Genomic DNA, 60,948 nt, shown 5'->3' on the forward strand with positions numbered 1-60,948 from the left:
GCAGCTGTGTGTTACTACCCTCATTTAACAGATAAAGCAAACCAGGCTCTAAATGAAGTTACTTGGCCAAGATCACACAGCTAGTAAGTGGGAAGCTTGCTGGAAAATTTAAGACTTGGAGTAAACAAAAGTGACTAACGGTGCTTTTAAACAGTTTTTGGTTACATTCGTTTTAAAAGACAAGGAGCATTCTAGGATTGTAAAAACAACAACAACAACAAAAATAATAACATTCCCTGCTGGCTTGCATCCCCTCTCTCTTATTTTAATTTCGCTGTGCAAGCATACGAACGTCTCCAGCTATTTCTGTTGATTTACTAAATTTCTAGATGGTCCTTGAAACCAACGTGTAGCAACAATTAGCCCCCAAACACCACCCTCCCATTAGCTCTTTTGGTTCTTTTCTACCCCAAACCAGAGCCTCCTACCCTGCCCAGGGTGACAGCTCTGTCCTGCCTCCTGCTTTGAGGAGTAGAACCGGCTGGGGCTCACTTTGATCTTAATACACCCTGCGGTGACTGGCGGACAGGACTGAGCGATGGACGTGGTACGGGGTGGGGGGTGGGGTGCAGAGGGAACACGCTGCTCAGCCACCTGCCCTCCTGCCTGCGCTGGGCGCTGAACATTTCCGAACTGACCCTTTGAGGGCTACAGGCCCGGCGGGGTCGGGGTAAGACAGCTGGGGCAATGCTCAGGGCTGAAGGCTGGGTGAGAGTTAGTTCAGAGTTTAAGAATCGGGCCAGCGCCAACATGGGTAGTAAGGGTCAAGTCTGAGGCAAGGATGGGGTAATTCCTAGGTGTGGAAGAGGTAGGTCTGGCATGACGATGGGGAGAAGCCCATGGTGGCGGAGAGAGATCGAGATCTCGGGTGATAGCGCTAGAGAGGTCCAAGTCTGAAGGGAGGGTCGGGGAGGTCCTGGGGGAGGGCATGCAGGTCTTAAGTTACGGTTTGGATAAAGCTGGAATTGGTTTGAGGTGGGGTGGGGTAGGAATGAGGCTGGGGTGGGAGAAGGATCCAGGTTTGGGGTGGGGTGGGAATGAGGCTGGGGCGGGAGAGGGATCCAGGTCTGGGGGGCGGGGGTGAGAGCAAAGGGCTTCGGAAGAAGTGGCGGACAGCAGACGGATTTTAGTTTAGCCGGGTGTTGCGGCTCAGAGTGTAAGGGTGGAACTGCGGCTTCCCTCCGGCGGCAGGCAGCGCCCTGTGGAAGTCTCCCGCTCGCCCTGGACCCGCGACTGTGCTCCGACAACAGGGCCGGGCCTTGTCCTTCCGCCTGGACCCAGCTCCGCTCTCCTACTGGAACCCGGCGCCAGTAACTCCTGCCCAGCTGCAGAGCCCTCTGCCCAAAGGCGGATCGGCCTCTCCGGACCACACGTTCCTTGTGGAAAGTAGGGTCAGGTCGGAGCCCTGAGCGGCCCCAGAGCTTCAGGCTTTCCAGATGCCGCCTCCTGAGCCTCCGGGTTGAGGATAGCACTGCCTGCAGCTTCCTCCAAAGCAAGTGGGAGCAACACCACCCCATTCCAAAAACCCATTCATCAATGTCTCCACTCACATCCTTGATACCCCTTATAAAGTCTTCATCAACCCGAAGGGGGTTCAAGACTGCAGGAAAACTTCCTCTACGAAACCAGTTGCACAACTGTTCTGGGATTTCTCTTTACTATCACGCTGGGATTTCACTTCTTGTGTGAGTCCCTTGTGTTTTGGATTCTGTGTTTATTTTTCCCATATATATGGGCGTTGGTGGCGCACGCCTTTATCCCAGCACTCGGGAGGCAGAGGCAGGCAGATCTCTGTGAGTTCGAGGCCAGCCTGGTCTACACCAGGACAGCCTCCAAAGCCACAGAGAAACCCTGTCTCAAAAAACCAAAAAAAAAAAAAAAAAAAAACCAACCTTTATTTGATCACCTCACTTGATTAATGTGATAATTTGTCTGAGTACATAATTCTAAATTGGAAATTACTTTTCTTTTTTTTTTTTTTTTTTTTTTTTTTTTAAAGATTTATTTATTTATTACAAATACAACACCCTGCCTCCATGTACATCAGAAGAGGGCACCAGATCTCATTACAGATGGTTGTAAACCACCATGTGGTTGCTGGGAATTGAACTCATGACCTCTGGAAGAGCAGTCAGTGCTTTTAACCTCTGAGCCATCTCTCCAGCCCCCTACTTTTCTTTTTTAATGTATTTATTTTCATTTTATGTGCATTGGTGTTTTGCCTGCATGTGTGTTTGTGTGAGGGTGTCAGGTCTTGAAGTTACAGGTGGTTGTGAGCTGCCCTGTGGTTGCTGGGAATTGAACCCAGGGCCTTAACCACTGAGTCATCTCTTCAGCCCCCAAAATTACTTTTCTTTAGAACTGTCGATCGTATCCGACCTTCCAGTTTAACTGCTGAACGACTTAATGAAATGTTTTCTGTTGTTGTTGCTGTTTACATGTAGAAATACATTTGTGTGGGAACCTCTTTTCATTGTTAATTCTGGGAGTTTCTGTCTTTGATAAGCTTCTGCAAATGCAGAAGACATGCTTTGATGAGCAACTTTTCATTCATTGAGTGAGATAGTCAAGCTTCATTCTGAACTTCTGCGTTTAGTTCTGGAAACTTTCTTGTGTTACATTGTCTCTCTTTACATTGTTCATTATTTTCTGTTCTAGCTTCATTTGTCTTGTGGTAAAAAATAAACTGACAAAAAGCAACTTAGGGGAGAAAGGATCTACTCTTGATCACAATTCCAGGTTACATATAGTCTATTATTGTGGGGAAGTCAAGGCACCAGGAACTTGAAAATATACATAGTCAGGTAGAGAGGAAGGGATGTATACATGCTTGTGTTCAACACATGCTCTAAACTCACACAATCCAGGAACCCCTTGGCTAAGAAAGGTACTGCCCCTACTGGCCTGGTTCTTCATACATAACCAGATAATCTCCCTTAGAGCTACCCATAGGTAAACCTGATCTAGCCAGTACTTTCTGAGACTCCACCCAAGTGATGCTAGATTAAGTCAAGTTGACAATTAAAACTAACAGTCACAACACACACACACACACACACACACACACACACACAAACACTTCACTCACCATCTTCTTTCTTTTTTCAAATTTCTGTTATTTGTATACTGGACTTTCCAAATCATTCTATTTCTTTCCTCTTTTCTCTCATACTTCTCATCTTTTTTCCTACTGTCTGCAAACTTCCTCCATCCTATATGTCTTCATTGCCCTGATTCCAGTTTTGACTTTCAGCAATGATATTCTTTTTTTTTTTAAGATTTTATTTATTATTAATTCATTACCGATGGTTGTAAACCACCATGTGGTTGCTGGGAATTGAACTCAGGACCTTTGGAAGAACATCCAGTGCTCTTAACCTCTGAGCCATCTCTTCAGCCCCAATGATATTCTTTTTTTGTTGTTGTTGTTGTTGTTGGTTTTGGTTTTTCAAGACAGGGTTTCTCTGTACTGTTTTGGAGCCTGTCCTAGAACTCGCTTGGTAGACCAGGCTTGGTCTCGGACTCACAGAGATCCACCTGCCTCTGCCTCCCGAGTGCTGGGATTAAAGGCATGCGCCACCACTGCCCGGCCAGCAATGATATTCTAGTCAGTGTTTAGCAACTGCCTCTTAGGAGGGGAAGAAGGAGAGGAAGGCCTCGATTTGTAGCACTTGTCCACTTGCATAGTGTAAATCTCTCCTTCGTGTTGATTTCAAGCTACCAAGATTATATCACTGAACATGGCATAATAGTAAATCATAATAATATTTCTAATGTATAGCTTAGATGGACATAATCTCAAGATGGGGAAGTCCTTTGTATATGTCAATAAAGCACTGTTGGCCAATAGGGAAGCAAGATAGGTGGGACTAGGAGTCCAGGAGGACTCTGGGTAGGAGAAACACAGGGAGTCATCATGTAGCCGACCAGAGAAGTAAGATGTCCATCCGGTAAGAGAAATACTTAGATGGGTTAAATACTTAAGTCAGAGCTAGCCAGTAAGAAACAAGCAAGGCCAACAGCTTCATAATTAATACAGCGTCTTGTGTGTTATTTAGGGACTACAACACAGCAGAGCCTGGGCGACTGGTGGGGAAAAACCAAAGCTGCTAACAAGGAAAAGGCTTCTGTCTACAAATAGCAAAATCATCGAAAGTGATAAGCTTTAAATATTTATTTTAAAATTTAAATTTGCGCACTGGGGAGGCAGAGGCAGATGGATCTCTGTGAGTTTGAGATGAGCCTGGTATACAGAGTGAGTTCCAGGACAGCCTCCAAAGCCACAGAGAATACAGAGAAACCCTGTCTCAAAAAACCAAAAAAAAAATTTTCAAATTTGCTGTTTGGGTTGGTGTGGGGGTTCCTGTGTATGACAGCACACATGCAGGACTCAGAAGAAAACTTTATGGAGTTGCTTCTCTTCTTCCACCTTTACACAGGTTTTGGGGGTCAAACTTCAGTCTTCATGACATGTGTTTTACCTAATGAGCCATCTTGATGGCCCCAAATATAATTTATTTCACCAGAATATTTAAAAAACCTAATTTTTAATAATGAATGCTTTAAGCCAGGCGTTGGTGGCGCACCTTTGATCCCAGCACTCAGGAGGCAGAGGAAGGTGGATCTGTGTGAGTTTGAGGTCAACCTGGTCTAAAGGGCGAGTTCCAGCCAGGACAACTTCCAAAACAATACAGAGAAACCTTGTTTCGAAAAACCAAAAAAAAAAAAAAAAAGAATGCTTTGACAACTAGCTACAAAATTCCCCCAAAACTCAACAATTAGCTTTTGAAATCCTGCATGACCTAGCTCCTGCAGATATTGCTTCAAAATAATCTTGGTCTCTAATAATAAATGTAAATCACCATAATGTTCCAAAAACTTTTCTAATTATGTTACACACATCACCTGAGTAGTTTGCTTGTTTTTTGAGACAGAGTTTCTCTATGTAGCCCTAGCTTTCCAAGAACTCACTCAGTAAACCAGGCTGGCCTTGAACTCAGGGATCTGTCTGCCTCTGCCTCCGAAGGGCTGAGCTTAAAGGCATGTGTCGCTACGCTTGGCATGTTTTCTTTTTTTCTTTGCTTTGTTTTGTTTTTGTTTTTGTTATTTATCTGCCTACAGAAACCCTCAACAGCTAAGCTTTAATTCACAATCTACCTTCCTTGTTAATTCATCAAAGAGATCCTCTTGCCTCTGCCTTCCTAGTGCTGACATTTTTCTTTCTTTGAGGCATTCAGTGTAATAGAAAAAATAAAAGGTAAGTACAGATAGTACAATTAGATGTGATAAACAAGTAGAAAGGATATGTTAATGTAAAGGAATAACTAATGTAGGCTGAAGGAATTTACCAATAAAAAAATTAACATGCCTTTTTGTTGTGGCTGTTTTATTTTTTATCTATTTATTTATTTTTTTGGAGACTGTCCTGGAACTAGCTCTGTAGACCAGGCTGGCCTCGAACTCACAGAGATCCACCTGCCTCTGCCTCCCAAGTGCTGGGATTAAAGGCATGCGCCACCAACGTTGTGGCTGTTTTTTTAAGTCAGGCTATCACTATATAGTAGGTTGTCTTTGAAAGAGCTGTGATCCTCTTGCCTCAGGTTTGTGAGGTTATCAAGTTTCCTTGTCAGTAGAAGCAGTAATCTCACCATTTACCCAGATTGGCCTCAAACTCCTGGGCTCAAACCATCCTCCTAGGCCAGCCATTTGGGTAGCTCAGACTACAGGTGAACACTACCAATGCACCCACTCCTTGTCCTTCAGGATACTTCTGGTTGCATTATTGTCATTATAGAGACAAAGGCAGACAGAACTCTGAGTTCGAGACCCCCGGTCTAAAGAGCTAGTTCCAGGGGCCGGGCGTTGGTGGCGCACGCCTTTAATCCCAGCACTCAGGAGGCAGAGGCAGGCGGATCTCTGTGAGTTCGAGGCCAGCCTGGTCTACAAAGTGAGTTCCAGGACAGCCTCCAAAGCTACAGAGAAACCCTGTCTCGAAAAACCAAAAAAAAAAAAAAAGAGCTAGTTCCAGGACCAACATAGCTACACAGAGAAACTCAGTCTGGAAAAACAAAAGAATAAAAGCAACAACAACAAACAAAACAAAACAAAATCTTCATGAGAGGGGCTGGGAGGTTAACAGTTGATAAATTCATAGAACTTTAAAGTTGGGTCATGAAACATTTCAAATACATGAAAAGCATAGAAAATAATTGTAGAATGATGCTGGAGGTGCTTTAACTTGAGAATGGGTATATGGCACATGCCTTTATCTCAGAACTTTAGAGGGAGAGGCAGGCAGACCTCTGTGACTTAGAGGTCAGCCTGATCTACAGAGTCAGTTCCAGGACAGCCAAAGCTACACAGAGAAACCCTGTCTCCAAAAAACAAAACAATCAAACAAATATATAAGATAAATGTTGATAAGCATTCTGATTTTTCAAGGCCTTTATCTGAAAAATTAGGGTAATTAATTTACAACAAGGTCTCACACTGGAGCCCTGCCTGGAACTTGCTACAATGACCAGGCCAACCTCACACTTTGAGCAATCCTGCCTTTGCCTCCCAAGTGCAGGTATCACAGGCATGCACAGGCATACTTGGCTCTATCTTAATAATTTTCCCCCTGAAGCTACAGAGATGTCCTAGTGGTTAAGAACGCTGACTGCTCTTCCGACCCTGGTTCCATTTCTAGCTCCTACAAGGCAGCTCACAATTGTCTGTAACGCCATTAAAAAGGAAAAAATTGGGGTCTAGTGGAGCCCAGACTGGTCTTGAACTTCTCCATGCTCTTGAGCTGATATTGCTTTCATCTCTCAAGTGCTGGTATCACTTAGTGTGCCACCACAGTCTGTTTATGCAAAGCTGTGAAACGAACCCAAGACCCTAAGCGTGCTAGGCAAGCACTCTACCAAGTAGGCGCCATCCCCAGCTCTTTAAATGTTTTTGAAGCAAGAGCCAATAGCTGGACTCTTAAGAAAATCTTCATGACTCAGAGCTTTCCCAGTTACTTATTATGTATCATACTTCTCTGGAGAAAAAGCTTCAAGCATCAGAAAACACTGAGCACAGGACGTAACAAGTTCCCCAATTCTATTTGGGAGTTTTATCATGAACTCATTCTGCCTGTGGCTCTGTTCTTTCTTCTGCTTTTCTAACACTTAACTAAAAAAAAAAAAAACAACAACAACAAAACAAAGACTTCTAAGAAACAAAAAGTTGCCAGTTGGGGAGGGAAAAAGGAACTCTGCTTTGATTAACAGCCTAACCAACATGATTAGAATCCTAAAATTGAATTCATGTTACAATTTTGTAGTGCTCATAGTGAACTGAACATGTGTCGTCGTCGTCGTCGTCCCCCCCCCCAGACTGGGTTTCTTTGTATTGTTTTGGAGGCTGTCCTGGAACTCCCTCTGTAGACCAGGCTGGCCTCGAACTCACAGAGATCCACCTGCCTCTGCCTCCCAAGGCCTGAGATTAAAGGTGTGCAAGGCCGGGCTCTGAACATGTCCTTTATGATGTGGACTTATCTGTAAGGAGGAAATCTGCCTAGAGAGTGAAGTCTCCCATTAAACAGGAGGCATCACTAATAGGCAGGCCTTCAGTTCATTCGCTAGCCTCATTGTTTCTTTCACCAACACTTGCTGCAAAGGGTGCTGTGAAGAATTAACCAGAATTTGGTGGTCATCTCTTTATCCTTTCCAATACTTCCTCACTAAATGAGATGGCATTTAGTAAATACATGAGTAACTATATTGGTAGCAGCAGCTGGGGCCTGATTAAGTATTGAAGAAAGGGAGACTGAAGAGGATAAGCCATCCTAAGAAAACAGGTTCCACAAGTAAGGTGCTTGACACACATTCCTAATGACCTCATCTTGATTCCTGGAAACCATGTAAGGTAAAAGGAGAGAACTGACTCCACAAAGTTGTCCTCTGACCTCCACATGCGTGCCACAGCATAAGCATGTTCCTGCCTCCATCACAAGCACACATACACACAGTAATAATAAAATAAAAATTTCAGCGGGTGGTGGTGGTGGTGCAGGTTTTTAATCCCAGCACTCAGGAGACAGAGGCAGGCAGGTCTCTGTGAGTTTGAGGCCAGCCTGGTCTACAGAGTGGTTCCAGGACAGCCAGGACTGTTATACAGAGAAACCCTGTCTCAAAAAACAAAACCAAAAACAAACAAACAAAAATTTAAAATAGATGGTGTTGTAGACCTTTAACTGCTGCACTTGGAGGCAAGAGGCAGGCAAATCTCTGTAAATTCAAGGCCAGCCTGGTCTACATAGCTAGTTGCAGACAAGCACACTGAGATCCTGGCACCAGCAGGATGAGCAAGTATCATGGATTTCAGACTTTCAGAAACCTCTGTATGCACCAAAAGGACCAGAAGTAGCATGAGAAATACTACAAGAAAGTTGATTCGGGCACAGTCCTTTTAAAATGCTTCTCATACAAAGTGAATTATCCTAGAAAAGAAGGGATTGAAGCCAAGCAACCAAATTCTGTTATCAGAAAGTATGTTAGGGTCCAGTTGGTAATAAATAAATAAATGAAAATTTCAGGTTTATTTTTGTTTTGTATTTAATTATTTTTATTTTATAGTGTTTATTTTATAGTGTTTGCCTATAGTGTGCTTGTGCACCATGTGTGTGCAGTGCTGGCAGAGGCCAGAAGAAGATACTGGATTCCTGGAACTGGAGTTACAGGTGGTTGTGAGACTCTTTGGGACACCGCCTAACTCAGTTCAACTGTGAAGGAAGCAGCTTGCTGCTGCTGCTGCTCCTTCTCCTCCTCCTCCTTCAGACAGGGTCTCTCCACGGTAGCCCTGGCTGTCCTGTATGTAGAGAACAGCCTTGAATTCACAGAGATTCATGTGTCTCTGCCTCCAAAATGCTGGAATTATTTAATTAAAGGTGTGTACCACCACTTTTAGCTGGGTGACACTTTCCTTTTCCTTCTTTTTCTTTTTTCTTTTTGGTTTTTCAAGACAGGATTTCTCTGTGTAATCATCCTGGCTATCCTGGAACTCACTTTGTAGTCCAGACTAGCCTCGAGCTCTAATACCTAACTGCTTCCCAGAGTGCTGGAATTAAAGTGCCCAGCTAATAGTAGTTTTCTTTAACTGGCTCTGTTTTTTTTTCTCTAGAGACACGGTTTCTCTGTGGCTTTGGAGGCTGTCCTGGAACTCACTCTGTAGACCAGGCTGGCCTCAAACTCACAGAGATCCACCTGCCTCTGCCTCCTGAGTGCTGGGATTAAAGGCATGCACCGCCAATGCCCGGCATAAACTGGCTTTGTTAATAAGTTATTAGCATTTTCCACAAAGAAAGTTAGTTTAGAATGATAATGACTGCCTGGAACAACGAGAGGCAATGCCTTTGAAAGGTTTCCAGGAAGTCAGATGGCGGTGGTGGCCCACACCTTTAATCCCAGCAGTAGGGAGACAGAGGCAGGTGGATCTCTATGAGTTCAGGCCAGCCTGGTCTACAGAGCCAGTTCCAGCACAGCCAGGGATACACAGAGAAACCCTGTCTCAAAAAGAAAAAAAAAAAAAAAGAAAGAAAGAAAAAGAGAGAAAAAGAGAGAGAAAAAAAAGAAAAAAGCTTCCAGGCAAGTTTCTAATCACTACAGGGTTGGGGATTCTTCCTACAGTTTAAAAGACAGGAGGTCATGAGTATGAATTGATTCTTCCTCTTCCTCTCTGTGGGGTGTGAGGAGGTGTGTGGGGAGTGTGGGGTGTGCATAGGGGGGTGGGAGAGGCATGTTACTATGTTCCCCAGGTTGGCTTCAAACTCCTGAATTCAAGTGGTCCTCTCGCCTTAGTGTACCAAGTAGCTAAGACCACAAGCATGTGCCACTAAGCAAAAAAAAAAAAAAAAATCAACTATGAATAGTTAATTGCAACTATTTTACTGGCAAGTGTGCAAACATAAATAAAATTCCAAGTGGGAATTAGGTGAATGAAGAAGTTTTGTTTTATTTTTTGATGTATATGAGTGTTTTGCCTACATGTATGTCTGTGTACCACATGCATGGCTAATGCCCTAGGAGGTCACAAGAGGATGTAAGATCCTGTGGAACTAGAGTTTCAGATGCCATGTGGTGCTGGGACTTGAACCCAGGTCCTTTAAAAGAGCAGCCAATGCTCATAACTGCTGAGCTATCTTTTTAAGCCATGAATAATGATTTTTTGATTATTTGAAGCACATAAAATATTTCAAGTGCACTGAATCCAAGCATTGTGGCCCATACCTTTAAACTCGGTGCTAGGGATACAAAGGTAGTTAGATCTCGTTGAGTCCCAGGACAGCCTGGTCTACATAGTGAGTTCCAGGACAGCCAGGGCCACATAAAGTGGACCTGTTTCTTTCTTTTTTTTGTTTTTTTTTTTGTTTTGTTTTTTGTTTTGTTTTTCGAGACAAGGTTTCCCTGTATTGTTTTGGAGGCTGTCCTGTAACTCGCTCGGTAGACCAGGCTGGTCTTGAACACACAGTGATCCACCTGCCTCTGCCTACCCAGTGCTGGGATTAAAGGCGTTCCCCACCAACGCCCAGCTGCTAGGATCATTTATTCTTACTATCCATAATAAATTAGCATTTGTAAAGTGACATATATTTATAAAACTTAAGTAGAAATCTAGCATCCCAGCAACAGAGAAACAATTCTATACATGATTGTGTAGACACGCTGTGGCTTTAATACATTCCCTAATGTTCGTAGGTAGTGCTCAGAGCTTCAGTGTTGAGGTGATTATGTCATGAGTGTAGAAGGCACAAAGGTCTTTGGAGCACAGATAAGCACTAGGGCACCTGGAATGTTAAGCAACCTGGGTTGTTCCTTCCGGAGAAAGAATGCTGTATCTGTTATCTGCCCAGAAGGCTGGAGTGAATGTTTCTTAGCCTGGTGACCCTTGCACTATCTGTGTGGTCAGAGACTGAGGCGTTGAACCCTCCTCCAGACCCTTACTTTGTCACTCAAGGAGTTTCTGTGTGCTTGTGCTCATGGTATTGAGCTAATTATCACCAGAATGGTTTTTACTACACTGTGCTGTCGGAGTCAGAACTAAGTCGGACAAATATAGGATACTGACTTGTGTTGTGACTTCTTCTCTTTTGTCTTCCATGGCTCATCATTCTGTTAGCCATGAAGGTCTCAAAGACCCCAAACATGAGAACAGGAGCCTCGTGAGTGGTTCCATGACATTGTTGCAGGAGTATGTTTATGTTTGTGACAGTGAGTTTGTTAGAAAACCAAGTTCAATCTTTCTTATCCTAACAGGCTTTTTAGTTTAGGTTTGGATTTTGTGAGTTTTTTTTTTTCAACCATGTGAGGCAATTCTTGAGTAACAGTTTCTTCCAAGACTAAAATAGTCCATCCTTCCAGAATTCTCTGAAACTAACCAAATTCATTAGGGCAAGAAAAGCTGAGAGTCCTCCTCAGAAGAAGTGAAGCTGAACTGCAAAGAAAATTCTCAAACAAGAGCTGCCTGGAAAAGATTTAGGCTAACGGTGCACCTGGAAAAGACACTCTCCAAATTGTTGAGCCACCAGCAGGCTGTACAGTGTGCTCCAGGTTCCCAGCTCTGTGAGCTGTTACTGATGCTGGGTTGGGCTTTGGTGATGCAACTGCTTTTAAGTCATTTCTGCTCCTGTAAGTAACCTCTCACCCATATTCCTTTTTTTTTTTTTCCAGACAGGGTTTCTCTGTGTTGCTTTGGAGCCTGTCCTGGAATTTGCTTTGTAGATCAGGCTGGCCTGGAACTCACAGAGCTCTGTCTGCCTCTGCATCCCAAGTGCTGGGATTAAAGACGTGTGCCACCACCACTGACTGGCCCTCACCCATATTCTTGTAAGTAACCCCCAAAAAACTCATTGGTTCATTCTCAACCATACCTAGGTGTTGTGGAATAATCTCTTTGTACACTGTGAAGATGTGTCACTCTGATTGGTTTAATAAGGTAAACAGCAGAGAGGACACTGAGAAGAAAAAAGTGGAGACTCCAAGAACACAGAGCAAGCAGGATGGACACTACAGAGATGAGGTAATAAATAAAGCCTTGAGGCAGAAAGTAAATGAATAGAAATTTGTTAATTTAAACTATATGAACTAGGTAGAAACAAGCCTATGCTATGAACTAAGCTTTCATAAGTAATAATAAGTCTCTGTGTCATTATTGGGAAGCTGACAGCCCTGATGAAAATTCTAACTATACCTAGGAGTGGTCATGTTCTCATTTTCATTTACAGAGGACCTGAGTTCAAAACCCAGCATTGAGATCAGGTGGTTCACAACATCCTATAACTCTGATTCCAAGGGATCTTATACCCTCTTCTGGAAGCTTCATTTAGATGTGCACATACTCACACACACACACACACACACACACATAGTTTTAAAAACAGACTGGGTGTGGTGGTATATACCTATATACTAGCACTTGGGAGGTGGAGGCAAGATCATCAGAATTTCAAGGTCATCCATTGCTACTCATTGATTTCAAGGTCAGCCTGTGCTGTCTTGAAAAAAAAAACTAGAACTTCTTACTTGTTCTTGGCACTGGCTGTATGACTCAGTACACAATGGTGCTTGCCACCGAATGTGAGGTCATGAGCTCAATACCCTGGAGCCCATATGTTAAAAGGAAGCAACTCCTCCAAGTAAGTTGCCGGGCGGTGGTGGCACACGCCTTTACTCCCCCAGCACTCGGGAGACAGAGGCAGGCAGATCTCTGTGAGTTTGGCCAGGCTGGTCCGACAGCCTCCAAAACAATACAGAGAAACCCTGTCTTGTAAAACAAAACAAAAAAAAAATGTTAAGTTAAACTGCAAAACAGGGACAAGGGCTGGGAAATAGGTCAGTTGTAGATAGAACCCTTGCCTAAGTATATAGGAGGCACTGGATGGGAGCCACAGCACTGTAAAACAAAAACATGAATCACAACCTCCCTCAAGACATCCTATAATGCTATCACTGAGAAGGTAGAAGAAGGATCTTAAGCTCCAGGGCAGCGTGGACTGCACAGAAAGTTCAAGGTCAGCTTGGACTAAATAACAAGACTTTGTCTCACAAATTGAAAGCTAAGGGCTGGGCATGCAGTCCAGTTGATACAGTGCTGGCATAGCGTGCTAGAGGCTGGGGACTTATACCCAGAACCACAAGAAGAAGGGGGGGGGTGTCAGGAATTCAAGGTCATCTTCAATCTGAGCCAATTGTTGGCCAATGGGGCATACATGATACTTTGTCTTAAAACAATAATAATTAAATTTAAAAAAATGAGAACACACAAAATAGTATAAATCATAGGTCATCTCCATACAGAATAACCTTTTCATTTACTCCTTACTACAAAACAAAATAATCACCCACTGGTTTGTTTCTAGTGCTTTTGAATTTTGAGGTATATTCCAGAAGGCACAATTCACGTGTTCAGTGATCCTCAATAGCAGACTCTAGAAGACAAATGTAATGAAGTGGTGGAAAAAATAAATTTAGTAAGTAAAAGCATTCCCTTCAGATGACATATAAAGAGATAAAAGCTGAACATCTTTTATTAAAGATCAGTTCAGGTACAGAGCTCACCACAGTGTAGCTTACAGTTTCCCCAGAGAACCTTCCTGAAACTGTGGGTCATCCCTGATGACAGCTTGGATCTACTCCGTTCAGGAAAACAAGGCCCCTTGTAACTGGGTTTATTTGCTTTTATCTTTACTGTTTTGTTTCTTTATTTTTAGAGAAAGCCTTAAGTAGGCAAGGTTGACCTTGAACTCCTGATCCTCCTACCTCTGCCTCCTCAATACTTGAATACAGGCACATTGACCCTCCTCTCCTGGCTCTGTAACTTGGTCCAGTTCTTCCTTTTATAAACTGGTAGGATTTCTTAATATGAAGTTTACTTATGTATGTGGTGTTACAGATACTATATATTTCGTTCTTTTTTTCAAGACAGGGTTTCTGTGCAGCCTTGGCTATCCTGGAACTTGCTTTGTAGAATAGGCTGACCTCAAACTCAAGAGATTCACCTGCCTCCGCCTCTGGAATGCTGGGATAAAAGGCATGTGCCACCACCACCCTCATTACTGTTTATGGCTGCTATATGGATAGGATGTTCAACAAATATCAGTCCACTTTAATTTTAAAATTAAAGATAGAAGAACAACTTGTGCCACAGTTTTAAAAAATGAGAATAATAGCTGTTTCCAAACACAAGGCTCTCAAAATCCAGTGTAGACAGTTCTAATTTGGCTCAGGTGGCTTATTTTCCCTCTGGTTATTAGTGTCAAGTTCCTTCTTGTCCCTCGGGTTCTAACTATGGCTTGCTACCATCCTTATTATTTCTAGTTAATTCTAGATATGCACACAAACACACATCAGTGGTTTATTATGAAAATCTCACAGTACACAGCAAACATCCCATGGTTCTTATGTTTTTCTTTCCTAGACAAAGGAAACAAAAATGACTTAACATTTGGTTTTAAGTTTCAAATAAGATGAATGAAACTACTTCACACCACCACCTGTTAGGCAGGTTGTTGCTATTTTTATCTTGGTTCATTTTTGTTTCTGTTTTATTTTAAAGTTGAATTATATTTCTCTCAAAATTACCATAAAACATAACTAATTTACTCAAAGCATGACAAGAATATTCTTGATATAATGTTTGTAGTCTTATTTTAATAATTCCAGCCCTTGACTTTAAAGTGACATGGGTAGATGGAGGATAGAAAGACATTGTACACTTTTTTAAAAAAACAAAAAGCAGATTTGGCAGGCAGCATCGGCACAGGCCTTTAATTCCAGCAATTGGGAGACAGAAGTAGGAGAATCTCTGTGTGTTCTAGGTCAGCCTGGTCTACAGAGTGAGTTCCAGGACAGCTAAGGATACACAGAGAAACCCTGTCTCGAAAAACTAAAACCAACTAACCAAACAAACAAAACCCTATTTAATTATCTTGGTTAATATTAGAAAATGTACAGATACTTATGTCTGACTTGGTATGAGGGGTAATATATACTACCTTCTGGACCTAACAATGATAGGCACAGCATCTTGTAAGACTCTGAAATTTTGTCATATGCTGCTGAAGAGTGAGGCTTCTGGGGATAGACTATACAGATTAGCACGTCAGCCCCAGGGATCCTGAGATAGCTCCACAGGTAAAGCTGCCTATATACAACCCTGACCACCTGAGTTGTAGTCTCAGGAGCCATTTAGTAGAAGGACAGAACCAAACCTTACCAGTTGTCATTGACACTGCCCACAACCTCATGCAAATGTATTAAACAAAATAATCTCTGCTCCACCGCTGACCAAGTAAAGTTTATTTTTTACTTATCAATGAAGTGGAGATAATAATACTACCTTAAGTGGCTTGTCGGAATATTGAATGAGCAATATATTAAAAACTTAATATATTGCCTGGAACATGATAAGCACTTAACTGATATAATTTACAATTGTGCACTGGTGATCATCCTTAGTGGCATTCACTGAGTAGCCAGACCCAGTGACAGATACCAGTCCTATTCAAGAGTTTATTGCAGAACAGAATAAAAAGGATTTGCTGACTGATCATGGTAGCTCAGATCTGGAACCCTAAAACTATGGAGGTTGAGGAAAGAGTACTGCCATGAATTGTGGGCCAGCCTGAGCTACAGAGTAAGATCCTGTTTCAAAACAACTAAAGACTACTGCTGTACCTCACAGGTGTTTGCTTTGTTTTGATGCTGGAACTTGAACTCAGGGCCTTGGACTTGCTAAGAACATGCTCTAGCATGGAGATAGCCTCCACCCAGTTCATCATTAAGTTGGAAATGATTCAGTTTGTGAATTTGGATGAAGTGGGGAAGAGTATTTACCCTGATTGCTAAGTATAAATTAATATTTCATTCAATTATAAATATGGGCGGATAAATCATGTGATGTCAGCCATTTCAATGAGTTTGTTACCAAGAGAAATAACAACTATTTATTTCTTTTTTGTTGATGCTGTTGTTTTGTTTTTTGATACAGAGTTTCTCTGTGTAGCTTTGGAGTCTGTTCTGGCACTGATCTGTAGACAGGCTGGCCTCGAACTCACAGAGATCTACCTGCCTCTGCCTCCTAAGTGCTAGGATTAAAGGCTGTCTGAATAATAACAGCTATTTCTGTATTGCTTTATATAGTTCTCTCAGTATTTAAAAATGCAACTTAACCTTATCACTATTTTGTTTTGATACACTGTCCTATGACTAACTCATATAAAAACATAGGACTGAATTCATAAAGAAACATATAAATCATTACAACTGTATCATTTTGCTGTTTTGTTATTAATATTTTATAATCTGTTTTCTACATATGTACTTTTTTATAAATCTTCATTATATTACAAAAGATCCATGGCATAAAAATGTTAAAAAGCCAAGCACAGATTTTTTTTTTTTTTTGGTTTTTCGAGACAGGGTTTCTCTGTGGCTTTGGAGGCTGTCCTGGAACTCGCTCGGTAGTTCAGGCTGGTCTCGAACTCACAGAGATCCGCCTGCCTCTGCCTCCCGAGTGCTGGGATTAAAGGCGTGGGCCACCAACGCCCGGCTCTAAGCACAGATATTAATGAGAGAGAAAAATGGGAAGAAATGCAAGCTATGTTTTGATAAGAAAAATTAGGTTACCCTCTTTTGAAAGGAATTTTATAAATAGGCTAACTTTATTTTGATTGTAAAAAGTGCAAAGGAAATGGTACTGAAATCATAAATCAGAGAGCCACTTAATAAACAAGTCATTTCGCCTCCCTTGGCCTGTTTTATCAGCTGTAAAATGGAAATAATGCCAGTGTCATAGGATCATTATGAAAAAGTGAGTTAGTACCCATAAAACATATTGATAACTGCAAGTGATAAAATGATTACTATTCTCTCCTTACAGACACATCTGGTCATGTGCTGGAAATGTAAGAGAAATGGAGTGTGACCTTTGACATTTAGTAGTTTACATTGAATCACAGATATGGCATGAAGGAAAAAAAACAAACATTTAGAAAGCAACCGAAATTGTCTAGAAGGGGAATTGAACATCTATATCATTGATGGTGCGTTGGCATCACAAACATCAAAAGCACTTACATCCCAAGTAACAAGTCCAGCCATGGTCAAGAGCAGCGTAGAGGTGGTCTGTAAATGCTTTAACCTATCTGATTAAGATAATGATGTAACTAAAATGACCCCTCAGTTAATTCCAATTTGTCTGAAGTCACTAAGATTGTTTTAGCATTGTATACTCACTCTAGATTAAGAATGTAAAAGTGAGAACCTATCAGCAGTGCCCCTCTCAGGGCATGGAGGGCTTTTTCTTCATCAATGTTGGTTAGCTCAGCTGCGTAGCATCACATCAATGCCTGATACCACCATTTCCTTTAAGGATACCCCAAATCCCTCAGGTCCATTTCTCTTTCCATCAAAGATTCATGATAATCTTTCACTTGGTTATTTGGCTGTATCTGTCCCTTCATGCTTTTCTCCCCTACAACAGAACCCTGACAAATGATGGAGAGGGAGCATTTTGACAGTTATATTTTTATGACTAGTTAAATTAGCACTCTAGTTTGTAACTCAATATTTTGAGATTTGCTTAGAGGGATTTAATTATCCAGACTCCGACTGAATTTCCCAACACTATAAAGCAAAAACTGGGCAGCTAAGACTTCAGAGATCTCAGTGGGATGGCATTAATCAGAGATGTACTTCAGAAATCTAAAGCAAAAAAATCTCTAACTCTATTTTTCAGGGGAAATGTTTTTAAATACATAGACTAGTATAAAGATCTGAAAGCATTCTAAAATTTTGTCTGAGTATAAAACATAGGTTGGGGCTGGACATATGACTATGCACTTAAGAGCACTGGATGCTCTTTCAGAAGAGGTAGGTTCAAGTCCCAGCACCTACCTGGAGTCTTACAGCCATCTGTGACTCTTGGCCTGTAAGGACAGCACACAGCTGTGGTATAGATTTATATGAAGGCACACTCATACACATAAAGTGTGTATTTTTTGCTTGTTTGTTTTTCGAGACAGGGTTTCTCTGTGGCTTTGGAGGCTGTCCTGGAACTAGCTCTTGTAGACCAGGCTGGTCTCGAACTCAAAGAGATCCACCTGCCTCTGCCTCCTGAATGCTGGGGGATTAAAGGCGTGCACCACCACTGCCTGGCAAAATGTGTATTTTTAATTTAAAATTTTTGCCTTCTTATTTTGCTCAACTTGAAATTCGTTCAGAGTATTTGGTCAACTGTAAGCCAATTTATACTAAAAGACTTGGCCGGGCCTCTACATCCATCTTTTCATGCAGGGCTCTCAGAATACGGACTCCCTCACAAGCTTTTGACAGTACAATGAGTAGTCTCAAGAAGTGTCCCTACTTCGAATAACCCGTTCGTCTTGGAAGAGAAAATTAGTATCTACTTTGCTCGCATCTCGTTCAGAAACCACAATTTTAATCTTAATTGGGAAGTATCCTGAAGCCTCACGCACCTAAAACAAATAAATTAAAAAGTCTTATTTGAGACATGCCCGCCACAAAACAGACTGCTCCCTTTCGTGTAGCGAGTCCATTCACAGCCGACAACGGCCGCCAGACAACCCTGTGGCTGCGCTCGCGAATTTCGGCCATGGGTGGCTCGGGGCACGTGGCGGCGAGGGGACAGGGGACCGGGTTTCCTCCCGCGTCCGCTGAGAAGACATTGTGAGCACACATCAACCCCGGGGCAGGCCACTTCCTAAAACCACACAGTCTCGGGATCCGCCGAGGACCTCAGCTCCTTTCAAAGGCCCCTGCGCCCTCAGTTTCTCAGACACCCGCCTCTCTTCAGGGGTCCTCTACCTCCTGGGGGGCGGTGACTGAGTACGCTCTCAAGGCGAGAAACGGCTCTCTAATCCGCTCACTGGTCCCCCTCTGCCCACAATGCACCGGGACCAGCAGGAAGGCCGCTCCGACCCCTAATTTTCCCGCGAATTCAGTTCAAAGAGGCGGCCGGGCCCGCGGTCGGAGGCGCGCACGGGCCAACCAAGCCGCGCCTCCGCGAGAAGCGCCTCCGTGTGACTGACGGGGGAATCTGCGGACCAACGGGCTTGGCGGCCGGGCGGCGCGCGCTCCCGTCGGCCAATCAGAGCGCCGGGCGGGGAAGTGGGAGGAGCCGGGCCAGGGTAGGGTGAGCGGCCTCCGAAGCGGAGCGGGGCTCGGAGGAGACACTTTTTTTTTCCTCCCTCCTTCCCTCCTCTCCTCCTCCCTTCCCTTCCCCTCTCCTCCCCTCTCTCCTCCTTCCCCCCTCGGTCCGCCGGAGCCTGCTGGGACGAGCGGTTGGTGTAGCAGGCGCTCACTCTCCGGAGCCGCCCGGCGGGTAGCTGGCGGGGGGGAGGAGGCAGGAACCGCGATGGCGCCTCAGAAGCACGGCGGTGGGGGAGGGGGCGGCTCGGGGCCCAGCGCGGGGTCCGGGGGAGGCGGCTTCGGGGGTTCGGCGGCGGCGGTGGCGGCGGCGGCGGCTTCGGGCGGCAAATCCGGCGGCGGGGGCTGTGGAGGCGGCGGCAGTTACTCGGCCTCCTCCTCCTCTTCGGCGGCGGCGGCGGGGGCCGCGGTGTTACCGGTGAAGAAGCCGAAAATGGAGCACGTCCAGGCTGACCACGAGCTTTTCCTCCAGGCCTTTGAGAGTGAGTGTGATGAGAGGCTTCGAGAGAACGAACGCCCCTCTTGAGCGTCCTGGGCACGGGGCGCTCCGCTGGGCTTTCGGAGAGTGCACTTGGTTTGGGAGTGGAGGGAGGAATCGAGGGGGACGTCCCGGCTCCCGAGGTCCGGGGCAGGTCCTAGACTCCCGGAAGGTTCGCCTCGGGGCCCCATGTTCAGAGCAGCCTTATTTAGGTGAGGACGTGACGGTTGAACTGAATGCAGACAGATCCCGAGACGAGTTCGTGTTTTCTTTTATGCCTTCCCTACTCTACAAGTACCGGGGTTCCAGTTGTAGGTTTCGGGGAACAAGATGCATCCTCTGTGTGCACGAGCGCAGTGAAGCCGAGGAAATTGTCATTGGTCTGAATGCCTTCGCACCCACTTGGGCTGCGTGTTAACACGGCACCATTTGAACCATTTGAAACCTTTAAGTCTTTAAAACCTATCCGCCCATTTTATGGATACGTAGACCGAGACAGAATGTTCGAGCGTCTTCTCCGGGGACAGCCTCGGAACTGAGTCTTAGTTCCAGAACGTTATCTTACCTCAATTTTCTGTTTTAAAATATGCGTGGAGGGCGAAACTATGACTTACTCGGAAAGGGGAACAGTGTCTGGAAACAAAAGGATTTATAAACAACAATATGACTACAAATAAAATTGTTACTTAATAGTTATTCTCTCCTGATTGTTTTGCTTTGCTTTTGTGTAGATACTGTAATTTGGGCAGTCTTCTAGCTAAGTATTTTACGGCAACTTGAATAAACTCAGCTTTACCGTCGACTGTCTTTATTTACAATATCACCGTGGCATATGTTACGGGCATAGTATCAGCTGTGCTTGGGAAGACGTTTTACATTGTTTAATACTTTTCTTCATTCTCGCTAGTGCTTCATGAAATTCTAATTGGAATGTAATACAGATAATTTCGGTTTTTATTGACAAATACTGAGCCTGCTTTAAAGATCATTCTTTTGCTTAAATCTTACAAAAATCTGAAAAGCTTTTAAGTGAAAACGGAACTGAAGGACAGTTATAAAAATAAACACACCTGTTTGTGCCTCTTCTAAAATACCTTTATCTCCTTTTAGTTTAATTTGAAACAAAACTAAACTGGAGATTAATTGGAAATGTAAAACTTTATAAATGTTATGAGGAAATAAATCCTCTGCTTGTTTTCAGATGAGTCCACCTGTGAGAAATTATAATTAGGAGTTAAAGCTTATTTTTTTCCTAATACTGATTTCAGTTTCTAGATGTTTTAAGTTCTTAATATAATTATTAATTTAGGTACTCATAATTAATACTCCTTAAACGTGATTCTGGTAGCTCTCTAATATCACTAGAATGGAGTTATGAAGCTATATTCTCTAGCCTAAGTCTTTTCTAAAAATTTAAAATTTAAGCATTAAAAAGATTGTGTGGGAACCTATCAATTATGAGTTTAAAATATGGTGAATGTTATAATACTGATTCTGGTCATATCTGCATTAGAATGTTTGGGAAGAGTTTTATTTGATTTTGGCTAGTTACAAGTTTTTGTGATGGCCAGTTAGAATGAAATTTTCATCTTGCTCTTGCTTGACATTAATTTTTGTAGGATAGAGCTATCTCAAGTACTTTTCAGAGGGCAAGGGATAAGTCATCAAATAAATTTGCTGCTCTTTGCTTCTGCACAGCAATGGTGGCCACCTTCAAAAGGGTTAGTTTGAACTTGTAGATTAATCTAGGGAGAGAGGGTGTCATTGGGAGGGAAGAGGATTTTGTGAATCTATGCCAATAGACTGAATGATCTTTAGTGCTTACTAATTTTCTGTATATAAACACATAGTGCACTATTTCCACAGATTGTTGTGTATTGGTTATAGTGTGTGTTTCAGATTTACTGACAAATTGATTAAAAAGATAATGTTTGGATTTTGTTTCCTGTTAACCAGAACCAACACAGATCTATAGATTTCTTCGAACACGAAATCTTATAGCAGTAAGTAGTCAATGAAATTCACCAATATTATTTCATTTTTATAATTTCATCTGTAATTTTAATATTTTTAATTTTTTATAGCCAATATTTTTGCACAGAACTCTTACTTACATGTCTCATCGAAACTCCAGAACAAACATCAAAAGGTACATTTTTATGAATCTTATTTCAAACTGATCAAACTACTAGAAAATTTAGTTTTACAGTTGGTGAGAGATTTCTCAGGAGAGAGTTCTTCAAAGTTTTGTCTTAAAAGTTCTAGTTAAATATAAAAATTTAAAGAGCAACTAGTTGAATTTGGAATAATTCTTTTAAAGTATCATTTTTGCAATTCTAGTTTTTTTTCCTCTAATAGAAATTATGTAGTGATTTTACTGACTCATTTTTATTCTTTGCTGTTATTTTCAAGTTTGGTTGCTAGGACTTAAATGATTTCTAAAGGGCTTAGGGAAACTGTCTTTGATACTTTCTAAGTTAATAGAAGGGTCTCTAAAATAAGGTGTTTTGATTATCTGGTCTTAAAGCAGAATCTGAGTGTGTTGTACAGAACTTATTTTTACTCTTATGAAATTTCCCTGTGTGGTATCTGTAGTTAGTCAAAGTTAATAACGGAAGTTAGGTTTCTTAGTTCATGTTCAAGATTTACTTATTGAGGGTATCAAAATGAACAACTTTCAATTGATAAGAAAGGTAAGTATAGTCTTACTGTTTGTTGAGTCAAGGTCTTGCTAGGTAGACATAGCAGACCTGATAACTTGCTATATAATCTAGACTGGCCCCAAACTTGTGACTGCTCTGACTCAGCTTCCATTCCAGGACTAGGATTATAGGTGTGAGCCGCCATGTCTATCTATTTCAATGGTCCTGACTTAATAAAACCATTAAGATACTTAAATACATTAGAAACTAAACTGGTCTTGAAAATTAGAAAGAAAGAGAGATACAGAGACATACTGACTAAACTGCTTGAAAGAATCTTGGTTGTTATGAAGGCATCACATTTCCAGAGCAAGATACAGTTTTGTAAATGCCTCATAGTTTACCACGAAGAATTGAATTGTAAGATGGTCTTCTGGCAATTGGAGAGAGCTGGGGAATAACTAGGAAGAAGATAACAAATTAGGCAACAGAATTAGATTATCTACTTTTTGTCTGTCTGTTGCTTTATTGATTTATGCCAAGATTCACCAATCTTTTTCTGTTAAAGGAATACTAAATATTTTAGGGTCTTTGGCCAGAAGACATAACCAAGAATATTGACTAGGTACTTAATATAAGTAAAGCGTTTGTAAATGTTTTATAAGTGAAATTATATAAGGGTTCTATATACACTGTTTTGTAATACAAGCCTACTAGAGAGAAATATAGAATCCTTTTTGTTTTTGGAGAGTAAAGAATAGTTTACTTCATGATAAGGATTCACAGTCTGTTTGTATCAATTGGTCAGCTAGTCACCTTTATCTTGAAAGACCATTCTTGGCTTGTGGGTTTATATACAAAAACAGTAAGCCAGATTTGGCTTATGGTCTGTAGTTCGATTACTTGTTTCATTCCACAGAATTTTGTGAATTTAACTTTTTTTTAAATTAAATTGTTTTAATTATAGTTAGTTATTCTAGGATATGACCTGATTTTGATTTCAATAGTGATAAAGTTTTTGAAAACTAAATTTGGATTAATTTTAAGATTGCATACACATCATTTTCATAATGTTTGCTAATTAATAATGTTATATGCCAATAGAGACAGTATAAAAAGTTTGGTTGTGCTGGGCATGGTGGCATATGCCTTTAATCCTAGTACTTGGAGTAGCAGAGGCAGGTGGGTCTCTGTGAGTTCAAGGCAAGCCTGGTTTACATAGCAAGTTCCAGGACAGCCAAAACTATCTAATGGGACTCTTGTCTCAAAAACAAAGCAAAATTTTGGTAATAGAAATGGGTTTTCTGATTATTGCCCTTTGGATTTTTAGAAATGTCTTTGGGGAATTTTGAAGCAAATTTACTAACCTAGGAACATTTAAATCTAATTTACATTATTTCCTCACAAAACACATAGGGATTATTACTTAATTCTCTTGTTATATCTGACTTTAGAACTTTATATCTGACTTTAGAACTTTAGGAATAGGACCTTTATGAGTGGTCTTTGCCATCAGTGACTTTGATGTTTATGTTGCACAGTAAATATCTACATTTGCATTTATGTATAATATGTACTATTGGTATAACAGTATTTTGTGGGGAAGATACTGTTGGGAACTGAATCCAGGATTTTAGGCATGGTAGACAAATGCTGTCATCACTTAGCTAAATCCTTAGCCATCATATTATTCCCTTTGAAGTCATACCATCGGTTATAATATTAATTCTAGTGTATTTGTTGGACTCAGACTTCAGTCTTAATTCATAGAAGATTTTAAAATACTGAAGGTTACCTTGCTATGACATAGTAAGATTAAAGATGAGGTGGACACTTTTGTTTGTTTATTCATTTGTTCATTCATTTTAGGAGTGTATCCCAAGCTGGGCTGGAATTTGTAATCCTCCTGCCTCAGATTCCAGGATACCATGATTACAGGCGTGCAACTACACATCTGACTCAGGAAAAGTCTTTTTATTTCATCTATTTTATTAGATATCTTTTTAGTTATTCTACCTTCCCAAGTGTGTCTTTCCCTTATCCCCAAGTTTGTGTACTTTTAATCATTATTTATTGGTGACCTTATGGTAATACTATTTTATTTGTTAATCCCAACTGTGCTGTGGTATTGCTTTTCCAAAGAAGTGCTTGGAGTTGGAGAAGTGTTATTTTTCTGTGGTTGCTTCCTTTTTTCCCTACAGAAGGCTGGATTGTTCTTATGGTCTTTGATTTTTTTTTTTTTTGGTTTTTCGAGACAGGGTTTCTCTGTGTTGTTTTGGAGGCTGTCCTGGAACTTGCTCTGTAGACCAGGCTGGCCTCCAACTCACAGAGATCCGCCTGCCTCTGCCTCCCCCGAGTGCTGGGATTAAAGGCGTACGCCACCACTGCCCAGCTATAGATACTTTTTATTAGAGTAGTTGAGTATTTGGTCTGACACAGTGGCACATGTTTGTAATATCAGGTATTGAAGGACACAGAAAGGAGGATCTCAAGTTTTAGGCTACTTGTCAAAAGCCTGTTGTGGGGGCACTGTTTTGTTTTTTTGAGACAGGGTTTCTCTGTTGCTTTGGAGCCTGTCCTGGAACTCGCTCTGTAGACCAGGCTGGCCTTGAACTCACAGAGATCCACGTGCCTCTGCCTTCTGAGGGCTGGGATCAAAGGCGTGAGCCAACAACGCCTGGCTGAGGGGCCCTCTTTTTTTTTCTTTTTCTTTTTTTGTTTGACGTTTTTATTAGCAAGCATTCATTTTCCTCCTATATTCTCGTATGAAATTGTAAAGTTTTGATTTTTTTCTCAATATATGTTTTTATTTAAATTAGAAACGTGAATGTTTCATATGTCAGTCCCAGCTCCCTCTCCCACTCCTCCTCTCTTGTCTCTCCATCAACCTCCCAGCTCCCCCCAACCCCCACATCATTCCCCCAGGAGGGTGAGGCCCTCCTTGGGGGGAATCTCTAATGTCTGTCATTTCATCCAGGGCAGGACCTAGGCCCTTTCCCATGTGTCCGGCCTGAGAGAGCATCCCTCTATTTGGAATGGGCTCCCAAAGCTGATTCATAAACCATGGTAAACAGTGATCTACCCAAGGGCCCAGTGATTTCTGTGGCCTCCTCCCTGGCACTACATTCATGGAGTCTGGATCAGTCGAGGAGGCCTCTTTTTAAAGAATTAGCTTTCCTTATGTCTGTAATTTCTATTTATCTACACACAAGTAGTAAAAAAAACTATAGCTGAAGGCCTACAGAAATTAGAGCACTGGCCACTCTTCCAGAGGACCTGAGTTGAATTCCCTGCAACCACATGATAGCTTACAACCATCTATAATGGGTTCTAATGGCTTCCTCTGCCTGATACCCTCTTCTTTCATGCAGGAATAAATGCAAACATACATAAAGAAATCTTTGTGTTTTTGTTTTTGTTTTTTTTTTCCGAGACAGGGTTTCTCTGTATTGTTTTAGAGGCTGTCCTGGAACTGCTCTGTAGACCAAGCTGGGATTAAAGGCGAGCGCCACCACCGCCCGGCAATAGTTGGTTTTTTTGAGACTGGGTTTCTCTGTTAACAGCCCTGGCTGACCTGGAACTTGCTTTGTAGACCTGGCTGGCCTCAGACTTGCAGAGATTTGTCTGGGATTAAAGTGTGTGCACCACCACTGCTTGGCAATAAATAAATCTTTAAAAAAATAACTAAATTTGGACTACATTGAGATTTTTCAAGTCTTAATTTTGAAAATATTTCTGTAGAAAGAGACACATTTGTTTCTGATTAACAAATTACCTGAAACTACATTTTAAAGCTCATTTTGAGAATAAATGTTCTATCTCTAGAACATTGCTCATTTTGAGGCATATTTTGTAATCCATTCAACTTTCATTACTTTGGAAGATTTTATTTAAGCAGGTTAAGCCAGGTATGGTGGTAAGCCTGTAACTCAGTTCTCAAGACTATTAAGGCAGAAGGATGGCCTTGTGTTTGAGGCCAGCTTGAATTACATAATGAGTATTAAGGCCTGCTAAAGCTGTATTTAACAGGACCCTCTATCAAGAATCAAAATGTCGCCGGGCGTTGGTGGCGCACGCCTTTAATCCCAGCACTCGGGAGGCAGAGGCAGGCGGATCTCTGTGAGTTCGAGACCAGCCTGGACTACCAAGCAAGTTCCAGGACAGCCTCCAAAGCCACAGAGAAACCCTGTCTCGAAAAAACCAAAAAAAAAAAAAAAAAAGAATCAAAATGTCAAGGTAAAGATGAATACATAATTTTATGATTGAATGGTATGTGCCCTAACTTTATTATTACTGGGTTTTGTTGTTGTTAACCTTTTTGGTGTGTGTCATATCAGTTAGCTGAAAATTTGCTAGTAATCTTTGAGGATGTTTTATGACTGTTAGTTACAAGCAGCTGAGGTAGGAGGATTGTCCTGAGTTCAAGTCTAGCTTGGGCTACAGGCAAGATATAAAAAGAATAACCATGGTGCTGGTATATATTTGTTGGGTTGCTGTATAGGTGTTGGATGTTCTAGCAGGGTATGATGGCACACATCTTTAGTCCTAGCATTGGCAGGCAGAAACAGATCACTTGAGTTCAAGGCTAACCTGGCCTATAAAGCAAGTTCCAGGATAGCCACAGCTGCAGAGAAAAACCCTGTCTCTAAAAGCCAAAAAAAAAAAAAGGCAGTTCCAAAACTCTGCTTACTTTGAATTTGTTTGGCTCACCTTGATAGGTGTTTAAATACCTAATAAGATTAAGGCTTAATGGAAAGCTATATGCTTAAGGAAAAATAATCATTCCCTTTCAGGGACTTACAGCTTATTAGAAATAAAGTACTTAAGAGACATTTTACATGTAGGAGACTTTAAAAATAAGTAAAATTAAATGCCATGGGTAAGGATAATTACTCATGACTTAGAGATAATTACAGGAGGTTTCATGAAAAATAACATTTACAGTTGAACTTGAAGGAGTGTCTACTGTATTATAACAAACAATTGTCTCAATAGTATGTGCATTGTTATGAACTAGCATCTACTTTATCTTGAAATGATAAAAATTGAATTTCTATTTTGCTTATTATAATATAATTTTGTATTTTCCCCAGTTGAGAAGTGATTGTTATGTTTATCTGTTTCTTCCAGGAAAACATTTAAAGTTGATGATATGTTATCAAAAGTAGAGAAAATGAAAGGAGAGCAAGAATCTCATAGGTAAGATAATCTGTCAGTTTACATTAAGGGATATACTTGAGGACAAAGAAGGACAATTATAGTAACCATATCTCTAGTGAACACCTCAAGATTGTTAGGAGTTTTAAAAAAACCTTAGAATCAGTTGCTCCAGGTACATGTGTGAATCAGAAATTAGTTTCTATAGCATCTCTGGCAGAGATCCCTCAAGACTGTTTGACCATCTCTAATGTTGGAAACTGTTTTCTAAAACATAAGTCATCGTTTATCTCTTACCAATTTCTGGCATTTTCAAGTCAAGTTCTATATCTCCTGCCTGTGTTAGTGTCTCATAGTCTAGTTAGAACCTGATCTGACGACTTTTTTCTTCTGATTCTCTTCAGAATTTGCCCAATAGTCATTTCAAGGTTATAAGAATGAAACAATAAAAAAAGTTTGACCCCTTGCTGATTGGTGGTGGCACACACCATTAATCCCAGCACTTGGGAGGCAGGTGAATCTCTGTGAGGCAGCCTGGTCTACGTAGCGAGTTCCAGGACAGTCAGGGCTGTTACAGAGAAACCCTGACTTGAAAAAGGGGAAAACACAAAACAAAAATTTGATCCTTTATCTTCCTTACCCAAAATCTAGTATAGATGCCTAAATTAGTTTTGATATTTTTGTTTGTTTGCTTGTTTTGTTTTTTTGAGACAGGGTTTCTCAGTGTAACAGCCCTAGCTGTCCTGGAACTTGCTTTGGTAGACCAGGCTGAGATCTGCCTGCCTTCGCCACTGACTGCTGAGATTAAAGGTGTGCACTACTATGCCTAGTTTAGTTTTGAAATTTATGGCAAGTAAAAATAGAACCAAAATATTAACATTCATCTATGTAAAACAAGTTGGTATTCCATGGTTTTTTTATACTTTAGATCTACAGTTGTCTTACACGTTAATTGTAGATACTTGTTAGAAGAAAAAAACATGGACAGAAAAAAAGATCATGGGTTTACTCTTCTCCCTCCCCCCCCTTTTTTTTTTGTGTGTGTGTGTGTGTGTTTCTAAGTGATTCTCTGTAGTCCTGGCTGTCCTGGGGGTTTGCTCTATAGAGCAGGCTGTCCTCAGATTCACCTGCCCTCTGCCTCCTGATTGCTGGGTGCCAACATGCCCTACAGTTTTTTCTTTTCTAAAATGTTTGTCACAATAAATGAGAGTCATTTTGCTCTTTAAGTATAATGATAAAACTGTCATTTATACAAATTATTGTTTGGAAAAATAGCATCTTCAAAGCACCTAGCAAATATTAGAGACTCAGGTCATACCTGCTTCCCAGATTTCTCTGATTTGTCTCTTTTTTTTTTTGTGAGATTGTGTATACTTAAAGGATATGTTTTTTTCATTTGAAGAATGCCTAAAGTGCCTTATGTCTTCTTAAACGATTAGTTTTGGTGTTCTAGTTTGAATTTGTGGGCTTTTGACCAAGCATTATGGCTTACTAGAATAAATAAACCTCATGCTGTTCTGTAGTTGTCCAACCTAGATTCCAAGGAATTTCTTAAGTAGCAATTCTACTGGTTTTAGAGTTTTCTACTCAAAATTCTTTACTTGAAACTGCATAGCCATGGACAAGCACATCATATAAAAATTAGAAGTTGAGGTTTCTTCTATAGGTATCTCCTAGGTCCAGATGAGAAGTAAAACGTCTTCTGTCTTTCCATTGTTCTGTTCCATTCTTTGTTTAACATTAGTTACTGGGTAAATAAATACTCAAAAGTTACCTGAAGTAGTTTTTGTTTTTGTTTTTTTTTGTTGTTGTTGTTGTTAAATTTGAGACGTCTTGCTGTTTCCTGAGTTGGCCTTCATTTATTTGCTATCCTCCTGCCTGCCTCACCTTCCCAGATGCTGGGATTATAGGCAGGCATATGACACCATGCCTTGCTGCCTTGCTGAAGTAGAACTTTCATTAGTTGGTTTTTGTAGTTGTTTTGTTTTGTTTGCCTTGCTGGGAAATTAGCCCAGGGCCTTGTGCTTGCTAAGCAAGCTCTCTAACTTTTAAGAGATATCTTTTTCGTTAAGGGCTTTTTATCATTGTTTTTGTTAAAACCTAAGCTTTAGAGTTACTTATCTTTCCTTTGTAAACATTCCTTTTGGTAAGCATCTTTTTCAACAATAACAGGGTCTGACTCTGTATTTGGAGCCAGAGGAGTGTGTCATTTCCTTAGTGTGCCATGTCCCAAGCACTATATTTAAGCCTTAGGGATATAATAGTGAGCAAAATACATCTGCCTTTTTGGAGGAAAAGATGTATTCATCTAATAAATGGTGGGAAAGAAAAGACCAGGGAAACCATGAATGTATACAACAGAAGAAACAGTTCTTGTTTGAGTAGTTGAATATGGGGATATAATGGCCAAGGAAATCTTGTCTGGATAAATAAGCTTAAATATGAAAAATGAATATAGAAGTAAAGTGAGGGAGGTTGAACAGATGTCTGAGTGGATGAGACCAAGGTGTCTGAGTAGAAAGAGAAGGAAGAGTGATGTGAAAAGATGCCTGTGACCAGTCAATTCAGGTCTAGAGGCTGTGTAAAGATATGGTCTTTCTGGGTGTTAACCCCAGCTCATAGGAGGCAGGTGGATCTTAGTTAAAGGAAAGACAGAGCTACAAAGTGAGATCCTGTCTGAAATAGTAATGAATGAATGAACGAATAAATAAATAAATAAATGGTATGGTATTTATCTAGGAATACTATTAAGTTATTCTTTGTATGTATTTATCTTTGTGCTAGACAGTTGCTCTATCACTGAACTACACAACTAATGAAATTATTTTAAGCAATACTATTGCATTAAGAGCTCTTTTCTGCCCTTCTGTAAACTTCTTCAGCTTATTGTATGTTTATCTCTAATGTCTTTTATGTTTTTGTCTGTCTTAGTATTCTTTGAGATAGTTTCTTGTAGTCCTTGAACTCTATGTAGCTGAGGTTGACTTTAAGATGATTTTCTTGTTCTATTACCTAAGTATGGCGATTGATAGGTATATGTCACTAAGTCCCACTTAAGCAGTCTACGGTATTAAAGATTTGTAATAGACATACACCATCTCCCATTCAAAGTCTTCCTATCTGTATGTCTTAAATGCCATATTTTGAGACCTTGGGTTCTAGATTAATGGATTCAATAGTGTAGTCATCAGATTTTTACCTTTATATGATCAAATGTATAAAGAAAGTTAAGCCAATGATATGGCTTAACTGCTAAAGACAGTTGCTTCAAAGCCTAATAACCTGAGTAACAGGAACAACCCCAGAACCAGCATGGTTGAAGGAAAAGAACTGATTCTCAAAAATTGTCCTCTGACCTTGATACATGCATCATGTGTGTACCCTCACACAAGCACAGAATAAGATAATGTGTAAAAGAGAAGTAGCTACCCTTACACAGTGTAGATGCTAGCATACAAACTATTCCTTTTGATTGTTTTTCTCTGGTTTTTTTTTTTTTTTTTTTTTTTTGGTTTTTACAAGACAGGGTTTCTCTGTATTGTTTGGAGGCTATCGGTCCAGCCCGGCCTCTAACTCATAGAGATCTGCCTGTCTCTGCCTCCCGAGTGCTGGGATTAAAGGCGTGCACCACAGCCGCCCGGCAATTGTTTTTCTCTGGTTTTGAGACAGTTTCTCTGTGTAGCTGTCCAGGCTGCCCAAGGTTTTTGGGTTTTGTTGTTGTTTGTTTTGTTTTTGTTTTTCAAGACCGGGTTTCCCTTTGTAACAACCCTGGCTTTTCTGGAACTTGCTTTGTACATCAGGCTGGTTTAAAAATCAGAGATCCACCTGCCTCTGCCTCCCCAGTGCTTGGGACTAAAGGCACTCTCTACTATATCCCCTCCAGGATTTCCCCATGTATCCCTGGCTGGTCTGGAACTGGCTATGTAGACTAAGCTGGGTTAGAACTCTACCTACCTCTGCCTCCTGAGTGCTGGGATTTAAATTGTAGGCCATGCTGGCCCAAATCCTTAGAATTTATCCTGGTCATCTAAATTCTGTCTAGCCTGAAATCAAATAACACCTGACTAACCTTACGTGTTTTTCTTCTCATTATCTGACCCAGCTTCAAATGTAGTTACAGTAAATATTAGGGGACAGGAAAGGGAAAGAAAATGTTCTTTAGAAGAAATCTGTGGTAGACATGGTATATACTTGTAACCACAGCTTAGGGAAGTGAAGGCAAAAAGATCCTTGCCTGCATAGTGAGTTTGAGGACAGCCTGGCATACTGAGATATTTTATTTACTTATTAGTGTGTGTATACAGGTGCACATATGCCACTGCACAAGTGGAGATCACAGGACAATTTATAGGAGTCATTTTTCTTCGCCTTATGGGTTCCAGGGATCAAACTAAGGTCACCAGACTTGATAGCAAGTGCCCTTACCTAAATAACCATCATGCTAGTCCTAAGGTTTCTTTGCTTTTTGGAGATAGAGTTTCTCTGTCTAGCTTGGCTATTCCTGGAACTTTCTCTGTCGACCAGGCTGGTCTAGAACTCATGCCTGTCTCTGCCTCACAAGTGCTGGGACTAAGGGTGTGTGTGACTATACCCAGCAAAAAAATGCAAAAGTCTTGTTTTTGTTTTTTGTTTGTTTTGTTTTTCGAGACAGGGTTTCTTTGTGGCTTTGGAGGCTGTCCTGGAACTAGCTCTTGTAAACCAGGCTGGTCTTGAACCCACAGAGATCCACCTGCCTCTGCCTTCCCTTCCCCAGTGTTGGGATCAAAGGCATACACCACTACTGCTTCAGTATCTGCTCTTAACCAACTCTGTGTCCTGTGTCCTCTCTCTAGTCTCAAGTCTAATGGATTATCTTTGTTTGTTTGTTTGCTTATTTTGGTGATTGAGAGTGTCTCAAAAGGGAAGGGAAGATTGGAAGAGATAATAAACACAAAAAGCAGAAATAGAACTCCAAAACAAGACTAAGAGGAAGACTACATTATGCCTTTGCCATTGTGCTGTGTTTTGCAGAGAAAGGTGGATATCTTGAGTTCTGGGCTAGCCCAGTCAGTCTACAGCCAGGGCTACACAGAGAAACTATCTCTAAAATCAATCAAAGACAGGTTTCATTTAGCCAGGCTGGCCTTGAATTTACCATGTAGTAGAAACAGCGTTAAATCTGCTATGTAGCAGGTGATGCCTTTGAATTGCTGACCCTCCTTGAGTATTGTGATTGCAGGTATACATTACCATACCAAAGTTGTGGTAGTTTTTAATCTCAATCCCATTGTATAACAGGTTTGTTGATACTTCAGTTGTGGTTGTTGTTCTTCGTTTTTCCTTCATATTTGATGCTTTCTAACTCTACTTCTACCTTTACTACATTTCCATAGTCATTTTGTCTTTTCCTGATACTCTTTGGGGCTCTCTGTAGCTCTGACTGTCCTGGAACTCTGTAGACCAGGCCACCTCTTGCATTTTTTTTTTAAACTTTATTTTATGTGCGTTGGTGTGCAGGTGTCAAATCCTCTGGAACTGGAGTTACACACAGTTGTGAGCTGTCATATGGGTTTTGGGAATTGAACTCAGGTCCTCTGGAAGAGCAATCAGTGCTCCTAATGCTGTTTAAGTACCTGTGATGTTCTAGCAGATTTTATGGAATATTCCACTAAGCATAAAGATATCCCCATATCTGTTACTGGAAAAAATACTTAGCTCTCTTGTCTCTAATTTCTATTTAAAAAAAAAGTCCTGGGAAGATTTTCCACATCAGCCTCTTTGCTGTATTCTCATTTCTAGTCATTACTTACCTAACACTTTACCGCCTGCTTCACTCTGTATAACTCCCATTTCTATACAGATACCTAGAGTGTCACCACCATTTTAAGAAAACTAAACATTACTGGATTATATAGCTTCTGCATACTGTGATTAAAATATGTGAGATAAGGAGAAGACCTTTATTTTGGCTCATGGTCTTAGAAGTGCCAGTCCATTGGGGCGGTAAACACCTATGGGTAGCAGACTCCATATTTAGTCAGCTAGGAAGTAGAGAAACAACGTATAGGAAGGGGCCTACTTCCTACAAGTAGGCCCTACCTCCTGTTTTTCACCATCTCCCCAAAATGTCTTCATAATTGTGAGTCTGTTTATTAGGCCCCAGTCTTCATTAACTGCTCTGGAAATGTCATCCTATCTACATATTAGAAGTGTGTTTTTCTAATCTTAGGATTCATTGTAGCCTTTCCTTTACTGAGCTTTGTTGCTCTATTGTTAACTTTTGCTGTTTATATTAAAAAAACCTGTTGGTGTTGATCTAATAATTTTTCTGTTAGCAATTTGTTGTTGCTGTTTTTTTTTTTTTCCAAAATAGGGTTTCTCTGTGTATCTCTGGCTGTCTTGGAACTCTTAAGACTAGGCTAGCCTCCTAAATGCCGGGATTAAGGGTGTGTGCCACTACCTCTTGGCTTGCTTCCTTTTCTTATTGTAAAGCTTGTAACTCTTAGCGGGCGTTGGCAGTGCACGCCTTTAATCCCAGCACTCGGGAGGCAGAGGCAGGCTAATCTCTGCGAGCTGGAAGCCAGCTTGGTCTGCAGAGGTCCAGGACAGACTCCAAAACACTACAGAGACACCCTGTCTCAAAACAAAATAAAAAGCTTCTAACTCTTAAATGAAAATGGCATATTAAAAATAAATTATATGGGGCTGGAGAGTTCAGTGGTTAAGAGCACTGACTGCTTTACCAGAAGACCAGGTTCAAGTACTAGCACTTACATGGCAGCTCACAGCTTTCTGTAACTCCTGTTCCGTGGACTCTGACATCTTCATACCAATGCATGTAAAATAAAGTTAAATACATTTACAGGAAATTTGTGATTTTGTGTTTCATTCTTAGTTGTAGAATGAAGTAATGGCTCTACAGTATGCATATTGCTTTAATGCATTTGTAGGACTGGGGAGGTAACTCAGAGGTAGTGCACTTGCCTAACATAGGAAGTCCTAGCACTATGGGAAGAATATTAAATACTTTTACATTGATTCAGATTGCATTGTCAAATATGTCTTTTTTTTAACACTGAATGATGGGAAGGAAACCTTCCCCTTTATAGCAAAAACAATAAAGCACTGTGATTATGGGACATCATTTGGTAGTCTGCTTTTTTTTGGCTTTATTCCTTTGATGTTTTTACTTGTATTTTTGTCACTTGTATGTGAGCAGAGTTGGTTGTAGTTGTTTTGATTTTTGTTTTTGAGATAGGGTTTCACCATATAGCTTAGGTTGTTCTTGGACTAGATAGTTAACATCTTTGTTGAGTGCAGAGATTACAGAAACTGTACAAACTTATGTGTGTGTGTACGCGAGCATTCATTATAATGTAAATAGACATTGTTTTGATTATTAGAGTTTAGAGAAGTGCATTGAGTTCGGGGCCTCAGTAGTTAGGAGTGAAAAAAATCAAATGTTTATTAATAACCTGGAATACTTTGCTCTTGGTATTTTAAGGTCTTTTCTACATTTGTTACAGAATATTAAAGTGATACATTTTTATTTTATTTAGCTTGTCTGCTCATTTGCAACTTACATTTACCGGTTTCTTCCATAAAAATGGTAAGTATTATAATGAAAAAGCTGCTCATTCTGAATTCTTTGTGTTTATTTTTTTTTTCTTTTTCTAAGCAGGGTTTCTTTCCTGGCCTATCCTGGCACTGGCTCTGTAGACCAGGCTGGCCTCACAGAGGTCCGCCTGCCTCTGCCTCCCAAGTGCTGGGATTAAAAATGTGGGTGCCCCACCATCTCTTGGCGTGTTCGTTTTTTGTGTTTTTGCTTTTTTTTTTTTTTTTTTGGTTTTTCGAGACAGGGTTTCTCTGTATTGTTTTGGAGGCTGTCCTGGAACTCACTCTGTAGACCAGGCTGGCCTCGAACTCACAGAGATCCGCCTGCCTCTGCCTCCCGAGTGCTGGGATTAAAGGCATGTGCCACCAACGCCCGGCTTGTTTTAGCTAATTTTTATGTTCGGAATTTCTTTTATTTTCTGTGTATACTGGGTATTAAACTCTGTCACTCTCAAAACAACTGTGTTACTACTGAGCTATACTCATAGCCCTCTGATGGTGCTTTTCAATGTTAAGCTTAAAATTGTAATGGTTAAAAAAATTTAAATACTTACCTCAGAAGTTCAAGAGGCCAAACATCTTGGTATGACACATTTACATTGATGTGTTGAGTTGGTGCTTTGTCATTGGTTGTTGTTTGGTTTTGATGTTTCAATAGAACAATAAACAGTTGAAATAACCACTACTACTGATGAGATATTATAATGTCAAATACCAAGAAAATGTATAGTATTTTGTGTTCATTTCAGTGGATGCTAAAAGCATGTTGTGCAAAGGGCCAAGAGTGGTAAGGGCCAGGCATGGTGGTACATGCATGTAGGAGGCAGAGACAGAGAGAACTCTTGAGTTTAAAGCCAACCTGGTCTGTATAGTGAGTTCCAGGCCAGCCAGGGCTATCATTAAGATAGCGCAGCAGATAAACATGTGACCAAACCTAATGACCTGAGTTTGATCTCCAGAACTGACATGATAAGAGGAGAGAACAGACTCCCATAAGTTGTCCTCTATTTCTTTTTTCACACATGCCTATATGCAAACACACACATTCAAAATAATTATTGGTGGTAAAAAGAATAGACCATGCCTATCAGCTTGTCCATCTTGTTTATATATCTTATTCATTCGAATAAAATTTTTACCAGACAAAAAGCTAAGTTTTTCTTGGAATAGTTCAGTAAGGAACAAAGTTTAAGGGTTTGAGGAGCCGGGCAGTGGTGGCGCATGCCTTTAATCCCAGCACTCGGGAGGCAGAGGCAGGCGGATCTCTGTGAGTTCGAGGCCAGCCTGGTCTACAGAGTGAGTTCCAGGACAGCCTCCAAAACAATACAGAGAAACCCTGTCTCGAAAAACCAAAAAAAAAAAAAAAAAAAAAAAAGGGTTTGAGGAGTAGTCTTGTGATTGCTTAGCATAGGCGAGGTCCTGTGTTCTGTCTGCAGCCCTGTAACAACAGACAGGTGAGGGTGATAGTAAAATAGTGTGGTAACCTCTTGGTAAGTGATTCATGGTTTTTATATTAGAAACTTAAAATCTGATCATATGTATGTTGCTACTAATAGTTTTAAGCTTTGCTTTAAGATCTGACCTGTTTTGTATTTGGAGGTAACCCAAATAACAATTTCTATTTTTTTCTCTTAAGTAATTTATGATCTACAGCTCCTATTCTTAATCATCCATAATTATTTTCATAATTATTTTCTGTATTAGAAGCCATAATTTAACTTTTATGGATTCATAGGTCTGTTTCCAGGGACTTGTTTAAAACATCTTTGGGAACCATGTGATGAAAAAAAATTTCTTGTCATGTACAGTGACAAGAAGCTTTAATCCCAGTACTCAGGAGGCAGAGGCAGGGAGATCTCTTAAGTGTTCCAGGGCAGCCAAAAAGCTACATAAGATCCTGACTCAGAGTAAAATAAAATTAATGGAAGTTTGAGGGAATTAAGAATTTGTTTTGAAAAAACAAACCAAAACACTTAAACCAGAATTGAGAAACCAGCTTCAAGGTTCCTAACAAAGCTGGATGTGGTGGCACGTACCTAAGTTCAGCACCTGGAATGCCTAGGCCAGAGGAGATGGGTATTGGGCAAGATCCAGGTCAGCTTGCCTGTTTCAGACAAGCAAAACACCCAAAAAAGCAGAAATTACTTGAGAGATCTGAGAATAAATTTACACATATTGTTAAGGCTCCATTCTCATGGTAAACATTGTTTTGACAATCTTTCTGGTTTGAACACTGGTTAATTTTTGACATCTTAAAGTATTCTCCTTGTGCCTGAGTTGTGGTGGTGGCACACACACGCCTTTAATCCCAGCACCCAGTAGGCAGAGGCACAGGGATCTCTGTGAGTTCAAGGCTAGCTTGGTCTACAAAGTGAGTTCCAGGACAGACTCCAAAGATACACAGAGAAACCCTTCTCAAAAAACCAAAACAAAAACCAATTTCATTTTGATTATAATTTCCAAAAAGACTGATTCAGCCATCTTCTCAGTATATGCTGCATAAAAAGATTGACATGCATTTGTTTTGTTTTAGTGCTTTCTGTTGTTGATTTTATTTGGATTGGGTGCTAGATATCAAACCCATAGCTTTCAGCATGCTGGGGAAGCAGTCTAGTCCTGAGCAATGCCCATAGCCTAAGAAGATTAATTTGTGTGTAGGAAAGAAATTTACCTAAAAATCTAAGAAGGGAAAAATTGTTTGCAATATATATTAGGTATATTAATAATCTAGTAATAGTTCTGTATATTTATTGAAGTTTAGTATTGAAATATTTAGGTTTGAACTATTAATAACTTCAGTTGTTTTTTTTTTTGTTTTTTTTTTTTTTTTCGAGACAGGGTTTCTCTGTATTGTTTTGGAGGCTATCGGTCCAGCCCGGCCTCGAACTCACAGAGATCCGCCTGCCTCTGCCTCTGGAGTGCTGGGATGAAAGGCATGTGCCACCACCGCCCGGCAACTTCAGATTTTTAAAGATTAGTAAGTAATAGACAGTACTTTAGAGCCTTGCCTTGCAAAAATTCTTATTATTTAATCAGAAAGTACAGAATGATACTCAAAACTACATCACTAAGTAGTGAATAATAGCTACAGCTTTGCTATTACAACTTAGACATTTTCCATTTTCTTTTCTCTCTTTTTGATAGAAGGTCTTATGTAGACCAGGCTGGCCTCAGAGTCCCAGAGATCCACCTGCCTCTACCTCCCAAGTGCTGGGAATATAGATATGTTCCACTAAAGAAAATATATAGTAATAGATTTTGGGAGAAGGAAAAAGCATTGAACTTTTTGGTATAATCTTCTAGAACTATTTTACTCAAGCTTCCTGCCAAAAAGCTTTGCCTGCATTTTTCACTTTTGACAAGTATGTTTTCTGTATTATCAAAAACGTTAAATTTTCAAATGAGAAGTAAATAGATGAAGTGTAAATTAAAACAACTGAGCCATTCTACTCAAAAGAGAAAAATCTTAGTCTATAGGCAGATACATGTATTTGTCTTATGGAAGTTTTATTTATTTATAGAAAGAGTGCTGCAAGTCTGGAACTGAACTGGGAAGAAACAAAAATAAAGCTTGTGATATGTTTTCATTAGAGGAAGTCTTTTAAGATTCCTTAATTTAGGAAAATACTTTTTCATTCTTTTTGTCCTCATGTATAAATTAAAAAGATTTTTAAGACATTGGTTTTTCTATTTAGATAAGCCATCACAAAACTCAGAAAATGAACAAAATTCTGTTACCCTGGAAGTCCTGCTTGTGAAAGTTTGCCACAAAAAAAGAAAGGTAATGTATAAAATGCTAGTAGATGAAGTAGGATAATCTTTAAATGAACATGTTTCTGCATACCTACTATAATTATGAGCCAGTTTTAAAACCTGGAATGAGGATTATGGGAGGCAGGGGCAAGCCAGGTCTGCGTAGTGAGTTCCATACCTGCCAGAGCTACATAGTGAGATGGTGTTTTCAGTGTAACTGGGAAACAACTACATGGTGGCTGACTTAATCTTTTTTTGTTTTTGTTTTTGTTTTTTTTTGAGACAGGGTTTCTCTGTGACTTGGGAGCCTGTCCTGGAACTAGCTCTTGTAGACCAGGCTGGCCTCAAATTCACAGAAATCTGCCTGCCTCTGCCTCCCGAGTGCTGGGATTAAAGGCGTGTGCCATCAACGCCTGGCAACTGACTGACTCTTACTATAACCTGTTGCCACCCTAACTAATTTTGCCCCTGACTAGAGCATCTGGACAAAACATTGTCCAGGAGGAGTCACAGGAAGAAGTTGTGGTCTTAGTGCAGATTCAACTGCTTCTACTGTTAGTCTCATGGGTTCTTCCTTAGCTATTAGTGTATTAATATGGATGTAGTCTTTACAATTTTAAATAAGGGCTAGGAGGGTTTTTTTTTTCCTTCAAAAGAGTATTTCTTGTATTTTTGGTTGCAAGCCTAGCCTTAATGGCTGGGCAATCTCTCCAGCCTTAAAACACTATTTCTTTTATAGCACAATGATGAAGAAGAATTTACTGTCACCATTATCAGCCATTAACTTACTAATAAATACATCCCTTCAGATTGTATTTAGAAGATTAAATAATTTCATCATAGAAACAGCTGTCAAAATGGCAACATATATTTCCTGAGCAACCCACCAAAGCCTACAGTATGTACTTCTAGTAGACTTAAGTCCTCAAGTCTCTCTTTTATTAAAGGCAACAAAATTAATAATGGCTAGAGAATAGGAATGGGTATTTCTTTCCAAAGATAATAAATGTATATCTCCAGTAAGCACAAGAAAGGGTGAAAGTGGGGTTTTTTGTTGCTGTTTTTAGTTTGAGTGCATCTATATATCATTGCACCTTCAGCAGGAGTTGAACTATATGTAGACCTCCTAGTGGTGATGCTTTTCCATATGGTTTTAAAGTGATGAGGGACTTAAAAACCACCAGAGTCATAATAAGAAGCAGACCAGATGATAGGAGGCATTTATGTAGCATATTAAAAAGTATGTGTAAAGTTAGGATATATAATACTAGGCACTCGCCGGGCAGTGGTGGTGCACGCCTTTAATCCCAGCACTCAGAAGGCAGAGGCAGGCAGGCGGATCTCTGTGAGTTCGAGGCCGGGCTGGACCAATAGCCTCCAAACAATACAGAGAAACCCTGTCTCGTTAAAAAAAAAAAAAAAAACAAATAAATAAATGAATAATACTAGGTACTCATACTAAACACCCATAAAATTTATGATAAACAGTAAAGTAAAATTTTAAAATGAATTGTTTATGAGGAAAAACTTACATGTTTCAGAAAAAATTTTAGATATCTTTAAAGGACATGCATACTCAACTGTTTTTTTAGTCATTTGCAAAAAAACCTTAGGGTATAGATGAGGCTTAGATTTCTCATGTAGATTATTTTCTTTCAGTCTGAATGTACATGTTATTATTTATGATTATTTTGCCTGTGTGCATATGTTTGCACCATGTGCATGCCTGATGCCAGAAGAGGCATTCCTAGAACTCGTGAGCCACCATGTAGGTGCTATGAATCAAACCTGGGTCTTCTTTGGAAGAGTAGCCAGTGTTCTTTTCTGCTGAGCCATCTCCAACCCTCTTTTTTTTTTTTTTTTTTTTTTTTTTTGGTTTTTACGAGACAGGGTTTCTCTGTTTTCCTGTTTTATTTAAGAAGTTACTAAGTTGGTTGTGGAGGAGCACCAGAGCTTTGAAGCCAACAGTGTGAACTGTCCTGTCTCAATAGTTACCCCATGAGATGCAAATTTTTTTCCTACTATGCTCTCAGATAATTAGTTATGGAGTGACTGCTTTTGTCAGATGATTGCTGACACTTTTATTAAAGAATATAGAAAACAGATACAAATGTACTGTTTTGTAACAATTGGGGTTCATAGGTGTCTTCCTTTTTTGGTGGTCCCATTTGTTATGTCAAAATAGAAGATTTAAAGGAAATGTTGAAGTTGGCGAAGTTTAATATTTTCATCATGCTACTAATTTCTCTCTCTCTCTCTTTTTTTTTTTTTTTTTTTTTTTTGAGACAGGGTTTCTCTATGTAGCTTTGGCTATCCTGGAACTCACTATGTAGACCAGGCTGCCCTCCAGTTCACAGAGATCCACTGACTCTGCCTTCTGAGTCCTGGGATCAAAAGCATGCATCACCACTGTCCAGTTTTTGTGTTTCGTGTTTTTTCTTTTTTCCTTTTTTTCCCCCCAAGACAAAGGGTTTCTCTGTGACAACCCTGGCTGTTCTGGAACCCAATTTTGTGGGCCAGACTGTCCTTGCACTCACAGAGATCCTCTGTCTCTGTCTACTGAGTTCTGGGAAGCCAGGGACTTGTGCATGCTCTGTTACTGACTTTATCACCAGCATTTTAATTCTGTTTCTTTTTTCTTGTATTTCTAGTTGTTTTGTTTTTATGTTAGGATTTTTCTTTTTTTTTTGGTTTTTCGAGACAGGGTTTCTGTCTTAAAGTAGTCTGTGCTGCTCCAACTCACTATATAGTCCAAGAGCTTGAACTTGTGATCCTCCTCTTGTACCACCATGTCTATTCATGTAGTGTTTGGGATCGAACATAGCACTACATCCCTAGTTTTGTTTTATTTACTTTATATTTTTTCCCTATTGCTTGTAGTTGAACCCAAAGCCTTGTAGTAGACATGTGCTTATACCTTGCACATAGTAGACAAGTGCTTTAACTGCTCTATACTTCTAGGACCCATATCTCTATTCTAACCCATGTATACCACATTTGTAATGTAAATCTTGCAAATAACTATCAACTAGATACTGGATATACTTCTCTCTCTTCATTATGTTGTGATAATATACATTTGCTTTAATATTGAGAATCTGATTATTCCATTTTAATTTTGCTTCACAATTTTCAGCAGTATTATTTCAAAATGCCATTTGATAATCATGACTTATGCCATGTTTCCTAACCGTGAATAGAAGTTTTAGTGTAATTTATCATTGCTTTTGTATAAATGTAATTTATGAATCCTTACTTTGCAGGATGTAAGTTGTCCAATAAGGCAAGTTCCTACTGGTAAAAAGCAGGTGCCTTTGAATCCTGACCTCAATCAAACAAAACCAGGAAATTTCCCATCCTTGGCAGTTTCCAGTAATGAATTTGAACCTAGTAACAGTCATATGGTGAAGTCTTACTCATTACTGTTTAGAGTAACTCGTCCAGGAAGAAGAGAACTTAATGGAATGATTAATGGAGAAACCAATGAAAATATAGGTAATTTTATTTCTGTAATTTCACTAGATTTTATTGTTATTAAAGTAGTCAGTGAAAATATTTGAATTAATATTTCATAATATTTAGAATTGTGAAGCTGGGCAGTGGTGGCACATGCCTTTAATCCCAGCACTCGAGAGGCAGAGGCAGGCAGATTTCTGAGTTCAAGGGCAGCATGATCAACAAAATGAGTTCCAGGACAGGCTCCAAAGTTATTCAAACCCTGAAAATTCTCTGCCTTGTAGGATTTTTACCAGATTTTCTATGTTTGACTACAATCTAGGACCTTGCTCATGCTGGGTGTCTGTTCTCTGCTTAGGTTAAACCTGAGTGTTCCCTTTTCATCTTACTGTTTGTCCACCTGGGTTTTGCTTTTTTTTTTTTTTTTAAACTTCCCTTTCTTCCTTTCTCCCTGCCTCTCTTTTCCTTTCTCTGTCTTTTTCTCTTCATACTTTCTTGCTTTTTTCCTTTCTTTCTTGATATATGGTCTTGCCATTGCCTAGGCTGGTCTTCAGACTGAACACGTGATCCTTCTAACTCAACTTTCAGAGTGCTGGAACTAGGTGCATGCCATTGTACTATCTTAAGCATGAGCCATGTAGTTAGTACATATCACATTGATCCCTGTACCCATTCTTCCAGCCATCTGAATTCATCTATCAGGTGGTCATTCAATTGATGTATAGATGTCTACAATACAAAGATAATTATACATGCAATACTGTTCTCAGAAGGCTTACAACCTAGTTTAGGGAGAGAAATCTGGAATAAATAATTGCATTGAAATGAAAAGTGGCATAACAAACATATATGTAAAGTACTGTTTAAAACTTGTTGTAAGGAGCTGGAGGGATAGCTCAATGTAAACACTCTTGGAAGAGACTTGTTGCTCTTCCAGAGGATCTATGTTTGGTTCCCATCAACTACATGACAGTTAACTGCTGTCTACAACTCCAGTTCTAAAGAATCTGACACTCTCTTCTGGCCTCCGTGGGCAGTGTATGCACATGCTGCGCAAACATAAATGTATCCAAGACCACTAATAAAATAAAAACAAATCTATAAATTCTTTGTTTTTAAAGATTTGCTAATTTTTACAGTGTTCTGCCTGCATGTACACCTCTGGAAGAGCAGCCAGTGCTCTTACAGCTAAGCCACCTCTCCAGCAAACCCCGACCCCCTCTTTTTTTTTTTTTTTTTTCTTTTGAGATAGGGTTTCTCTGTGTAACAGCCCTGGATGTCCCAGAACTGGATTGGATATCCCAGAACTCGATTTGTAGACCAGGATAGCCTTGAAATGACAGAGATCTGGCCTGCCTCTGCTTCCCAAGTGTTGGGGTTAAAGGTATGCATATAGCCCAAGGCTTACATTTTCATAGTGGAACTCTGAGTAGTAATGAGGAGCCTGCCCAGCATGAGTCATTCCAAATACATTATCATTTGTAAAGATGAGTTCTGATGACAGTGATGTCAAGAAGTAAAGGCAGGCAAAGCTGAGTTGGATAGGCCTATGGTCCCAGCACCCAGTAGACCAGCCAAGGCATAGCCATTTCTAGACCAGCCTGGACTATATTATGAGATCATGTTGTAGAAAAATAAAGATGGACACAATACATGTTAAAAAAGTTGCAACAAATGAGTGTGAATATTGATACATTGTAATTTGTACCTCACTTGAATAAATGTAGCACATTTTACCTTACAACTTTAAAGGGAGTGATATAAATGACACTTTTAAAGTAATTGTTTTACCAAAAAAATTTTTACTCAATTCAGATGTCAGTGAAGAACTTCCAGCCAGAAGAAAACGAAATCGTGAAGATGGGGAAAAGACTTTTGTTGCACAAATGACAGTGTTTGACAAAAACAGGTAATATTGATGGTCAAATAAGGCTTACATAGTGTTCTGCAAATGTTTTCATTCTGAAGCAGAGTAATGGTAATGTTGTTTGTGTTTGTTTTCTTCTAATGGAAAAACAAAATTGCAAATACTGAATTTTTCTCTTACATAGCGAGCAGTAAGCAGAGATAAGGAACTATGAGTGACTTAGTTAAAATTGTTTATTCAAGAAGTATTTTCTTAGTGCCTGATTTTTGACAAGCACTTCCAAACAGTGAGGAGGCATAACATTTCTGTCTTTGTGCAGCCTAACTTCTAATGTAGGCTATAGAGAACTCTCAAAATATCAGTGAATGTTGTGAAGAAACATTAGCAAATAAATGGTTATTGTTTATAGAAGAGGTAATGTTTGAATTAATGGCCTAAATGAAGTGAGTTCTAGATATATCTTATGATAACGAATAAAGCTAAGAAAGTAAGCTATCTATAATTCTGTGTGACTATATGTACATTTGACAACAGGGTATTGAGTAAAAAGAAGATACAGGAAATAAATACAGCATTCTTTTTACATACATTTGGAGAAGGGTACGTGATATGCCATGATTTCTTAGGCTGATTGCCAGTACTTAGCATAAAACTCAAGATAGTATGTTTTTGTATTCAGAGGGATGAATGAAGCTCAGTTATAGAGTGCTAACTTCAAATGCACATGACCTGGAGTTTGATCCCCTAATATGGAGCCAAAGAGAGGTAGAAACACAGATGTAAAAACACTGGAAGGCAGCTGGAGAGATGGCTCAGAGGTTAAGAGCACTGGCTGCTCTTCCAGATGTCCTGAGTTCAATTCCTAACAACCACATGGTGATTCACAACCATCTGTAATGAAATCTGGTGCCTTCTTCTGGGGTGCAGGTATACACAGGCAGAACACTGTATACATGATGAATAAAAAAAAATCTTAAAAATAAAGGTGTGGCCAGGCGTTGGTGGCGCACGCCTTTCATCCCAGCACTCAGGAGGCAGAGGCAGGTGGATCTCTGAGTTCGAGACCAGCCTGGACTACCAAGTGAGTTCCAGGACAGCCTCCAAAGCCACAGAGAAACCCTGTCTCGAAAAACCAAAAAAAAAAAAAAAAAAAAAAAAAAGGTGTACACAACCAACGCCTGGCCTGAGTGAGATACTTTTAAATTTTGTAGTACCTTGTGTTTCCAACTAAAATTTTTGCAAAGGTCAAATTTAATTTTTAAAAGAAAACTGTTATTAAAGCATTTGGTTAAATTCAAGTAGTAGAGCATGGAGAAAACACAAACCAAAAAAAAAACTCTTAAATCTAAATTTATTTGATGCTAGTACTCAGACTTTAGCAGTTGGATTTTCTTGCTAGATCTGATTATTGATGTTACTCTTAAGGCAGGGGACTTACTGTTGCTGGGTCTTGCTTTCCTTTTCATGAACAGTATCATCTGGTGTGTAAGGTTGTGGGAGGTTAATGTAGCAATGTATCGTCCCAGTGCCTGGTACACAGTAAAGTTCTCAATGCATCCTAGCTATCATCTAATGGGACCTGGTAAACCAAAGTGGAGCCACATTCTTCCTATGAGAAATCAGTTGTTGAACAACTGTTGTTGTTAAACAAATGTTTAAAGTTAATGTCTGTAGCTGCTGTAATACAATTCTCTATATAGTTGTAATTGCTTTTTGTTAATGTTGCCTTTATCAGAACTAGAATGTAGATAATTTGAAATCCTGCTGTGTATGTAAGGTGTTATACAAATGTAATGCTTTTTAGTGTAAATCTGGAGTGTAGACAGGTTCCTTTATAAAGTGTGTGTGTTTATCTTATAGGCGTTTACAGCTTTTAGATGGGGAATATGAAGTAGCCATGCAAGAAATGGAAGAATGTCCAATAAGCAAGAAAAGAGCAACATGGGAGACTATTCTTGATGGGAAGGTATGGATGACCTAGAAGGTTGAGCACTCTGTACTTGCAAAGTCTCATTTTGACTGATGTTTCTTCCCCAGGTGCAAATTGTATCGGAAATAAGGAGTCTTTGTTTTTGTGAGACAGGATGTTACTATATAATTCTGACTTTCCTAGAACTCTCTGTAGAACACCTTGGTCTCAAAGGCACAAAGATCCCTCTGCCTATCACGAAATGATAGACATTACACCACCATATCCAACATTTACTTATCTAAATACCATGATGTGCTGAGGTTATCAGGTTTAGTATGAAGTAAATTTACCCACCGAGCCATATTGCTTACCCTAACAGTCCTTTGTTTTTAATATTTGGAATAATACAATAAAATGATCTAATTAGAAAATGAGAGGGCATTGTGCTGAAGAACCTAGCTATCTGGCCGTGTGTGGTGTCACATGCCTTTAATCCCAGCACTCAGGAGGCAGAGGCGGGCAGTTCTCTGAGTTCGAGACCACCCTGGTCTACAAGAGCTAATTCCAGGACAGCCTCCAAAGCCACAGAGAAACCTTGTCTAAAAAAAAGAACTTGACTGAGTTACATCTCTGCTGTTAGATTTGTGGCATTTGACAAGATCAATCATTTGCCTCGATTCTCTCTTCTGTAAATATGAAGGTAGAATTGAAAGATTTAATAGAATAATGAATATGCATGTGCCTTGCATTCAATACTTGCTCAATAGATATTATGTACTATTTTATGTTACATTCATAGTAACAGCAAGTAACATGTAATGGTTAGTTATAAATTGATTGAGATAAATCATAGCCAATATAACATTCAAAATTTTTTATTTGCTTGGTTTTTTTTTGTGTGTGTTATGGGTGAGTTTTATTTAAATTTATCTTATATGCATTGATGTGAAGGTGTCAGATCCCCTGGAACTGGAGTTAAGAAGTTTCGAGCTGCCATGTGTGGATGTTGAGAATTGAACCCAGGTCCTCTGGAAGAGCAGCCAGTGTTCTTAACTGCTGAGCTGATCATCTCTCTAGCCCCTGTTTATTTATTTTTTTTTTTTAAGATTTATTTATTACAGATACAGTTTGTCTACATGCCAGAAGAGGGCATGCACCAGATTGAATTGTAGATGGTTGTAAACCACCATGTGGTTGCTGAGGAATTGAACTCAGGACCTCTGGAAGAGCACTCAGTGTTCTTAACCTCTGAGCCATCTCTCCAGCCCTTGGTTTGTTTTTTTAAGACAGATTTTTCTGTGTAGCCCTGATTGTCCTGGAACTCACTCTTTAGACCAGGCTGGCCTTGAACTCAGAGATCTTCCTTCCTCAGCCTCTGAAATGCTAGGATTAAAGGCGCGTGTCACTCCCCCCCCCATTGAAAAAAAACTGAAATTCTGACTATTATGTGTCATTGTTCCCATGGGGTAATAATCCAGCATTTGTTGTAAGTAGCTGCCTGAACTTTCCATTTTTCTAGTGATGACTTACTCCATACATTATTTGACTATGTTTGTTGCTCTTGAACTTTAAAATAAATGTATTTGGCTGGAGATGGTTCAGAAGTTAGAGGATGTACTGTTCTTGTATAGAATCTGATTTAAATTCTCAACACCAATTTTGGGTTCCAGACTCCAATTCCAGGATGTCTTCATATCCCCCTGGCTTTCTTTGGCACTGCACTGAAGCATATTTGTACAGGGGTGCACATGTGCATATACATAATTGAAAAAGGTTGTGTTGGTTCTAAATAAATTCACATTGACATTACAATGAAAATTTCTCATTCCTGCAGTATCTTTGAAGTCGTCGTAAATCTTTTGTTTCTTTATTTAGAGGCTGCCTCCATTTGAAACATTTTCTCAGGGACCTACATTGCAATTCACTCTTCGTTGGACAGGAGAAACCAATGATAAGTCTACAGCTCCTGTTGCCAAGCCTCTTGCCACTAGAAATTCAGAGAGCCTCCATCAGGAAAATAAGCCTGGTTCTGTTAAACCTGCACAAACTATTGGTAAAAACATCATTGCTATCAAAATAGTGGTTTCAGTGTTTTAGGCTTTCAAGTAACTTAGTTGTATTTTTGTTGTAATTATTCAGGAAATAATATTTTATTTATGAAGTAGTCATATTAAGAATTGTTATAAATTAGAATTTGTCTGTATGAAATGTAAAGATCTTTGTTAAAGTTATGGTTAATCCTTTTCTACAACCATTGTGGGAGATGTTTCTGAGAATTTCACTTTGTCCTTAACATGTCAGAACTACAAATGGTACAATATGTAGTATGTTTACCATATTTAACACCTTCAGGTGGGTCTGTAAATATCCTTGTGACAATTTAGACCAAATTTTCCAGTAGTTTGCCTCAGATAAGAAAATGATTGGTTTCCAATGCATTATTAAAATGTAAAAGAATTGAGCTGCATAGAATATTTGCCTAGCATATGCAAGGACCTAGGTTCAATCCCTGATGCTGTAAATAAAGAACAGATCTAGGTTCTGCTGTATTCAGTCCTGACTTGATATTTTAGATCTGTCTATTGAGAACAGTGTCCTTGATATCAGAGCATCTAGGTATTGTTATCTGAAGAGGGAAGGTTTCTCTCTGACATTGCATGGTCATGTGCATGTTATATGTAAAAAATGAGAGTTAGAAGTGACTTGTCATAAACACCTTTAATTCCAGCACTTAGGAGGCAGAGGCAGATTCAAGGCCTCACCAGGGATTCATAGAGAACCCATCTGCTTGCTATGCAAGCCTGACATCATGAATTGATTCTCAAATCCCAGGTGGTAACAGGGAAAAAAATGGCTGTCCTCTGGCCTCCATATGTGCCCTGGTACTGAGTGTTAAACTCACTGTACACAAAGATAATAAATAAAATTTAAAAGGTAAAAAAGAAATGATCTCCACCATGGAAAACATTTCCTGAGTAATTTGTGGTTTGGGCACTTCTCAAAGTGCTCTTAAGATAGTGAAATGGGTAAAAGAATCACGAGAAGCTAAAACAAAGCTTTGTGACAGAATTCTATATGTGGGATCACATAAGCACTCTAAATTAAGTAGTTTTTCATTAAGTCTGAAAAAATACACTAAGTTTATTAAGGATGATTATTTTGGGGGTTTGGCGTGAATATACAAAAGTCAGGTTTTCTCTTTCTAATAAGCTAACTCTTAGAGGATGACTGCATGCTATTGTGACTAAAAACCAATCAAAACTAGAGTTAGAGCCAGGTTTGTAGCAGGTGAATGGCATGTGGGGGGACCTGAGTTCAACCACAGCACTATTCAAAACAAAACAAAAGACACCTGTGATTGAAGTATATAAAATTTTGTTGTGACTATATAGAGTTATTTGGGATTGTTTTTATTATGGCTTAAGATATCACAGGATAGGCCAGGTATGGTGGTCCACACCTTTAATCCCAACACAGGAGGCAGAGGCAGGCAGATATTTATTAATTACAAGGCCAGCCTGGTCTACAAAGTGGGTTCCTGCTTAGCCAGAGCTCTGTTACACAGAGAAACTTGTCTTGAAAAATAAAAACAAACAGAAAGATGTATCTTTCATCATCACTTGAAGTTAAGAACAGAAATACCATAGATATAAATCTTTGTTTAATAATTTTGGCAAGATATTTTATAGAAGGGAGTTTTATATCAACTAAACAGGTTCTTATTTTCAGCTGTTAAGGAGACTCTGACTACAGAGCTGCAGACAAGGAAAGAAAAGGATACTTCAAATGAAAATCGCCAGAAACTAAGAATATTTTATCAGGTAAACACAGCTGATTTGTTCTTTTTAATTGTAAAATACAATTTTGTTTGTTCTATCTGAATATTTACCTAGTTAAACTGGTTTTAGAGACAATAATGAAACAGTGCTTTGAAATGTGCAAGTTGGGGCTGGAGAGATGTCTCAGAGGTTAAGAGCACTGGCTGCTCCCCCAGAGGTCCTGTGTTCAATTCCCAGCAACCACATGGTGGCTCACAACCATCTACAATTCAATTTGGTGCCTTCTTCTGGTGTGTTGACAGAACACTGTATATGTAATGAATAAATCTTTAAAAAAAAAAAAAAAGTAATGTGCAAGTTGTAAACTTGATGCTTTTTGTTTTTAGTTTCTTTATAATAATAATACAAGACAACAGACGGAAGCCAGAGATGACCTGCACTGCCCTTGGTGCACGCTTAACTGCCGTAAGCTGTATAGTTTACTCAAACATCTAAAACTCTGCCATAGCAGGTTTATCTTCAATTATGTAGTAAGTAGTTTTTCTTGCTTGTGTTCTAATAGTACACATCACACATAGAGAAAGTTCAGTTTTGCATGTCAATAGAAGTTCTACCTAGATTACAGTGATTGAGTTTATTGTAATTATGTTGAGTAATAATAAGTATTTGTAAATGCGTATATTCATTGAATATACTTAAAGGGGAATGTTGTTTTTTGCTAAAGAAAAAGTTTGTGCAAAGTCACCAGACCAGTAAATGAGACAATAAGATTTTACTTCACTTTTTGTGGGGTTTGAAACCAAGTGTTATCTCTATCTAGATTGCCCTGTCTTCCTGTCTCCCAGAAATGGTGATTGCATTTGGAGCCAGCGTGCCTGGACAGCATTTTTTTTTTAAAGTCTTCTTTGTTTTTGCTATTGCTTCCGAGACAGGGTTTCTGTGTGGCTTTGGATGCTGTCCTGGAACTAGCTCTTATAGACCAGACTGGTCTCGAACTCAAAGATCCACCTGCCTTTGCCTCCCGAAGCATGAGCCACCACCGCCCAGTTGCTATTCTTTTTTGAGACAAGGTTTCTCTGTAGCTTTTGGATGATACCCTGGAACTTGCTCTAGACTAGGCTGGCTTCAAACTCACAGAAATACGCCTGTCTCTGATCTGGTATACTCTTCTATCAAGCTTAGTTTTCAAAACATTAAGGACCCATAGCTGTATTTTAATTAAGTTGGACGTTTAGTAGATTGTTAGATGTTTAGAATAGGATTATTAATACTTTCTTTCCTAAACACCCTGTTTTTGTTGGTTTTTTATAGTACCATCCAAAAGGTGCTAGGATAGATGTCTCTATCAATGAGTGTTATGATGGCTCCTATGCAGGAAATCCTCAGGATATTCACCGCCAACCGGGATTTGCTTTTAGTCGAAATGGACCAGTAAAGAGAACACCTATCACACACATTCTTGTGTGCAGGTAGGTAGAAAGCTTATACTCGGGCTCTGTGTGTGTGTGTGTGTGTGTGTTTTGTAGAAGTTGGTTCTATTCTCCTACCCACTATGTGAGTCCTAGGGATTAAATATAGGAGGCAGTCAAGCTTGGCAGTATATGCTCTACTTTATTGATGTTAGAATAACAAAGGGAGCTGGGTGTTGGTGGCGCACGCCTTTAATCCCAGCCCTTGGGAGGCAGAGTCAGGCGGATCTCTGTGAGTTCGAAGCCAGGCTGGACCGACAGCCTCAAACAATACAGAGAAACTCTGTCTTGTAAAACAAACAAAAACAAAAACAAAAAAAAAAAGATTAACAAAGGGGATCCAGAAAAAGCTAATGTTTTGGTAGAATTCTTCATTTTCAGTGTTAGGTCTCTGAAGTAGTACACTATTTTATAACCTTTCCTAGATCCTCTTTCTAATGGGTGTTTCCTCTTTTCAGTTTGAACTTTCCCAAGTTTTATTTTTGGTGGTCTGCTGAGCATTAAGCCCAGGGCTGTGTGCATGTTAGACAAGATTGTATTGATATAGACCTGTTTTCAAGTTTTTAGCATTCAATCAATCTAGATAGATATTTTTTTTCTTTTTTGGTTTTGGTTTTTTTGTTTACCAAAAGACAGGGTTTCTCCGTGTGTCCCTGACTGTGCTGTAACTCACTCTGTAGACTAGGCTAACCTTGAACTTACTGCGATCAGCCTGCCTCTGCCTCTCAAGTGCTTGGGATTAAAGATGTGTATTACCATGGCAGTTATCTACTAATGTTGCTACTCCTTCAATGATTTGTTGACATAAACAATTCTCTACATTGGACCTGGAGAGATGGCTCAATGTTTAAAATCACTTGCTCTTTTAGAGCACCCAGGTCTTTGTGTGTATATATACATAGGAATATGCAGAAAAGGGATGGATATACTCTATTTGCATAATATGAAATATAAATGATTCTATCCCTGTCACTTAAGGTCCTATATGATGCTATCCTAAGAGAGCTGCCATTATTTTCTCCTTTCATTGAGTTTTATAAACTCACAATAGTGGTGAGTTTGAGGTAGCAGATGTGACTTCTAACTTGAAAGGTTCATCTTCATAAAACCTAAAAAAAAATTCAGACAGTGGTGGCGCACACCTTTAATCACTTAGGAGACAGATGCAGGAGGATCTCTGTGATTACAAGGTCAGCCTGCGCTAAAGACTGAGTTCCAGGACAGCCAGGGCTGTTACACAGAGAAACCAGGCCTTAAGAAACTTAAAAAAATCTAAAATGGAGAAATTTTGGTTAGGTGATAACTGCAAATATTTATAATAATACTGGACTGGTCGAGGGGTGACTGAACCATCAAACACTAGGCTCACAACCAATATAATAAACAGTTTTGATATGTAAAATTAGTTATTTTGGAGACAGTTTTGCTATGTGATGCACTGGAATTTATGTGTAAGTAATGACATGTGCATGTGGGTGCCCAAGAAGTGAGAAGAGGGTGTCAGATCCCCTGGCGCTGGATATAGATAGACAGTTGTGATCTACCTCATGTGGATGATGGAAACAGGTCTTGGATCTTCTGCAAGCACACTTAACCACTGATATATCCCTACATCTCTTAATGTTTCTGTTTTGTTTTAGTTGTGGATGGGTTTTTTATTGTTTGTATTTGTTTTTAGAGATAGTGTTTCGCTGTAGTCCTGGTTGTCCTGGAATTCACTGTCTAGACCAGGCTGGCCTCAACGAACTCATAGAGATAAACCTGCCTTTGCCTCCCAGGTGCTGGGATTGAAGGTGTAAGCTGTCCCTTGATACATTTTTAACTTTTTTTTTCTTTTTATGTTTATTTTTCACATCCAGAAAGATACTTTTGTCATTGAAACTTTGGTGTAGTACTGGGGCTACAATTTAGCCTTTGATCTCTTAATTCTTTGGGGGGGAGGTCTTGTGTCTGCATTATATATTAAACAAAACAGAACTGGGGAGATGACTCTGTGGTTAAGAACACTGACTGCCTGTCCAAAGGACTGACCTGGGTTCCATTCCAAGCACCGATATGGCACCTGTCAACGGTCTGTGGCTCCAGTTCTAGGGAAATTGGTCACCCTCAGAGACATACAGGAGGCAGAAACATTGAAGCATATAAAATAAAAAGGGGGGATGCTTCCTCAGGTATTATTACGATTTTTGTTTTATAAAATAGTAATACTACAGATCTTGGCTCATGTTCAGTATTATATGGGTATAGAAGTTGTCTTTTATCAGCATTGATTTCTTTTCATTAGGCCAAAACGAACAAAAGCAAGCATGTCGGAGTTTCTTGAATCTGAAGATGGAGAAGTAGAACAACAAAGAACATACAGTAGTGGCCACAATCGTCTCTATTTCCACAGTGATACCTGCTTACCTCTCCGGCCTCAAGAAATGGAAGTAGATAGTGAAGATGAAAAAGATCCAGAATGGCTGAGAGAAAAAACTATTACTGTAATTACCACTATTCTCCTCCTCCTCCTCCTCCTCCTCCTCCTCCTCCTCCTCCTCCTCCTCCTCCTCCTCCTCCTCCTCATCTTCATCCTCCTCTTCCTCATCCTCCTCAGCAGTGCTCATACAAGTTTTGTAACTGTGTCATTTAAAAAGTTACTTAAGTGTGGAAATTTTTATTTATTTTTTTTTTGTTTTGTTTTTCTTGTGTGAGTTTGTATTTGGGAACTTTGATTTCTTTTTTTAATTGTAATTTTGTGACTTAGGATTTCCTTTCTAATTGCTTAAGTAAAAGTTGGTTTTAAGGAATGCTGTCAGATGTGATAGGTAGGGGTAGGTGGATTTCTGAGTTTGAGGGCAGCCTTTTCTACTACATAGTAAGTTGTAGGACAGTCAAAACTGAATAGAGAGACCTTGTCTAAAAAAAAAGGAAAAAAAAGAGCGGGGAAGTGATGGCACATGCCTTTAACACAGCACTTACAAGGCAGAAGCAGTTGGATCTCTGTGAGTTCAGGGCCAACTTAGTTTACAGAGTGACTTTCAGGACAGCCAGGGCTACACAGAGAAACCCTATCTTGGGAAGAAAAAAAGAAAGAAAGAAATGCTGTGTCTGCTATTTTTCAGGTCCAAAACATTCTAACTTGACAGCCTGGTTTTCATAGAAATACCACTTATGTTACATATGTAATAGGTGTTTTTCTTTCTCTTTCAGCAAATTGAAGAATTTTCTGATGTGAACGAAGGAGAGAAAGAAGTAATGAAACTGTGGAATCTCCATGTCATGAAGCATGGGTAGAGTGTTTCTGTTCCATTACTTTGTTCTTTTTGCTGCTTCTAATTCTGAGTCTGTCCAGCCTTTGCAGATATTATTTTATGTGTTTAGGTATCTTTGCCTGTATGTATGTCTGTGTACTTTCTGTGTGCCTGATACCTACAGAGGACAGAAGATGGAGTCTGACCCCTTAGATTTGGAGTTAGATGGTTGTAAACTGCCTTGTGGGTGCTGGGAATTGAACCCAGGTTCTCTACAAGAACAATAAGTGCTCTTAGCCACTGAGACATCTCTTCAGTACCCACCTTCTTTTGTTTGAAGGCAATGCGTCATGTCGCTTAGGCTAGCTTTGAATTCCCTATAAAGATAAAATAACCTTTAATCCATATAACCCTGCCTCCATGCTAATATTATAGGTGTGCGATATCATATATGACTTACCTTTTAGTAATCTCTTACGTGAGTGTTGATACACACTGGATGCACTGTTCATATGTGAAGATCCTTTCGGAATCAGTTGTTTCCTATTGTAGATTCCAAGAGGATGGCACAAGTGCTTTTCTACTGAGATACTTGTATCCCCTTTTCTAAGTATACAAGGAGATACATTTTTGGTTTTGTTTTCTTTTTGAGACAGGGTCTCTTTACATACCCCTGGTGCTCCTGGAACTCATTTTGTAGAGCAGGCTGTCCAAAAACTCACAAAGATTTGCCTGCCTCAGCTTCACAAGTGCTGGGATTAAAGGCCTGTACCACGACACCATCAAAGATCATTTTTTGTAGAGTGCTCTGCAAAGATGGGGCAGGGATAATGATAGGTGAATCACCTGCCAGAATCTTAAAACTATTACTGTAGGTATGTGTCCTAAATATTACTCTCAACCAAAAGTATATTAAGTATGTGATGGTACTTAGAGAATGAACTGCTTTGAGATTTTTTTTTTAATATTTGGGTTTTGTTTTTTTTTTTTGTTTTTTTTTTTTGGTTTTTCGATACAGGGTTTCTCTGTGGCTTTGGTGGCTATCCTGGCACTTACTCTGTAGACCAGGCTGGCCTCGAACTCACAGAGATCCGCCTGCCTCTGCCTCTCGAGTGCTGGGATGAAAGGCGTGCGCCAGCAATGCCTGGCTTTGTTTTGGTTTTTTTTTATGCATCAGTTTACTACTAGTTGAATTGAACCCTAACATACTATAACTTTCTGTGCAGGCATAATGATTTGTGAAAGCTTAACACGATGTGTCATTATTTTGTTTAGTTTATTAGGTTGAGTCTCATGTACCAGAGCCTGGTCCTGAACTCATGTTCCTCCTATACTCTGGAATCATGGGTGTATACCACCTTGCTCAGCTTTTTTACATTTTTACACACACACATATACAGTCTCAATATTTTTCCCTGGGTGATCTTAACCTTGTGGGTTCAACCAATTCTCTTGCTTTTTTTTTTTTTTTAAAGGATTTATGGGTGTGTGTGAGTGAGTGCGCTGGAGTTACCTGTGGTTGTGATCTACTTCACATAGGTGCTGGGAACGAAACTCGGGTCCTTTGTAGGAGCAGCAAATGCTATTAACTTAGCCATCTCTTTGGCTCCTTCCCCCATCCCCTTGACTCATCCCAAATAACTAAAACTATGATTTCTTTTTTTCCGTTTTATTGCCAGTGAATACAAAAATCATGTGTGCTTAAAAATTATGAAAGTGTGGAATGCTTGCCATACAAGCCTACTAAACCTGAGATAAAACCCTGGAACCAATAGAAAGGCGAAAGGAAAGAACCTACTCCACAAAGATGTCCTGACCCAAATACACACATATACAATGCTAGAAATAATTTCTTTTAAAAATGATGAGGTCGGCCGGCATTGGTGGCGTATGACTTTGTTTGTTTGTTTGTTTTTGTTTTGTTTTTCAAGACAGGGTTTCTCTGTGGCTTTGGAGGCTGTCCTGGAACTCACTCGGTAGTCCAGGCTGGCCTCGAACTCACGGAGATCCGCCTGCCTCTGCCTCCCGAGTGCTGGGATTAAAGGCGTGCGCCACCAACGCCCGCTATGCAATTGCCATGTTTTTTTTTTTTTTTTTTTTTTTTTTTGGTGGCACATGCCTTTAATCCCAGCACTTGGGAGGCAGAGGCAGGTGGATCTCCGTGAGTTCGAGGCCAGCCTGGCCTACAGAGTGAGTTCCAGGACAGCTTCCAAAACAATACAGAGAAACCCTGTCTCAAAAAACCAAAAAAAAAAAAAAAAAAAAGATGAGGTCCTGGGCTGGGGAAATGATAGCTCAGAGGTTAAGAGCACTAGCTGCTCTTCCAGAGGTCCTGAGTTCAATTCCCAGCAACTACATGGTGGCTCACAACCATCTGGCCTGTGGACATACATGCAGACAGAATACTGTACATAATAAATAAATCTTTAAAAAAATGATGAAGTCCTGGAGGAATATCTCAGTGGCTAAGATCAGAGCATCTGGGTTCAATTCCTGTAACCTAAGTAGTGGTTTGCAGCTGTCTGTAATTCCAGGCACACATTGGGTGGGGGGTGCACAGATGCACATGCAGGCAAAATAACCATATACATTTAAGACGATAGAGCTTGGGTTAAATGTGATTTCCTTTTTTGCTTGATATGTCCATTTCAAGATGCAGTTTTAGACTGGGAAGTGTAAGCAATGGTCTTAAGTAGATGGCTTGCCTAGTATATACAAGGATCAACCACCACAGATATCATGGTTTTAGATTACTTTATTATTCAGTTCTCTGATCCAAATCTATAAATATGATAGCTACTGAGACTTATTTATTGAGGCTCCTGGTTAAAGTCTATTTAGATCATGTTTCTTTAATTCTAAAATACCTGGTTCTATCATGGTTGAAATGTCATGTCGTGGTTGGTGACTTTGTATTAAGTCATTTGCTAAACTTGGGTTATGTTTGTCATGTTACACATTGCTTGTCTCTGTTGTTTTTACAAAAGATCTGTATCACTATTAATGCTTTGTTTTTCTTAAATAGATTTATTGCTGACAATCAAATGAATCATGCCTGTATGCTGTTTGTAGAAAATTATGGACAGAAAATAATTAAGAAGAACTTATGTCGAAACTTCATGCTTCACCTAGTCAGCATGCATGACTTTAATCTTATTAGTATAATGTCAATAGATAAAGCTGTTACCAAGCTCCGGGAAATGCAGCAAAAGCTAGAAAAGGGAGAATCTGCAACCCCTGCAAATGAAGAAATAACTGAGGAACAAAATGGGACAGCAAATGGATTCAGTGAAACTAATACAAAAGAGAAAGCTTTGGAAATGGATGGTGTCTCAGGGGTTCCAAAACAGAGCAAGAAACAGAAACTCTGAGGTCTAGCCCCTTTTTGTGGACAAACACTGAAATTGCTTCTAGGGAATTCAGCCTCGAAGAAGAGTTGTGGTTTTAGGTTGTTTGGTTTTTAATCATGGATTTGGAACAGGCAGTGTTAGATGAAGTCAGTGATTTCAGCATGGAGGCTCTGCTTCACCTCATTCTCATGTGTTTATCAGCTTTAGTGATGTCACAATTTGGTTTAAGCCTGAAGAGCAGTAAGTACTTCATGGAATTTTTTTAAACTGCAACAGTCAACTTATGAAATATTGGGATAATCTAGAAATTTCACACCTAAATTATAAGGCTTTTTGTATTTGTGACTGACTGTTTTTCTGCTTTGTAATTATGAGATGTTTTCTGGGGAGGGGAGATTGGAGTGTCATTCCCTCTTAGAAATGGAGGATTTTGTGAAATTGTTATGTTGCCACTTTTTCCCAGAAGTTGACCCTTGATTCTGAAATCATTTCTACATTTGGAATGGAAAGTTATGTCGCAAGTTTGTGTTGTAATTTTAAAGTAGCACCTATTCATCTGCCTATTGGCGATGTAACTCTCCGGTGTCATGTGCATTGATGAAGTTATCATTTATTTTTCAAGTGGATAATTTTATTGTTTGCTTACTGAATATGATTTTTGATTCGGAACATATTTTTTAGTTTTTCTTTTTCAATTAGGTAATACCAATGAAAATTCTCCTGTCCACCTCTTTGCATTATAAAGCAAGAAAACAGTTTGAGATTTTAGGAGATGCCACTTGGGTGGATGGGTGGGGTGTCCCTGAGATAGACCTTGTTTCCTTGTGATGTACTTTATGATTAGAATATCCAATGCAGATAAGCTGACTTGAATTGTTTTGAGCAATTTTCCCTGTGTTGTGTGTTTTACGCACATGTTTGCAGTTGGATTTATCCAACAGAAAGCGGTTTCACTACTGGCGTATTAATAAGCACCAATAGGTTTTTATTCCAACTCCAAGCACTGTGGTTGAATAACATCACCTCAATTTTTTATTATCCTTTAAAGATATTGCATTTTCATATTCTTTATTTATAAAGGATCAATGCTGCTGTAAATACTGGTATTTTTAATGTTTTAATTTCATTCCACCACCATCAGATGCAGTTCCCTATTTTGTTTACTGAAGGGACATAAGCTTACTCATGGTGTCTTCAGAGATTTATAAATGTAAATACTGACTTGGCTGGTCTTTACGATGTGTTTCACTGTGAGGCTATTTAAATAGTGTGGATGTGATTTGTCATCCAGTGTTAAGTTCTTAGTTACTGGTTTTTGTGTTTAAAACATAGGGAAGAGGGAACTGCAGTGTTGGCTGCAGACTCCATGGGTGAGAAGCTCTCCTCCTGACTTCACTGAGCTGTCATTTGGCCTCTGGTTGTGGGTTCTGAGCATTTCTCTTGGGCTTTAATTTGCTAAAGCTGTGCACATATGTAAAAAAAATAGATTATTTTAGGGAAGATGTAGATGTAGAATTATTGCTTCTGTCATTTCCTAAGCAGTTATGCTCTTAATGCTTAAAAGAAGGCTAGCATTGTTTGCACAAAAAAAAAATTTGGTGATTTCCCTCCCCTGAATAGTAATGAAATTACTTCTGTTGAGTAAACTTTTTATGTCATCTTGTAATAAAAGCTGAAAAAAATCCCTTTGTTCTATTTATAAAAAAAAAGCTTTTCTATATGTACCCTTGATAACAGATTTTGAAGAAATCATGTAAGATGATAAAGCATTTGAATGGTACAATAGATGTAAAAAAATTCAGTTTAAAAGAAACGTTTGTTTTTACATTAAATGTTTATTTGAAATCAAATGATTTTGTACATAAAGTTCAATAATATAAAGCTGCATTCTGCTTTTCTTCATTCATGGACTGCATGTATGCATTTAGATTTTTGCTTAGAAGGATCCAGAAAAGCACACTAGTTTCATGAAAATGCTAGTAGGGAACCAAGAAAAAAAAGACATTCGACTTTGAATGTTCACAGATGATACATGGTCATTCACAGTGGTTCTGTGTATGCTGTGCATGGTGTTGAGCCGGAGCCCTGCATGTGCTAGGCAGTGACTATTATCTCTATTGAGATAAATGCTGCACTTTGAACTTAAATATAAAGTTATTGACCCCAAATTGTGTTCTAAGTGTATAGTTCAGAGCAAAGACAGTAAGTAAATCAAACTGGTACCTTTATTTGTAGGTTTTTTTTTTGTGTGTGTGTGTGTGTTTTGTCTTGGCTTTTCATTTTTGTTATTGTTTTGAGAGAGGGTTTCTCTGTATAGCCCTGGCAGTCCTGGAATTTGCTCTATAGACCAGGCAGGCCCTAAGAGATCTATCTGCCTCTGCCTCCAGAGTGCTGGGATCAAAGATATTTATTATGGTGCCTGGCAACTTTGTTCAATGTTTATAATGAAAACTGTATTTACCTTGGTCTTCAAAAAGGTTAGAGAGTAAGAATCCAAGTAAAAAAATTTTTTCCCGAGACAGGGTTTCTCTGTATTGTTTTGGAGGCTGTCCTGGAACTAGCTCGGTAGACCAGGCTGGCCTCGAACTCATAGAGATCCAACTGCCTCTGCCTCCTGAGTGCTGGGATTAAAGGCGTGCACCACCAATGCCTGACCATGTACATTTTTTTTTTTGAGGTGCTTGGGGGAGGAGATTGTACACAGCCGTAAAGGACATAAGTGACTCTTGGGATCAGTAATGGAGTTGTTTACAATACAGGCCAGAGTGGGGTGTCTACTTCAGGTCGGTGTCAACATCTGAAAGTCTGCCTCAGGAACAGCATAAACAATTGGGGTGTCCTGACTAGCACTTTGTGGGCAAGTAAATTCTTAAAGCAAGTGATTGCTTTACAGTGGCTCCGCTTTAGTATGGTGTGACATTGATAGGCTGTAGACGAGAGTGTGATTGTGGACTGCCAGTCTAGTGCATGCTTCCTAATGCTGGCTTGTTGTGGATGTTTTCCTTTTGAGATGTTTTCAGCTTCAGGATGGCTTGATTGAAATGCGTCTTCATCTAAACTCCAGTA

At 39.7% G+C, this 60,948-nt stretch overlaps 1 protein-coding gene across 1 annotated transcript; it reads left to right on the plus strand.

The window, feature by feature from the left end:
* The first annotated feature begins 19,159 nt into the window (after window positions 1-19,159).
* Window positions 19,160-59,769, plus strand: Suz12 (SUZ12 polycomb repressive complex 2 subunit). The gene is made up of 16 exons (XM_040749265.1): window positions 19,160-19,675; window positions 21,628-21,674; window positions 21,756-21,820; window positions 27,444-27,512; window positions 35,009-35,058; window positions 38,759-38,844; window positions 42,080-42,311; window positions 44,088-44,181; window positions 46,000-46,105; window positions 47,927-48,104; window positions 49,781-49,872; window positions 50,217-50,360; window positions 51,142-51,299; window positions 53,584-53,782; window positions 54,492-54,571; window positions 57,558-59,769. The coding sequence occupies exons 1-16, from the start codon at window positions 19,402-19,404 to the stop codon at window positions 57,901-57,903; spliced, it is 2,220 nt and encodes a 739-aa protein (XP_040605199.1). The 5' UTR covers window positions 19,160-19,401; the 3' UTR covers window positions 57,904-59,769.
* Window positions 59,770-60,948: the final 1,179 nt, after the last annotated feature.

Source organism: Mesocricetus auratus, unplaced genomic scaffold (assembly GCF_017639785.1).
Source record: "Mesocricetus auratus isolate SY011 unplaced genomic scaffold, BCM_Maur_2.0 Super-Scaffold_100007, whole genome shotgun sequence".
Classification (NCBI taxonomy): domain Eukaryota; kingdom Metazoa; phylum Chordata; class Mammalia; order Rodentia; family Cricetidae; genus Mesocricetus; species Mesocricetus auratus.

Coding starts and splice junctions, on each gene's coding strand:
- Suz12 (XM_040749265.1), top strand. CDS start 19,402: ATGGCGCCTCAGAAGCACGGCGGTGGGGGAGGGGGCGGCTCGGGGCCC. Junction 21,821..27,443: donor TCCAGAACAAACATCAAAAG/GTACATTTTTAT, acceptor TGTTTCTTCCAG/GAAAACATTTAAAGTTGATG. Junction 46,106..47,926: donor AGACTATTCTTGATGGGAAG/GTATGGATGACC, acceptor TTCTTTATTTAG/AGGCTGCCTCCATTTGAAAC.